General features: G+C 46.1%; 2 protein-coding genes across 20 annotated transcripts; both read right to left on the reverse strand.

The window, feature by feature from the left end:
- Window positions 1-6,031: 6,031 nt before the first annotated feature.
- Window positions 6,032-26,779, reverse strand: LOC309527329 (uncharacterized protein). Of its 18 annotated transcripts, XM_082214090.1 has the most exons (6): window positions 26,669-26,770; window positions 11,455-11,632; window positions 10,424-10,575; window positions 9,455-9,517; window positions 8,767-8,859; window positions 6,032-7,929 (listed from the first exon to the last, which is right to left on the reverse strand). In XM_082214090.1, the coding sequence occupies exons 2-6, from the start codon at window positions 11,544-11,546 to the stop codon at window positions 6,467-6,469; spliced, it is 1,863 nt and encodes a 620-aa protein (XP_082070216.1). In that variant the 5' UTR covers window positions 11,547-11,632; window positions 26,669-26,770; the 3' UTR covers window positions 6,032-6,466. The 18 variants fall into 18 exon arrangements, with proteins under 18 accessions (XP_082070216.1, XP_082070215.1, XP_082070205.1 ...); XM_082214089.1 differs by lacking the exon at window positions 11,455-11,632 and having other exon boundaries at window positions 6,032-7,926; window positions 10,424-10,565; window positions 26,669-26,779; XM_082214079.1 differs by lacking the exon at window positions 11,455-11,632 and having other exon boundaries at window positions 10,424-10,565; window positions 26,669-26,779.
- A 12,839-nt stretch (window positions 26,780-39,618) lies between these two features.
- LOC309527372 (uncharacterized protein) lies at window positions 39,619-49,220 on the reverse strand (the record flags this gene model as incomplete). Of its 2 annotated transcripts, XM_082214168.1 has the most annotated exons (5): window positions 49,129-49,220; window positions 46,276-46,448; window positions 43,079-43,177; window positions 41,574-41,666; window positions 39,619-40,868 (listed from the first exon to the last, which is right to left on the reverse strand). In XM_082214168.1, the coding sequence occupies exons 2-5, from the start codon at window positions 46,373-46,375 to the stop codon at window positions 39,619-39,621; spliced, it is 1,542 nt and encodes a 513-aa protein (XP_082070294.1). In that variant the 5' UTR covers window positions 46,376-46,448; window positions 49,129-49,220. The 2 variants fall into 2 exon arrangements, with proteins under 2 accessions (XP_082070294.1, XP_082070295.1); XM_082214169.1 differs by lacking the exon at window positions 46,276-46,448.
- Window positions 49,221-71,276: the final 22,056 nt, after the last annotated feature.

Here is a 71,276-nt window from a genome sequence, read left to right on the forward strand (position 1 = left end):
TGCAAGAAGGGTATCAATGGGATATAGCTTAAATCGCGGTGGAGGGAAGTCAGAATGATGTTATGATAATTAATACTTTTGGAGAAATGTATTTACGTCTTGATATTTTATTGTCTACATCTGTTTATTTTGCGATGTCTTTTTTTTTCCTATTGTGATTTTAAAAGAGTGAATATTGGAAATAAAAGTTATTTTTTAAAAAAAACTCTCTGCCTTCAAGTCAATTGTATATATTTTTACTTTTTCGGTGTTTTCTTCCCCCTGTAAAAGATCAGGGCTGTGCAGTTTTGCAGTTAAGCGATTGTGATGGAGCAGGGTGAGCTTGGCACCGGTTTTGTGTCTCTGCTGGGTCTGTGAAGCTGAAATGATACATTTGCACCAGCCGCTTCTTGCTGGCTTCTCTTCTCGCCTCTTACCTTTGCAACAACAACCCTGTGAGGTGGGCTAAGCTGTGAGCAAAATCTGTGAAACTGCACATCCTTGTAGGGGTTGTCTATGTCCTGCCCCCCCCCTTTATCTTCTCAGTAACCTTCTGAGGTGGGCATGGTTTCGAGATGGCTGTTCTGGCATTATGGTTTTGATATTGCAGAAAATAGCCTTAGGAGATCTTATTTCTCTTTACCAGGGATGAGAAAGAATTCTTTTGTGTTCTACTGTAACATAACAGGACTATGAAATGTCCCACCTTAATATGTCCCACCTTCTGCTCTGGTCAGACCTCACCTGGAGTACTGTGTCCAGTTCTGGGCACCACAATTCAAGAAGGACACTGACAAACTGGAACGTGTCCAGAGGAGGGCAACCAAAATGGTCAAAGGCCTGGAAACGATGCCTTATGAGGAACGGCTAAGGGAGCTGGGCATGTTTAGCCTGGAGAAGAGGAGGTTAAGGGGTGATATGATAGCCATGTTCAAATAGATAAAAGGATGTCACATAGAGGAGGGAGAAAGGTTGTTTTCTGCTGCTCCAGAGAAGCGGACACGGAGCAATGGATCCAAACTACAAGAAAGAAGATTCCACCTAAACATTAGGAAGAACTTCCTGACAGTAAGAGCTGTTTGACAGTGGAATTTGCTGCCAAGGAGTGTGGTGGATTCTCCTTCTTTGGAGGTCTTTAAGCAGAGGCTTGACAACCATATGTCAGGAGTGCTCTGATGGTGTTTCCTGCTTGGCAGGGGGTTGGACTCGATGGCCCTTGTGGTCTATTACAACTCTAGGATTCTATGATTCTAATATCAAGAGGGGCACTCTAACCACTATGCCACAACTGTCTCACATGAACCTTGGAGCGGACCCCCTGCAGAATGCAAATCCCACCGCCCTGAAAATGCAGGCAGAAAAAGGGAGCGTGCCCTCCAAGGGAGGGGGGCGCCTTGAGGGGTCCCCATAGGCAGAAGGTCTCATCATAATGTAGCAGACAGAAATCAGGAGACTTGTCTGTTTGATTCAGACTGTGATCCAGTTGCTCATTGCTGATGGGCAACTTCAAAGCCCAGCAGACACAGAAGATTAGGAGAAGACAACACTAAGGAAGCTGTATCTCTCTCTAAGGGTTGCAGTTGAGCCTCACAAACTACCAGGAGCCTCACAAACTAGATTTCTCACAGAAATGGGCACTTTCTCCTCCCCCTCGCCCTCTGCAGCAACTGATGTTCAGAGACACCCTGTCAGTCCTATTATCCATCACATCTGTGCTTCGATTTGAAGAAACATTTCCATTTTATATACTTATTTCCTTCCAATCCAGTTCAGCCCCCTCCCTCCCAAGGCCTTCCTTCCAAAACCTCGCCTTCTCTCAGCCACCCTTTCACTGGTTGTCCCATTTACTCTTTCCACCTCCTGCTGGCTCTCCAACTGGACCCTATTTTGGACAGAGGTGACCTGGCAACTGCACTCCAGGCTTTGGTAACTTCCAGGCTGGTTTACTGCAATGTCTTCTGTTTGGAGCTTCCCTTAAAGGTGACTCAGAAACTTCCATGGGTCCAGATTACGGGCTGGAGTTCCATCCACCTCTGACGTAAATCCTAAACCCTTGTTAAACCACTTGGGCCACAGAACAGCTTCTGGGTTAGTGGTGAATGTCACATCAACAGATTCCTTGAGACCATGAGCCCTTCCTTCAGATACACTTGACTCCCCTCCTTCCTCTCTCAGGGATTGTTTATTGTGAATTTAGTCCTGTAACCATTAACATTATCTGCATTTATGTACTTTTTATTATTCTGCAGCCTCGTGACAGCAGGTGTATGATTTCTCCCATGTGAAATCTTGTATGAATTCCATGAAGTTTAGCAACAGTGGTGCTCTAATTAAACTTCTTTCCTCATTACAAGCAACTAAATATTTTTCTCCTCTTGATTCACTTCTGCAAAATGAGTCGTTAAATCTGACCAAATCTTTTCCCACACTCCAAGCATGTATATGGTTTATCCCGTGTGAGGTTTTTTTATGAGAAGTAAGGCTAGATCCATGTGCAAATCTCCTTCCACACTCCAAACATTTATATTGTTTCACCCTTGTGTGAATTCTTTGATGATATTCAAGGCTTGAGCTGTGAGTGAAGCTCTTTCCACATTCAAAACATGCATACGGTTTTTCACCTCTGTGAATTTTTTTATGTATATGAAGGCTTGTACCCTGGCTGAAGCTCTTTCCACACTCAAAGCACTTATAGGGCTTCTCTCCTGTATGGATTCTGCGATGGCAAACAAGGTATGTGCGGTTACTAAAGCTCTTTCCACATGTCACACATTTATATGGTTTTTCTCCTATATGGATTCGCTCATGCACATTAAGGTGTGAACTCTGACTGAAGCTCTTCCCACACTCAAAGCATTTATACGGCTTCTCACCAGTGTGAGTTCTCTTGTGTGAACTAAGGTGTGAACCCTGACTGAAGCTCTTTCCACATTCCAAGCATTTATATAGTTTCTCTCCTGTATGGATTCTGCGATGGCAAACAAGACATGTGCAATTACTAAAGCTCTTTCCACATGTCACACATTTATATGGTTTTCCCCCTGTATGAATTCGCTCATGCACAGTAAGATGTGAACTCTGAGTAAAGCTCTTCCCACACTCAAATCTTTATAAAGAGTGCAAACCAGAAGGACATGTGCCACTGATTCGGTACTGCCATCTCCACAAGGACATAACCATTTTGTGTGTGGAATTTGTTGGAATTGTCCCTCAAGTACAACCGAAGGCAGTATATTCAATCTTGCCAAAGTAAATGTGTGTCCATATTTTATAGTAAAGTTATGCAGATAGGGTGCAGGAGAGTCAAAATGGGCATATCTCTGCTGCTGATGTTTTTCCTACCGCAACCTTGGGCAGTAGGAATGTTGTCCCAATGTTGTCCTTCCAGTGTGGTTCAGGGCGGACCTGAAGTCACAAGATGAAGTTCTCCTCAACTCAGCTTCCCCTCCATCCCACTTCCAGATAAACAACAGGCCTTTCCTTTCCGTTGGTTGGAAGAATCAACTTTCAAACATTCACCATTTTCTTCCTTGTCTTAGACGGGAAGGGTTTTTCTCTCCAAGCATTCGGGGACCACTGCTTTTAACGTGCCCTAGTGAAATTCATCTCACCTCCATGGTAGCATTTTGCTGTTTAGCCAATGTCCTCCCTCTTAAAAATAGGTTGTATGTCAACACCTTCTTAAACCCACACTCTTTTTTTGGTGGTGGTGGGGTTAAGCTCTAGTTTCCCAACGACATCGGTCAAAACAACAAGGTTCTCCCCACCTTGACTCCTTTCAAACCACACACAGCTTTAAATCTTATTTTAAATGTCAAAGTACACAGTACATCAAACCATCCACACTTGTAACTCTACAAACTTTGTGTTTGGAGAGGCATGCCAAATCATAAACTTAGGGACTTCCAGTAACATGCAGCTGGATAGTGCAAAGTTCTAGTGTCCACATCTCCTCCAGTGCACGCCATTACTTAATGCCAATTAAAATCCAATTATAAGGAGAACCACCACTTTTGATGGTTGTCCAAGGGGCTTGCATCATGGCAAAGGTGATGACCCAACTCCTCCATTTGCCCCCATGCTGATCTGCATGGGAGTGAGCTGTTGAGGCGACCGGGCGTCAGCCACCTCCCTCGTACCCCAGGAGGTTTCCAGGAATGTTTAAACCCTTTTGTTCCCTACCCTTTCATTTGTGCCTCCCTCCAAGGTCGAGAGAGCTGCTGCCATAGTGCAAGACCAGAACCAGAAACTCAAGGTCAAAGAATAATACAAATGTAGGGTTGGAAGGAACCACAAGAATCATCTAGTCCAGGGGTAAAGGGACCCCTGACCATTAGGTCCAGCCACGGACGACTCTGGGGTTGCAGCGCTCATCTCGCTTTACTGGCCAAGGGAGCCAGCATACAGCTTCCAGGTCATGTGGCCAGCATGACTAAGCCGCTTCTGGCGAACCAGAGCAGTGCATGGAAACGCCATTTACCTTCCCGCCAGAGCAGTACCTATTTATCTACTTGCACTTTGATGTGCTTTCAAACTGCTAGGTTGGCAGGAGCAGGGACTGAGCAACGGCAGCTCACCCTGTTGCGGCAATTCGAACCGCTGACCTTCTAATAGGAAAGCCCTAGGCTCTGTGGATTAGACCACAGCACCACCCGCGTCCCAGTCCAGGGGTAGTCAGCCTTTTTATACTTACTGCCCACTAATGCATCTTTCTTGATGGTAAAATCTTCTTACCGCCCACCAGGACTTGATGGATGGAGGATTCAGAACCCTCTACCGCCCAGTTAGAATCCTGAAATGCCCACTAGTGTGCGGTAGGGACCAGGTCGACTATCCCTGATCTAGACCAACCCCCTGCAATGCAGGAAAAACAACCAGGAAGTAATTGTAATCTCTGTATTTACGTGGATTTAAATGAAAGAAATGAAAGGAGCTCTCCACACCACTGATTTCACAACAGTGGTGCTCCAATTATTATTAGTATTATTTAAATTTTATTATATTTTCCATGCTTATTACAGAACTGGAAACAAATACTACAAAAAGACAATACTGATAAAGAGTACAAATTAAGAAGGGGGGAAGGAAAAGATAACTTACACTATCTTTTGTTATTATTAAGATGAAAAATAAGACATAAATTTGAGATTGCAATTTCATGTTACAATAAAAAAAATCTCATTATCATTAAACCCAACCTCCCATTTATTCCTTAGTTCTTTCTACATAACTTTACTGCCATACCAAAATACTATTTTTTATATTATTTTTCCACAGTTTAGTAATATTTATATAAGCAATTAATACTTTGAGATCACTCTAAAGTAGCTATAGATTTTAACATGGTATAGTTTTGTTTAAGATATATTCTAAAGACCTCCCATTTTGATACAAATTCAGCTCTCGGTTTATTTTTTCCTGATAAGCAATCTAATTGGGCATATTCAGTCAATTTTTTAATCCACTCCTGTCTGGAAGGAATTATGTCGCTTTTCCACCTTGATGGCTATAAGGACTCTCGCTGCCACTGTTGCATACAAAAAATACCTTTAATATTTTTTTGAATATCTGAGTCAGTGATCCCCAACAGATATGCCTCTGGCTTTTTTATTACACTGGTACCTCGGGTTACAGACGCTTCAGGTTACAGACTCCGCTAACCCAGAAATAGTACCTTGGGTTAAGAACTTTGCCTCAGGATGAGAACAGAAATCGCACGGTGGCAGCGGGAGGCCCCATTAGCTAAAGTGGAACCTCGGGTTAAGAGCAATTTCAGGTTAAGAACGGACCTCCAGAACGAATTAAGTTCTTAACCCGAGAGACCACTGTAAAGGAAAGTCTTAACATTTTTTCTAATTCTGAATGGATTTCCCCCCAAAATTTCTTTCTTTTGCTACATTGCCACCATATAGGATACAGTGAGCCTGTTTGATCTCCGCAACAGTAACTTTTGGCTCCTTTGTACATTTTGGCTAATTTCCATGGAGTTAAATACCACCGGTGCTACATTTTTTAAAAGCTTTCCCTTATGGCATAGCATGTGGTAAATATCTCTTAATTCCTCAAAACTTTTAACTTTTAGTTGGTTATCTTCTTTTAAAATTATTTTATAAGCAGGCCAATTTCACAACATATTTTTTTTCTTCACTACTGTGGCCTCTGCTGGAGAGGCCCACCACGGGATTTTAGGCTCCAACCGATCTTTGTATTTCTCCCAAACTGTAAGAAGTGATCTCCTTACAGTATGATTTGAGAAATCTCTGTGTATTTTTGCCTTTCCATAAATTCAATAAGCGTGCTAACCCCAACGCTTATTATGTCCCTCCAAATCCAATAAACCTATATCTTGCAAATTAGCAGTGCTCTAATTAAACTGCTTTCCTCATTACAAGAATCTAAATACTTCTTCCTCCTCTTGATTTACTTATGCAAAATGAGTCGTGAAATCTGACTAAATCTTTCCCCACATTCCAAGTATATAAATGGTTTATCCCATGTGAGTTCTTTTATGAGAAGTAAGCTTAGATCCCTGTGCAAATCTCTTTCCACACTCCAAACATATATATGGTTTCTCCCCTGTGTGAATTCTTTTATGAGAAGTAAGGGCAGATCCATGTGCAAATCTCTTTCCACACTCCAAACATATATATGGTTTCTCCCCTGTGTGAATTCTTTTATGAGAAGTAAGGCCAAATCCATGTGCAAATCTCTTTCCACAGTCCAAACATTTATATGGTTTCTCCCCTGTGTGAGTTCTTTGGTGCGATGTAAGGCTTGTGCTGTGACTGAAGTTCTTTCCACACTCAAAACAGGTATATGGTTTCACCCCTGTGTGAATTCTTTGATGACATTTAAGCTGTGAGCTGTGAGTGAAGCTCTTTCCACACTCAAAACATGCATACGGTTTTTCACCTCTGTGAATTTTCTGATGTATATGAAGGCCCGCATCATGCCGGAAGCTCTTTCCACACTCAAAGCACTTATATGGCTTCTCTTCTGAATGTATTCTGCGATGGCAAACAAGGTGTGTGCAGTTACTAAAGCTCTTTCCACATGTCACACATTTATATGGTTTTTCCCCTGTATGGATTCGCTCATGCACAGTAAGGTGTGAACTCTGACTGAAGCACTTTCCACATTCCAAGCATTTATATGGTTTCTCCCCTGTGTGGGTTCTCTTATGTGAAGTAAGGTAAGCCCTGTGAGCAAAGCTCCTTCCGCACTCCGAACATTTATAGGATTTCTCCCCAGTGTGAATTCTTTGATGCAATGTAAGACTTGAGCCGTGAGTGAAGCTCATTCCACACTCCAAACATTTATACGGCTTCTCCCCTGTGTGGATTTTTTGATGCATTGCAAGGCTTGAGCTGTGACGGAAGGTCTTTCCACAGTCAAAACAGGTATATGGTTTCACCCCTGTGTGAATTCTTTGATGATATACAAGGCCTGAGCTGTACGTGAAGGCCTTTCCACACTCTAGACAGATATACGGTTTCTCCTCACTGTGGACTTTGTGATGTTTTTTAAGGTATGAATTGCGATTGAAACTCTTTCCACATTCTAGGCATCCATATGATTCCTGTCCTGCATGAATTCTTTCATGTGATTTTAGGCCAGAGCTGTCACTGAAGTTCTTCCCACACACCAAGCATTTACACGGTTTCTCCTCTGTGTGGATTCTGCAGTGTGAATTGAACCTAGATTTACTTTTGAATGTTTTGCCACATAAAGGTCTCTCATTTGTTCTCTTCCCCTTCTGATGTTTTTTCTGGACTGGGATTCGATGGCCGTCATCAGTCTGCGTAAGAAGACCTTTATTCCTCCCAATCTCATCTTGGTTTTTCTCTTGTGGTCTTGTTTCTTGTTGATCTTGAAAGGTCCTTCCTTTGACTTCATGCTTATTTCTTTCTGATGAGACCCGAGAACAATGACTGTCATGTTCATCACCTGCTAAAGTTAAGGGAAGATGACAATTAAAAATGTAATCCAAATCACAATCCTAGTGAGACTTTCTGTAACATCTGATGATGATGATGATGATGGTGATTTTATTATTCATACCCTGCCCATCTGGCTGGGTTTCCCCAGCCACGCTGGGCAGCTTACAGCATATATAAAACATCAAACTGCCCAATACAGGGCTGCCTTCAGATGTCTTCTAAAAGTAACATAGTTCTTTATCTCCTTGATAACTGAAGGGTGCCACCACTGAGCAGGCCCACTGCCTGGTTCCCTGTACCTTCACTTCTGGCAACGAGGGAACCAGAGCCGGACCTCAGTGTCTGGGGTTAGAGATGCTCCTTCAGGTCTACAGGGTCAAGACTGTTTAGAGCTTTAAAGGTCATCACCAACACTTTGAATAATGCTCAGAAACAAACTCTGAGCCAATGTCGATCCTTTAAGACCAGTGTTATATGCTCCTGGCAACTGCTTCCAGTCACCAGTTGAGCTGCCACTTTCTGGATTAATTGTAGTTTCCGAGTCACTTTCAAAGGCAGCACCACCTACAGTGCATTGTAGCAATCCAAGCGGGAGATAATCAAAGCATGTACCACAGTCTGTGTGCAGGTAGGGTCTCAGCCTGTGTACCAGATGGAGCTGGTAGACAGCAGCCCCCAAATACTGGCTATGCCCAAGTCACCATTAGAAAACATTCATTTCCTGCCTATCTTTAATCTCTGCCAGTCCAGAGCCCTGGCCCTGCAGCCCTCCTTGTTTTCTTGCCCGGGGAGCTTCCTCACCCCCCAACATCTCCCCAGGTCCCCATCTCCATTCCTTGGAACTCACCAGATCTCTCTAAAGGTCCTGGGAGGGAGCATTCAAAGGTGGTGGGAGACAGCGTGACCAGGTCAACCGTCCATCTTCCTCCTTCCATCCTCGCTAGGTTTGCAGAATAAAAATAAATAAATAAATAAATAAATACTTTTTTATTTATACTCCACCCTTCCTGGTTCAGAAAACCGGGCTCAATGCAGCTAACAACAAATTTAAAACACTTGATTGATGCAACAAAAAACAGCATAAAATACAGTGTAAAATGTGAATAACAATAAATTCAGAATTCAAAAATCAATTTAGGTGGAAATCCATCCACCTGAACATTAGATGATCACCAGGGCTAGCTGGCTAAGTTAGTCCTATTTGGGCCAGCGAGGAGACCAGGGGAGAATTAGCTGTGGGATCCCAGAGCGGGTAATCTTCATAAAAAGGGAAGGTGGAGGGAAGGAAGGGGAATAAAAGATCAGGCTAATTTCAAATTGAAAGCCAGGTGGAATAGCTCTGTCTTACAGGCCCCGCAGAAGGAAGTTAAATCCTGCAGGGCCCTGGGCTCATGGGACAGAGCATTCCACCAGGTTGGAGCCATCACTAAGAAGGCCCTGGCCCTGGTGGAGGATAATCTGACTTCCTTAGGGCCCAAACTATGATTATTCATGGGCCTTAAGGTCTTCTGCGGGGCATACCAGGAGAGGCATACCAGGAGAATCAGACTCTTTCATCCTTCCTGAGGAACTCAGAAGGCAAAACAAGTGGCATTTTCCTGAGACGGAAAAAGAAGCATAGGAAGTCTCAGCAGCCCTGCAGGGAATTCTCCTGCCCTAGATATTCTCCTGCCGCTGGACATCCCCTCTGCAACAGTCCCCAACAGTTTTTAAACATCTTTTTCTGATTCCAAATTAATCTGTCTGCTTCCTCTATCTTTCTTAAGGCCGGCATGGTACACTCAGTAGTGACCTGAAAGTATATCCTGTTGAACTCAGTGGAGCTTACATAAGAGTAAATCTGCAATGGACTGCTGTGCATATTCTCCCTCTTCTGACAGACAGAAACACATTGGTCCTCTTCCCCTCCCTTCTTCAACTCGAGACTTTCTTGCCTTTTCTCCCCCCTGTGTCTTTTCTGCTCACTTGGGGGGGGGTTCCCTCTCCCCCCCCCACCCATCCATCCATTTCTCCTCCCCCCCAACCCCCTGTAACTCAGCTGACCTCCCCCAGCCTCAGATGGTGCTAGAGGTTGGGAGCCCCAGCTCAGCTCATTTCTAGGATCACAGATCCAGCCTCTTTGAAACTATTTTGCAGGACTCAGAAGTTTAAACAAGCTGCAGTTTCCTGGGAGGGAGGCAGTAGCAAAGGGAGCCTGCAGGGATTTATCTTGCAACAGACTTTCCACTCCACATCCATGGACTGCTGTGCATATTCTCCCTCTTCTGACACACAGAAACCCATTGGTCCCCTTCCCCTCCCTTATTCCAGTCAAGACCTTCTTGCCTTTTCTCCCCCCTGTGTCTTTTCTGCTCACTTGGGGGGGTTCCTCCCCCCCCCATCCATCCATCCTCCCCCCCCAACCCCCTGTAACTCAGGCAGAAGCAAAGGGAGCCTGCAGGGATTTATCTTGCCACAGAATTTCCTTGTTTCCACTCCCCAAACCTCCATTCCCTGCCACTCACCAGATCTCTCTGAGGGTCCTGGAGGGGAACGGTCAGAGGTTGTGGGAGGCAGCCGGACCAGGTGAACTGTCCATCTTCCCCCTTCCATCCTTGCTAGGTTTGTAGAATCAGCCTCTTCCACCCTTCCTGAGGAGCTCAGAAGCTGCAGGTTCCTGGGAGGGAGATAGAAGCAAAGGCAGCCTCAGAGGCCCTGCAGGCATTTTCCCACCCAAGATATTTTCTTGGTGAATGATAAGCCTGCCTAGGTGTGGAGCTCCCATGATAAAAGAGGAGTGTCCCCCCTCCTGAACCCCACCATGCGAGGAAAGTGGAGTCATGCCTGAAAGAAGATCTTCTTCCCACCACCATTCAAAACATTCCTTTTTTGGCTCCCTTCTCTCTCTCTGCCAGCCTGGAGTTGTGACCTGGCTGCCTCCCTCCATTCCACCTCCTTCCCCAGCCAGTGGCGTAGCGTGGGGGGTGCCAGGGGTGCCAGCCGCACCGGGCGCAACATTTGGGGGGGGGCGCGTTTGGCTGCCCCCCCTCGAGGAAGCGGGAACCTCTCCAAGGCGGGAGAGACCTCCTCCCGCCGCCAGCCTTCGGATGGCTGTCCTGAAGACTTGTGGTGAGAGCAGTGGCGTGGCGTGGGGGTGCAAGGGGGGGCTGCCGCACCTGGCGCAACATCTGGGGGGGGCACGGAAGAGACTCGAGTGCTAAAATCCACGGGTTAGGGGGCGCAAATTACTTGCCTTGCCCCGGGTGCTGAGAACCCACGCTACGCCACTGCCCCCAGCCCCACTTTAGGGGAAGGGGCTGTAGCTCAAGAGCGGAGCATCTCCTAAGCAGGCAGAAAGTCCCCCATCCAAGACCCCCCCCCTTTGGTCTAATCCTGCCCTCTCTACACGACCCCTTTCTCTCCAAAACATCCATGCCTCCCTCCTCCTCTCCCCAGAGCCATCCTGCCCCCTTTCCTCTTTTTTTTTTTGGGGGGGGGGTTTCCCTACCCCACCCTACAACTCCCTCTCTCCCCCCCCCCCGCCTCGCCTTCTTGCCTTGCTCTCCTCCTGGGGCGCCCCTGCAGCCCTCGAGGTCCTTTGCTCTCCCCGCAGCTCTTTCGGGGCTCAAATGTGGGGTGCAACCCCATGCATGCTCCTCTCCCGGAGGGCTTCTCTCCTGCTCTGGCACGGGAGCCCCCTCACCGCGCAAAAATAAATCCCCCTCTTTTCCTACCTTGCAAAAGGCAGTCATCCGCTCTGCCGAATCTGCTCCCTCGCAGCTGTTCAAATGTGACAGACGGAGGAGGAAGTGACGCTTCCCTCTCCCCCAGGAAGTCCTCTCTAGCAATATAATCACTGCCTTTAACCCTTGAAGAGCCAGTATTCCCCCCTCCCCACTCCACCCTCCACCCCAAACTATAAGGTGCTGGGGATTCTTTGTACCCCATAAAAGAGGGTTGCTACCTTTCTTCTGGCGAAATACAAGGCGGTTGGGGGGGTGATTCCTCCCACCCACCCCCCAATTTGTTGCTGAACCGACATGGAAGCAACCCATTACAATCTGTCGCAGCCCAACACGATGCCCCCCATCTTGCATTTCTCTCTCTCATCAGCATTCCAACAATTTCCTCTCCAACAATTTCATTTGTTCAACAGAACTTTCCCTCCGGTTGACAGAAGCGATTCCCTGGATCCCAGCTATGAATGCTGTCAATTTAGGGTGCTTCCTAACCAAGTTGGATTTCTGAAAGTTTTATTTATGGCTGAGTAATACATGCACTTTATTGGTAACTGTTGGGCTGATTATATTTATTTTCTCATCTTGTTTTCAGTTTATAAATAGGTTCTTAAATTGTATTCTTACAATTCATTCTGTTCTATTCTAAACAATAGTTCAGCTCTTGTGGAGTTCCTAGCACGTGTATGCTTTTATTTAAAAGAAATGTTTCCATTTTATTTACTGCTTTCCAATCCAGCTCAGCCCCTGGCCTCTCAAGATCTTCTCTCCAAAACTTCGGAGGGACTCCTCTCCACTCCCACTGGTTGCCCCCCATGGCTTTTCTCGCCTCCGCAGGTTTGCCAGCTATGCCCCCTTCGGGACAGAGGTGACTTGGCAAACTGAACTCCAGAGGCTGGCAAGTTCCAGGCTGAATAATTGCAATGTCTTCTACAGTGGTACCTCAGGTTAAGTACTTAATTCGTTCCAGAGGTCCGTTCTTAACCTGAAACTGTTCTTAACCTGAGGTACCACTTTAGCTAATGGGGCCTCCCGCTGCCGCCGCCACACGATTTCTGTTCTCATCCTGAAGCTAAGTTCTTAACCTGAGGTACTATTTCTTGTTGGGTTGGAATAACGACAGACGAGTAGCAGGTGTCATGTGAGAGAGGCGTCTGCCGGGGCGAGCCCCGGGAACTCTCCTTTATTGAATATTACAAAACATTGCCACAGGTGTGCTTGTGGCTGATTGGCTGATACAAACACAAAGCAACCTGTTGCTGATTGGTTAACGTAAGTACAAGGTTGGACAAGGCGTGAATTACATGTGATCATTAATCACTTATAGATTAAAGGCTGAGAAACTAAACTGGAACTAGACAGGCATGAAACCTCCTAATTAAATTATAACTAAAGATTAATATAACATGACTAAAACAATTACTAATGATTGATCATAACATGAAAGAATATAATAAGTGAATTCCGTAGATGTGGTCAGCTGTGCATTAAGAACAGGTCATAGTGTCAGTGTAAAGAAATGAGGGAATGTCTTGGTCTTTTGAACAGGAACAGGTTGTGCAGTGTGTGTGTAAAAGCAGAGAAAAGCCTACAAGCAAGACTTCCCAGAATGCAAGAGAAAAGAAGAAATGCTTCCCCATAATGCAGTAGTTATATTCAGAAGGAGGACTTTCCTTTAATTTCTGACTTAGCAGAGTCTGTAACCTGAAGCGTCTGTAACCTGAGGTACCACTGTATTTTTTTAAAAGGCAGTTTTCTTCACTTTCTTCCTAAAATGGAACTGTTTACTGCTTTAATTCTGCCCTGTTCCAAAAGTTTCCATTAGAGCTTTCAGGAAAGCTATGAAGAATTTGCATGACTAGAAGTGCGTTAAGATTTTCAAAATGAAAACACTTAGGGGAACTCAATTTCCCCCTTCCCTTTTTTAAAAAAAGATAATCCAATATGGTTAAGAATATAGCATTTTTACTTATTCTATAAAGATGGACAGAAGCTGATGGTCTTAATCTGAATTAGTTGGCCTGCTTGTAACTAACAATATGTTGGAATGTTGCTTCAAGGCGTTGCTTCCTCCTGCAGTGGTTTATAAGCAAGGAATTTTATTATTTCTGAGTATGCATGTGTTTTTGTGCATGTGCATTTATAGGTATACCTGATTATATTCCACCTTTCCAGTGAAAGGTAACTACAACAGCATGTCAGCATCGCCCTAGAGCCAGTGCACCAACTGGACTCTTGCACCTCAACCCCGACTGGGCTAGGGGAGCTGGGTAGCACCGCCAGAGACCTCCTTTGTCACAGGAACAGGTCACGGTGCTGTGGACTCACAGCTTAGAGCTGAGAGCACCGGATTCACTGTCTCAATAATACAGTCGTTGCGCAGCAGAGTTTTGCAGAGTCTTGCAGAGTATAAACCACTCGGAGAGCAGCTCTGTAGAATATCTTCCTTTTATTCTATAACTACAACTATGATACAAAACTATATACAGAGCTGAATATTCTAAGCATAAATCAATGCTACACTGAGAGTCTGCAGCTGCACTTAGCAGCAATCTTATCTCTAGAATCTCTAACACTCTCACTTTCTCCGATACACTGACTGACTGTCTCTCACTCACACACACAATGATATGTTGCTGGGCAGAATAAGTAGATAGGCAGGACACGCCTCCTCCTCTCTGGAGAGTCAGCAGAGACCATCAGGAGATGATCAGGAGATTCTTGGGTATGGGAGGGGTGAAATCTCCTCACAGCACACATGTAACAAAATGTATTACTCTGACCCCCATGATTATGCTCAAATATAATGCTTTAATTCATCTAGAAGTTACAAGGAAAAGGTGGGACACACCTGGAGGAAAGAAGGGAAATGCCTCATTACCAACTACAATCAAATTACCCAACTGCTACAAAACAAAAGCAATGAATCCTGGTCCGCTTTCAATAACTGTTTTGCAGGATCTGACCCAAGGTCCATGGATGGCACCATCGTGTACCCAAGAGCACAGGCCAGAAACCTGCAGTAGTTCAGAAGCAGTGCATGATGCTCAGGCCTGTCCCTGCCTTTCCACACAACATGCTTCCTTAGACAAGACTGTGACCATATTAGGCCATCCTTTGGTCTGTTTTCAAAGATGAGATGAGCAAGAGTGGTGGAGACTGCCACTCCAATAGGCTTCAGAGAAGGGGAAGAGGAAGGGAGTATGGACCTAGAATTGCGGTGGTTTGAGATGGGACACACCGCAGAAGGAAGGAAGGAGCTGGGAAATAGTGGATCAACAGGAGCAAGATAGCAGGTGCTCCAGCCCTGAACAGAGACAGGAGCCTGTTGCGTTAGAAATATCACAGCAGCCAAGCGACACGATGTCTCTAGTATACTGGAGTCCCCTCCTTCCCCTACAACCAGGCGTGCCCTTCATCTCACAGAGCAGAAAGCCAAACAGACACAGAGATTTTCCATTAGCGGCCCCCGTAGACAACAGGAAGGGACTCAAGGCCAGGAAGTAACTGCTGGGGGCAGGAACACTCACTCTAGGCAACAGCTCAGGTTTTTGAGGACATACATTCCATGTTTCTGTGTGTTTTTGTTGATTTAAATGAAAGAAGCAAAAGAAGCTCACAGCACCACTGATTTCACCAGACAGGCAGCCAGCCAGCCCTGTAGTTGACGGCACCTTCGTGACAGCAGGTGTACCATTTCTCCCATGAGAATTATTGTATGAATTCCATGAAGTTTAGCAACAGCGGTGCTCTAATTAAAATGCTTTCCGCATTACAAGCATCTCAATATTTCTTTCCTCTTGATTCGCTTATGCAAAATGAGTTGTGAAATCTGACCAAATCTTTTCCCACACTCCAAGCATATATATGGTTTATCCCATGTGAGTTCTTTTATGAGAAGTAAGCTTAGATCCATGTGCAAATCTCTACTTGCACTTTGATGTGCTTTTGAACTGCTAGGTTGGCACGAGCTGGGACCGAGCAACGGGAGGTCACACCGTCGCAGGGATTCGAACCACCGACCTCCTGATCGGAAAGCCCTAGGTTCTGTGGATTAGAAGAAGAAGATGATTTTGGATTTGATATCCCGCCTTTCACTCCCTTTTAAGGAGTCTCAAATCGGCTAACATTCTCCTTTTCCTTCCTCCCCCACAACAAACACTCTGTGAGGTGAGTGGGGCTGAGAGACTTCAAAGAAGTGTGACTGGCCCAAGGTCACCCAGCAGCTGCATGTGGAGGAGCGGAGACGAGAACCCGGTTCCCCAGATTACAAGACTACCGCTCTCAACCACTACACCACATTAGACCACAGCCCCACCCGCGTCCCAGTCCAGCGGTAGTCAACCTTTTTATACTTACCGCCCACTAATGCATCTTTCTTGATGGTAAGATTTCCTTACCGCCCACCAGGACTTGATGGAAGGAGGATTCAGAACCCTCTACCGCCCAGTTAGAATCCTGAAATGCCCACTAGTGTGCGGTAGGGACCAGGTCGACAATCCCTGATCTAGTCCAACCCCCTGCAATGCAGGAAAAACAACCCGACCTCTGCTGAAAAACCTAAAAAAAGGAAAGAGAGTTCACCACGTTCCAAGGTAGCTCATCTCACTTGCAGTCAGAAATTTCTTCCTAAAGCTTAGGATTAGATGTATTCAAAATTTCAGATTGAAATAATAAATAATGGTTACAAAATCTTATCCAAAATGTATGAATTGTTGCTAGAATGGAATTTGAAAGACGAGGAAGTTAAGTCGGTCATGATACACTGGGCCAGGGATATTGGATATAACATACAATTTGAGGATTGGGAAAAACTATGGAAAGAAAATTTAAAATTTACAGCATGTATGACATTAAAAGAGAATGTCATGAAAATGTTTTATAGATGGTATATAACACCGGTGAAATTAGCAAAAATGTATAAGACCTGTAATAAGTGTTGGAAATGTAAAGTCAAAGAAGGTTCTTTTTATCATATGTGGTGGGAATGCAAGAAAGTGAAAGGTTTCTGGGAAAGGATATATAATGAAATGAAGAAAATTCTAAAATATACATTTTTAAAGAAACCTGAGACCTTTCTGTTAGGAATACTAGGAAAGGAGATAAAGAGAAAATACTGTAATTTTTTCCAATATGCAATGACTGCAGCAAGAGTGTTGCTGGCTCAGAAATGGAAACAACAGGAAATACCGACAGTGGAAGAATGGAGAATGAAACTGTTAGACTATGCTGAGTTGGACAAACTGACTGGGAAAATTAGATACCTAAGAGACCAAAGGTTCATCGAAGACTGGGGGAAATTTGTGGAATATCTGGAAAGTATAAGTGAGGGACAGATAACGCTAGAGGGGTTTAAAAAAGCACTGTGAAAAAACTAAGAAGTATTGTCTAAAGAGAAGGAAATTAAGGATATAAATAATGTCAATATAAATTATGAAATGCGTATCGAAAATTATGACTATGGATGGTTTTGGGGGAAGCTGAAGGAAGTCCAGAAAAGAAGTAATTTGTGAAAATTGGATGTGAAATTTTATGTATGTTTTGTTTTGTTGTAAATTAATAAAAATTATATATATATATATATATATATATATATATATATATATATATATATATGCAGGTTTTGGTGTCTTCGGGTGTCTTCCCGTGTAAGAGTCGGGGTGTCTGTGCGACGTTTCGACGAGGTCTCACTCGTCATCTTCAGGCTGGTGCTTTCGGCTTCTTGTTACTGGAACAGACTCTGTTCCAGTAACAAGAAGCCGAAAGCACCAGCCTGAAGATGACGAGTGAGACCTCGTCGAAACGTCGCACAGACACCCCGACTCTTACACGGGAAGACACCCGAAGACACCAAAACCTGCATTCCTATACCCGTGAAAATCTACGAAAGCAAATATATATATATATATATATATATATATATATATATATATATATATATGCAGGTTTTGGTGTCTTCGGGTGTCTTCCCGTGTAAGAGTCGGGGTGTCTGTGCGACGTTTCGACGAGGTCTCACTCGTCATCTTCAGGCTGGTGCTTTCGGCTTCTTGTTACTGGAACAGAGCAGAGTCTGGTGTTTGAGTTCCTATAAATACTGTTGAGGGGTGTGGTGTATAGCCTCCAACGTTCTGGGCAGAGAGGAAGTTCCTAGATTAGTGTGCCTTTTCTTCTTTTGTTCCTTAATTACTTGAGGGATATCTTGGGTGATCAACACTAATCTAGGAACTTCCTCTCTGCCCAGAACGTTGGAGGCTATACACCACACCCCTCAACAGTATTTATAGGAACTCAAACACCAGACTCTGCTCTGTTCCAGTAACAAGAAGCCGAAAGCACCAGCCTGAAGATGACGAGTGAGACCTCGTCGAAACGTCGCACAGACACCCCGACTCTTACACGGGAAGACACCCGAAGACACCAAAACCTGCATTCCTGTACCCGTGAAAATCTACGAAAGCAAATATATATATATATATAGAGAGGATTAGATGTATTTTTACTCCTTGCATAAAATACAGATGCAGGAAGAGTCGGAAAGCCAGGAAGTAATTGTAATCTCTGTATTTACGTGGATTTAAGTGAAAGAAGCTCTCCACACCACTGATTTCACCAGGCAGCTAGCCCAGTGAGCAGTTGACAGCCCCCCGTGACAGCAGGCATATGATTTCTCCCATGTGAATTCTTGTATGAATTCCATGAAGTTTCACAACAGCGAAGCTCCAATTATTATTTTAAAAATTTATTATATTTTCCATGCTTATTACATAACTGGAGAAAAATGTTACAAAAAGGCAATACCGATAAAGAGTACAAATTAAGAAGGGGGGGGAGGAAAAGAAAACTTACGCTATCTTTTGTTATTATTAAGATAAAGAATATGACATAAATTTGAGATTGCAATTTCATGTTACAGTAAAAAATATCTCATTATCATTAAACCCAACCTCCCGTTTATTCCTTTGTTCTTTCTACATAACTTTACTGCCATACCAAAATACTATTTTTTATATTATTTTTACACAGTTCAGTAATATTTATATAAGCAATTAATAAAGACTGCTGAGATCACTCAAAAGTAGCTATAGCTTTTAACATGGTATAGTTTTGTTTAAGATATATTCTGAAGGCCTCCCATTTTGATCCAAATTCAGCTCTCGGTTTATTTTTTCCTGATAAGCTATCTAATTCAGCATATTCAGTCAATTTTTGAATCCACTCCTGTCTGGAAGGAATTATGTCGCTTTTCCACCTTGATGGCTATAAGGACTCTCGCTGCCACTGTTGCATACAAAAAAAAAAAATACCTTTAATGTTTTTTTGAATATCGGAGTCAGTGATCCCCAACAGATATGCCTCTGGCTTTTTTATTACAGTGGTACCTCGGGTTACAGACGCTGCAGGTTAGACTCCGCTAACCAAGAAATAGTACCTTGGGTTAAGAACTTTGCTTCAGGATGAGAACAGAAATGGCACAGTAGCAGCGGGAGGCCCCGTTAGCTAAAGTGGTACCTCGGGTTAAGAACAGTTTCAGGTTAAGAACGGACCTCCAGAACAAATTAAGTTCTTAACCCGAGGTAACACTGTAAAGTCTTAACATTTTTTCTAATTCTGAATGGATTTCCTCCCAAAATTTTATTTTACTACATTGCCACCATATATGATACAGTGAGCCTGTTTGATCTCCACATCTCCAACAGTTACTTTTGGCTCCTTTCTACATTTTGGCTAATTTCCATGGAGTCAAATACCACTGGTGCTGCATTTTTAAAAAGTTTTCCCTTATGGCATAGCACGTGGTAAATTTCCAATTATTCTTCGACAGATTTTCCCATTGGGACATTGTTATAACATACCCAAAGTCGTGAGACCGCTTTATCATGGCTTATGTAACTTCTTCCTCCTCGACTTCCCAGTGGAGGAGGAGGCGATAAGCTTTAGAGAGAGTTTTACTTTTTGAGTGTATTACGAGAAGTCAGCTTAGATCCCTGTGCAAATCTCTTTCCACCCTCCAAACATTTATATGGTTTCTCCCGTGTGTGTTCTTTTATGAATAGTAAGTTTATAGCCATGTGCAAATCTCTTTCCACACTCCAAACATTTATATGGTTTCTCCCCTGTGTGTGTTCTTTTATGAATAGTAAGTTTATCTCCATGTGCAAATCTCTTTCCACACTCCAAACAATTATATGGTTTCTCCCCTGTGTGAGTACTTTGATGATATGTAAGGCTTCTGCTGTGACTGAAGTTCTTTCCACACTCAAAACAGGTATATGGTTTCACCCCTGTGTGAATTCTTTGATGACATTCAAGGCTTGAGCTTTGAGTGAAGCTCTTTCCACACTCAAAACATGCATACGGTTTTTCACCTCTGTGAATTTTTTGATGTATATGAAGGCTTGTACCTTGGCTGAAGCTCTTTCCACACTCAACGCACTTATATGGCTTCTCTCCTGTATGGATTCTGCAATGGCAAGCAAGGTATGTGCAGTTACTAAAGCTCTTTCCACATGTCACACATTTATATGGTTTTTCCCCTGTATGGATTCGCTCATGCACAGTAAGGTGTGAACTCTGACTGAAGCTCTTCCCACACTCAAAGCATTTATACGGCTTCTCACCAGTGTGAGTTCTCTTATGAGAACTAAGGTGTGAACTCTGGCTGAAGCTCTTTCCACATTCCAAGCATTTATATGGTTTCTCCCCTGTGTGGGTTCTCTTATGTGAAGTAAGGTTACATTCATGGGCAAAGCTCCTTCCGCACTCCGTACATTTATAAGATTTCTCCCCAGTGTGAATTCTTTGATGCGATATAAGACTTGAGCTGTGAGCGAAGCTCATTCCGCACTCCAAACATTTACACGGCTTCTCCCCTGTGTGGATTTTTTGATGCGATGCAAGGCTTGAGCTGTGGCGGAAGGTCTTTCCACAGTCCAAACAGGTATACGGTTTCTCCCCTGTGTGAAGTTTTTGATGTTCTGTAAGGTTTCTCCTGCAACTGAAGCTCTTTCCACACTCAGAGCACCTATGTGGTTTCTCCCTGCTGTGGACTTTCTGATGTCTTGTAAGGTTTGAGTGGCACTTGAAACTCTTTCCACATTCTAGGCATTGGTATGATTCCTGTCCTGCGTGAATTCTTTGATGTGCTCTTAGGCCTGAGCTGTCACTGAAGCTCTTTCCACACACCAAGCATCTACACAGTGTCTCCTCTGAGTGGATTCTGCAGTGTGGGCTGAGGCTCGATTTACCTTTGAACGTTTTACCACACGAAGGGCTATCATTTGTTCTCTTCGCTTCATGCTTATTTCTTTCTGATGAGCCCCGAGAACCATTATTGCCCTGGTCATCACCTGCTAAAATTAAGGGAAAACAGCAAACATTAAAAACTTCCTGATACAGGGCTGCCTTCGGACGTCTTCTAAAAGCTACGTAGTTCTTTATCTCCTTGACATCTGACGGGAAGGTGTTCCACAGGGCTGGTTCCACTACTTCACTTCTTACTGTGACGAAACCAGCAGAAGACCCTCAGAGTTGGACCTCAGTGTCCGGGCAGAACGAAGGAGGTGGAGATGCTCATTCAGGTCTACAGGGCCGAGGCCGTTTTGAGCTTTAAAGGTCAGCACCAACACTTTGAATTGTGCTTGGAAACATACTCTGAGCCAATGTAGATCCTTTAAGACCAGTGTTATATGCTCCTGGCAACTGCTCCCAGTCACCAGTTGAGCTGCTGCTTTCTGGGTTAATTGTAGTTTCCGAGTCACCTTCAAAGGCAGCCCCACCTAGAGCGCATTGTAGCAATCCAAGCGGGAGATAACCATAGCATGTAGCACAGTCTGTGTGCAGGTAGGGACTTAGCCTGTGATGGAGCTGGTAGACAACAGCCCCAAAACTCTGACTATGCCCATGTCACCATTAAAAAACATTCATGTCCTTTCTTTCTACCTTTTATCACTGCTAGCCCGGAGCTCTGGCCCTGCAGCCTTCCTCGTTTTCTTGCCAGGTGGGCTTCCTCAATCCCAACATTTCCCCAGGTCCCCATCTCCATTCCCTGGAACTCACCAGATCTCTCTGAGGGTCCTGGGAGAGAACAATCAGAGGTGGTGGGAGACAGCCTGACCAGGTCAACTGTCCATCTTCCTCCTTCCATCCTCGCTAGGTTTGCAGAATAATAAATAAATAAATAAATAAATAATTTTTTTTTTTTAATACTCCACCCTTCCTGGTTCAGAAAACCGGGCTCGATGCAGCTAACAACAAATTAAAACACAGGCCGCCAGGGCTCCCCACGCTGCGGATAGCAGAATGCCACCCGGGGGGCAGAGTGCGCTGAAGCAGAGTGCCCCTCGCGCCGGGCAGACATCGGCCAGCCCCACAAGCTCGGGGGACAGCAGGGAGGCGCAGCATCGCCATCCCGCTGTTCCTCGACCTTGTTCGGTTTCCCCGACCTGCTTTTGCGAGGGAAATAAAGGAATTTTTTTTTCTTTATTTCCCCCCCAAAAAACTAGGTGCGTCCTATGGGACGGAGCGTTCTATGGGACAAAAAATACAGTACCTCTGCTGACTCACGCGCTCCGACATTTTCTTAGACCGACATTTCCTGGTTTGAGGAACGGAAATGAATTGCATAAGACTGACATAGACGGACATAGATTGAGAAGGGGGTCGAAAATCGCAGAGAGGGAGTGACTCAAACAGCGACATCAGCTGGTGAATAAAAATTCGGCACTCTTTTGAAAAAGACGTTCCTCTAATAAGACTTTTAAGAGCAATTACAGGGATTTTTGCGAGATCTGCAACTAGTGAAGATCCCAAAGTGCCGCATCATAATCATAAGGTTTCATCAGCTGACCTGCACTGACAGAAAGTCTCAGGTGCCAAGGAACAATCAGCGGTGCACTTTCGGGATCCTGATACATATCCTTTGCAGTCACATCCTGGCCCCTGACCTCTGATATGTAGGGCAGCAGAACACGGTTTGAGGAAAATGGCTTTGTGGGCTAGAGAGGGACTGCTGCCATGACCCACAAGTTTCTCACTGCTGACCTGGCAGCTTGGCTGCTGCAAACTGGGGGGAAATCTGTCTCCATACTGAGATGAAGCCCATTCAGTGCCTCATCTGGCAATTGCTGCAGCTATACCAGCGAGTGTCGGAAGATTCAGGACCCAAGACAACATTATACTCTGAAAAAGAATTTTCTTCACACCACCATTCATGGGCATAGCCACGGAGGGGTGGGGGGCAGCCCCCCAGATCAGGTAAAACATTAGAAATACTTAACTAACTGACCAATCATGCCAGTGCTGCCCCCCTAACAAAAGGCCTGCCGCCCCCACCAAAAATCTTGCGCCCATGCCACCACTGAAAAACATTCCTTTCCTTTTCTACCTTTCATCTCTCACAGCCCAGAACTCTGGCCCTGCAGCCTTCCTCGTTTTCTTGCCAGGGGGGCTTCCTCACCCACAACATCTCCCCAGGTTCCCATCTCCATTCCCTGCCACTCACCAGATCTCTCTGAGGGTCCTGGGAGAGAACAGTCAGAGGTGGTGGGAAACAGCCTGACCAGGTCAACTGTCCATCTTCCACCTTCCATTCTTGCTAGATCTGCAGGAGAATAATAATAATAATAATAATAATAATAATAATAATAATAATAATAATAATAATTTTTGTATCCTGCCCTCTCCGGCCGAGGCAGGGCCCAGAGTGGCTAGCATCATAAAAACAACACAATATGCATAAAAACAGACATCAATTAATTAAAATACATCTTAAAATTAATTCAGACAAGTTAAAATCTAAGCCGTTGGCAATTATCAGGTTGGAATTGAGAGTGGTTAATACTTGCCAGGACCAACTGTTTCCACTGATCATACAAGGACCTGTGAGCAGGTTGGGTGCCTCTTTCGGGCTTGTTTTATACAAAGGAAAGTAAGTCAAACTCCATCCTGCCCAAAGGCCAGGCGGAACAGCTCCGTCTTGCAGGCCCTGCGGAAAGATGTCCAATCCCGCAGGGCCCTGGTCTCTTGTGGGAGAGTGGTCCACCAGGCCGGGGCCACGGCTGAAAAGGCCCTGGCTCTAGACAAGGCCAGTCTAATTTCCCTGGGGCCCGGGATCTTCAAGGGGTTGTTATTAGCAGAAAGAGGGTCAAAGAGGATCAGCCTCTTTCATCCTTCCTGAGGAGCTCAGAAGCCTAAAGAAGCTGCAGGTTCCTTGGGAAGGAGGGAGGGAGGGAGGGAGGGAGGAAGAAGTAAAAGGAGCCTCAGAGAAGCTGCAGGGATTCCTCTGCCCTTGATATTCTCCAGCCCCTGCAGAAGCCCAATATATATATTACAAATATATTACAAATTTATATCCCCCAATCTGGTGGGCTTCTCACAGCCACCCAGTGCGGCTAAGAGCATATATAGAAACAGAACAAAACATCAAACATAAAAAACAGAAATATCCTATACAGGCAACAAACAAACCAATAATAAGAATAGGCAACAAACAAACCAATAATAAGAACAAACCAATAATAATAATAACAACATGTTTACAGCTATACCCAAATTAAAATAACCACCGACCCCAACTAAACAATTAACCAACACCAACCTGACAAAAACAAAACAGAGGAACCAAAATCAGAACCGTTTAAAGCATTTTAGCCAGTTGCCCCAACCCAAGAGATGTTCCAGCAATGTCCCAGTGGCCTCCCAGTGGCCTCTTTCAGCTGTTCAAGGTGAGCCTGGGCTCCACCCCCTTGGCCAGGTGGAAATGGGACTTGCACCCAGGCCTCATGGCATGGGGGGCACAGTAGTGACCTGAAAGTAGATCCCATTGAACTCAGTTGTTTTTATATCTATATAGGGATCCTCTGCCTATTCCTCCTCTTCTGGCAACATATTGGTGCATGCTCCAGGGGATAGACTTTGGAGAAGACCATAAATCCAGCTTCTTTGGAACTATATTGCAGGACTCAGAAGTTTAAACAAGCTGCAGGTTTTTATGGGTGAGGGAGAAGCAAAGGCGGCCTCAGAGCCACTCCAGGGATTTTCCTCCATGGATATTTTGGGAGGGGAAGCCTCCCAATATATTGGGGGCCCAATACACAGTTTCCACAGTAAAACCTCCCCCCTTTATCTTATTCCTTGCTTCCACTCTCCATCCCTCCAAGTCCCTCTCTCCTGGAACTCACCAGATGTTTCTGAGGGTCCTGGGAGGCAACGCTCAGAGGTTGCTTGGAGGGATGCAGGAGACAGCCTGAGCAGGTCAACCGTCCATCTTCCTCCTTCCATCCTCGCTTGGATTGAAGAGCTCAGAAGTTCCCGAAGAAGAAAAGAGAGCCTCAGAGGCCCTGCAGTCAGTTTCCTGCCCAAGACATTTTCCTGGTGAATGTGAAGCCATGCATGAAAAGTGGAGTCATGCCTGAAAGTGGATCTTCTTCCCACCACCATTAAAAACATTTATTTCCTTTCCCCCACCCCCACTTTAGGGCAGGGGTCTGCAACCTTTAAGACATAAAGAGCCACTTGGACCCGTTTCCGAAGGGAAAAAAGAACTGGGAGCCGCAAAACCACTGCGACATTTACAACAAATAGATCTCCGGAGCCGCGATCTGACAGCGGGCGGGAAGGTGACGTTGGGACAGTGCATGACTAACGCATGCACCGCCCCCATGCAACGTCACAGCCAGTACAGCGCCCGCCACAGTGGGGAGTGTCGGGGCGCACAATGCGCCTCCTCCCCTCGCTTGTATCAGCCCTGGAGCCGCAGCAAAGGTGTAAAAGAGCCACATGTGGCTCCGGAGCCGCGGGTTGCAGACCCCTGCTTTAGGGGAAGGGGCTGTAGTTTGAGGGCAGCGCATCTCTTCCGCAGGCAGGAAGCCCCAGATTCAGTCCCCAGGCAGGGCTGAGAAACCACGTCTGAACACCCGGAAGAGCAATTGCTGCCGGTCCGTGTCGACAATAGTAGCCCAGGTAGAGCAAGGGTATGACTGTATAGGCCATAGGCGCCGACTCCATGGGGCTTGAGGGGGCTTGAGCCCCCTCAAAAAATTTTTTGGGGGGGCTCAGCCCCCCCAATAATCTCGGGCGCCGCCGCCGTCCCCCGCCTCCTCCCCACCTGCTCCCTCGCCAGCCAGCCAGCCGCGCGCCCTAGCCGGAGAGCCCCGGCCGTCCCCCGCGAGAACAGGGGAATCCCCGGGGGCGGGGGCTCCTGCCTCTAGCCCCAGGTTTCCCGCATATCAGCTGTTCCGGAGCTGATAAATAGGCAGCAGCACGCTCTCTCCTATTCGCTCATGAGGGGGCGGCGCCACTTTATTTGCATATTCATGAGCTTATTTGCATATTCATGAGCTTATTTACATTTCGCGAGCTTTCCCGGCCCCCCCAATATTTTTTATAAGTCCGCGTCCCTGGTATAGGCAGCTGACTGCGCTTGGAGCCCCCAGTTCTGCTGCTGCACAAGTTGCTGGTGGTGAGAAACTGATGACATTTTATGGCCAGTGGTTCTCCTCTTCCCATCCATAAAGTCTTCCCTCCTCCATCTCTCCCAGCACCTTGGTTCCTTCCTAGGGCTGGTCTGCTATACATAGAGACTGCGTCTTCCTTGGGGGCTTTCCTCCTGATCCCCCCCCCCCAGACAGGGAAGGCATCGAAGATAAAAGAGCCCATGCCACGTAGTGTTGAAATGAGTTTCCAGCTGACCCTGCCCTCCCCCCCCCCTTTTCCCCATAACATGAAGGTCTCCCTCTTCCCAGAGCCATCCTGCCTCCTTTCCTTTTGGGTGGGGGGTTTCCACGCTCACCCTAAAACTGCCTCTTCCCCCGCCTGCTCTCCTCCTGGGGCGCCCCTGCACCCCTTAAAGCCTTTTGCACTCATCGCAGCTCTTGGGGGGCTGAATTGGGGGGGGGCAACCCCACGCATGCGCCCTCCCACCGCTGCCCCTTTGCAAAAGTTCCCTCTCCCGGAGGGCTTCTCTCCTGCAAAGGAGCTGCTCTGACACGGGAGCCCCCTTCCCCCCCCCCCCCAATATATCCCTATTTTTCCTACCTTGCAAAAGGCACAGTCTTCCGCGCTGCAAAATCTCCTCCCTCGCAGCTTGTCAAATGTGACAAAGGGGGGAGGAAGTGCCGCTTTTCCCCTCCCCCCCCCCAGGAAATCCTCTGTCATAATATAATCGCTCCTTTTAACCCTTAAAGAACCAGCGTCTCTCCCACCCCCACCCAAACTGCGTGGTGCTGGAGACATAGCGGATTCTGCTTATGGGGACCCCTCCAAGCGCCCCCCTCCCTCACAAGGTTACTGAGAAGATATAAAGGGCGGGATGGGCACAGAAAAACACTATAAGGATGTGCAGTTTTGGTCACAGCTTAGCCCACCTCACAGGGTTGTTGTTGTTGCAAAAGTAACAGGCGAGAGGAGAATCCAGCAAGAAGTGGCTGGTGCAAATGTTTCATTTCAGCTTCAGAGAACCAGCAGAGACACAAAACCGGTGCCAAGCTCGCCCTGCTCCATCACAATCGCTTAGCTGCAAAATTGCACAGTCCTGATCCTTTACAGGGGGAAGGAAACACCGAAAAAGTAAAAATATATACAACTGACTTGCAGGCACAGAAGGCAGAGAGTTTTAAAGCTCTCTTTGCACAGGGCAGAGAGCTTTAAAAAACTTGGGTGGGGTGGGGGCAGGACGGGGGTCTAAGAGCCATCCGGCTGCTGGTTCCAGAAGGCAAGGATGGTCCGATGGATTCATTCCCAGGGGTTTGTCCTGACCATATGTGATTTCGACTTTACACACCTATCACCGAAATGTAACCCCTGCAAAAGTTGTGTGTCGAACTGTGCACCCCATACAATTGTTTATTGTCACAACTCTCAGCACCCTTAACCAGCAAAACAAGCTCCCAGAAATCTTAGGGGGTTTCATGGGGCTTTGGATATGTGGTGTGAATGTGGCCTAACAGGGGGGTGTGTGTGTGTGTGGCATCACTGGGCCTCCATACACACATTGGAAAGAGGCACACATTGATTAAAATTGTGCATCATAAAGTGGTACTTCGGGTAAGTACTTAATTCGTTCTGGAGGTCCGTTCTTAACCTGAAACTGTTCTTAACCTGAAGCACCACTTTAGCTAATGGGGCCTCCTGCTGCCGCTGTGCCGCTGGAGCACAATTTCTGTTCTCATCCTGAAGCAAAGTTCTTAACCTGATGCAATATTTCTTGGTTAGCGGAGTCTGTAACCTGAAGCGTATGTAACGTGAAGCGTATGTAACCCAAGGTACCACTGTAAAATCACAGGTGCAGTCAGCTCTCTATCCTAGTACAGTCATACCTCGGGATGAATATGCTTCAGCTTAAATATTTTCAGGTTGCGCTCCGCAGCGACCTGGAAGTAACGGAGTGCGTTACTTCCACGTTTCGCCGCTCACATATGTGCAGGTGCTCAAAATGATATCAAACGCATGCGCGGAAGCGGCGAAAAGATAAAAACGCAATTATATAAAATACATTTTGGGGTTTTGAATCAATAGTCAGATAGTGGATCTTATTCTAATTGCCCCAGCTAAAAACCTTGCAAATTTTGATGTCACTTGCTCATCTTGGTCTGCTGAGAGAAAAAAACACTGTGACAGTGGCTGGGAGACCAGGAATGGACAATAAAATAGGGCTGATAACCTCACTCTTAAAATATTTATAAAGAATGCAAACCAGACGGACATGCGCCACTGATTTGGTACTGCCATCTCCACAGGGACATAATCGTTTTTCGTGTGGAATTTGTTGGAATTGTCCCTCAAGTACAACCGAAGGCAGTATATTCAATCTTGTGAGAGTAAATGCGCATCTATATTTTATAATTGCTACGTTATGCAGATAGGGTGCAGGAGAGTCAAAATGGGTATATCTCTGCTGCTAATGTTTTTCCTATCGCAACCTTGGGCAGTAGGAATGTTGTCCCAATGTTGTCATTCCAGCGTGGTTCAGGGCGGACCTGAAGTCACAAGATGAAGTCCTCCTCAACTCAGCTCCCTCTCCATCCCACTTCAAGATAAACAACAGGCCTCTCCTTTTAGTTGATCAACAACTTTCAAACATTCACCATTTTCTTCCTTGTCTTAGACGGGAAGGGTTTTTCTCTCCAAGCATTCGGGGACCACTGCTATTCATGTGCCCTTGTGAAATTCCTCTCACCTCCATGGTAGCGTTTTTTTGTTTAGCCAATGTCCTTTCTCTTAAAAATAGGTTGTATGTCAACACCTCCTTAAATCCACACTCTTTTTTTGGTGGTGGTGAGGTTAAGCCCTAGTTTCCCAACGACATCGGTCAAAACAAGGTTCTCCCCACCTTCACACCTTTCAAACCACATATAGCTTCTAGTGTCCACATCTCCTCTAGTGCACAGCCAATAAAATCCAATTATAAGAAGAACCTCCGCTTTTGATGGCGGTCCAAGGGGGTTGCATCTGTTGGGATTCGCAGGATACTGGATAAGTCTGCAGGCTTCAACAGGATGATGCAATACTCTGCTGGGTCAGAGTGACTCAGCAGGAGTGTGATTAGTGTAATTGGCTATCACCTGTTTTAAAAAGGAAAGCCTGTTTAACAGGAGGTGTGGTGGTTGTGCTGTAGTGTGGTGGTGCTGTGGTGCAGAGTATTCGTTTGTAAGTACTCTGTATGGACTGTTTCTTTTGTATATAGAAGAAGAAGAAGAGTTTGGATTTGATATCCCACCTTTCATTCCCCTTCAGGAGTCTCAAAGCGGCTAACATTCTCCTTTCCCTTCCTCCCCCACAACAAACACTCTGTGAGGTGAGTGGGGCTGAGAGACTTCACAGAAGTGTGATTGGCCCAAGGTCACCCAGCAGCTGCATGTGGAGGAGCGGAGACGCGAACCCGGTTACCCAGATTACGTGACTACCGCTCTTAACCACTACACCACACTGGCTATATAGCCTGTACAAAGCTCACATTAAAAAAGGACTGCACTGGAAAACCTGGAACTCTTAAGTGTTTTGCTGAAAACGCCGTGTGGAATATGCGACAGGGTTATGGGCCCAGCACGCTTCCGCTGCGCAAGAGTACAGGTGGCAGTTATCTAGCCGTGGGTGCTGGAGGTGAACTACAGGGATGGAGCAGTCCAGAACTGGTGTGTTGTTAGAGAAGCTGACGGCCACGAACTACAGCATCTGGTCGGTCCGCATGCAACACTTCCTTAAGCGTGAAGGCCTGTGGAAAGTGGTGGAAGAGCCACCGCAGCCCCCTGAGGAGGATGAGGACGACGATGAAAAGCTGGCACTAGCAGAGGCCCAGCTTCAAAAGGATGAGAAAGCTTTGGCTACGATCATCCTTGGAGTGGACGACAGCCAGCTAGTCTACGTAGCTGATAAGGTGACGGCAAGTGAGGCGTGGAATGCGCTCAAGGCTGTCCATGTGCGAGAGACAGCTGGCTCACTGATAACACTGACCAGGAGACTGTACCGGTGTCGGAAGAAACCGGGGGACTCCCTGGTAAACCACCTAAAATTCCTAACAGGCTGTTTCCAGGAGCTAGCCTTAAGAGGGAGGCCTGTGGGGGAAGAGGACAAAGTCTTTATAGTCCTGAGTTCCCTTGATGACAGCTATGATATGCTGGTCAACTCCCTCGAGTCTGTAGAGACTGATAAGCTGACTCTGGAATACGTGACCGGACGGTTGTATGCAGAGGAGGACAGGCGTGCAGAGCGAAAGATGACCTCAGCCCAGCTGTTGGAGCATCCCAGAGGGAACAACAGCCGGGAAGAGCAGAGGTGTCGGGAGCTGGAGAAACAGCCAGGAGGAGCTGCTGCAGACCAGCCGGTGGTCAACAAAGTAAAAAGGTGTTTTTGCTGTAAGTCCAGTGGACATCTGCTTCGGGACTGCCCGAGGAAACAACAAAAACAGCAGAAGCACAGGAGGCAGCAGAGAGAGTCTACCGCTTGGGTGTCTGCAGATGGTCAAGAAAATGAGGAGCTGTGGGTTCTGGACAGTGGAGCTTCACAAACCTTTTGTAAAAGAAAAGGATTGCTAACTGATGCTAGGGCTTCAAACAAAAAACATGTAAGTCTTGCTACGGGCCAGGAAGCTAATGTGGTTTGTGAGGGGGAGGTTGTGTTCCCACAGCTGGGACATACATTCAGGAATGTGTTGTGTGTGCCTAGTTTGCAAAACAATCTCCTGAGCATTCCTGATTTGGCAAAAGCAGGCTTTGAAGTAAATTTTGTGGGAGATCAGTGCCAGATAAAGCAAAAATGGGGCAGTGTTGGCAAATGCTAGCCTTAGAACTAATATGTATGTACTGCAGTGTGAATCTAAGGTTGCAAATGTGCAAAATGTCCCGACCCATGATATGTGTATTCATCTCCTGCACAGGCGTCTAGCTCATGCTAGCTATAAGGTGCTAAACAAAACATTGGAGTTGTGTGGGGGGATGAAAAACATAAAAAATTGTGATAATTACTTAGACTGTAATATCTGCAAGGAGGTTAAAAGCAGGGCTTGCCCAGTAGCAAGAGCAAGCCAGAGAGAAACCAAAAAACCACTGGAGTTAATTCATGCTGATGTAACTGGTCCTTTTCCACCAATTGTCTCCCACAACAAGTACTGTTTGATCCTAGTGGATGATTTTTCTAGATTTGGCTGGGTCTATCCATTAAAGCAAAAGTCTGACGTTGCCCAAACTTTGAAGTTCTGTGTAAGAAGGGTAGAAAGGCAACTTGGTGAAAAGGTGTGCTCTATTCAATCAGACAGGGGAGGGGAGTTTATGGCAAGCTCCCTAAGAAACTGGTTGCGTACCCAAGGGATTAAACATAGGCTTACCAATGTGGCCACGCCTCAGGAGAACGGAGTAGCAGAGCGTAGGGGAGGTGTCTTGCAGACACAAATGAAAGCATTGTTAGCAGATGCAAATCTTCCAATTAAGTACTGGGCTGAAAGTATTAAGACCGCGAATTATATTGGGAATCGCTTGTGGTCAAGGGTACTAGATGACATACCCTATAAAATTCTCTATAACAAAAGTCCCAGTTTGCAACATTTAAAAATCTTTGGGACTAAGGCATGGGTTGACATACCTGTGAAAAACCGGAGAAAAGGTGGGAAAAGGGCACAGCAGTTGCTATTTCTTGGGTATGAAAGTGGTACGAAAGCCTACAGGTTTGAAGATGATAAAAACCTTTTGAGTTATAGTCGATCAGCCAGCTTTAATGAGCAAAGAAATTGGCCCAAGATACATGCAAACCTGCTGCCAGAAAGTTTTACTGCCGAGCATACCTGATAAGGCAGCTGAAACAAAGCTAAGAACTGGCAGCTCTCCCAGAGAAACTGAAAGGGAGGAAGTAAAGGTTGAGCATTTTTCTCCAGCTGCTAGCATGGAGCAGGTGAGAGAAGAAAGTGCAACAGGGACAGGAGGAGGTAGATCTCCAGAGTCTATCCACCCCAAAAGCAGTCCTGAAGGTAGCCCAGGGGGTGAGATTAATGAACCAAGGAGGTCTGCAAGAAGTAATAAAGGTCAACCTCCAGACCGTTATGGGTTCCCAGCCACCATAAACCAGGTTTGTGTAACTGAGCCAGAAAACTTTGAAGAAGTGCAAGAGTTACCTACTCTAGAGAAAGAGGCGTGGTTAAAGGCAATGCAGGCAGAGTATAACTCTCTGCTAAACAACAATGTGTTTGTACCTACAGAATTGCCTAAAGGTAAAAAGCCCATAAGCTGTAAGTGGGTTTTTAAAGTGAAAAAGCTGGCTGATGGTAGTTGTCAGAGGAAAGCCAGGTTGGTGGCACGGGGCTTTACACAGAGGAAAATGATACATTATGATGAAGTGTTTGCCCCAACAGCAAAGGCTGAAACAGTAAAATCAGTTTTAGCAATGGCAAGTCTGAGAGGGTTAAAAGTTAATCATTTTGATGTTGCCTCAGCATATTTAAATGCTCCTATTGATCCTCAGCAGTGGCCAGAGGATTGGAGAAGATCAGTCTACATCCCAATCCCAAAGAAAGGCAGTGCCAAAGAATGCTCCAACTACCGCACAATTGCACTCATTTCACACGCTAGCAAGGTTATGCTTAAAATTCTACAAGGAAGGCTCAAGCAGTATGTGGACCGAGAACTCCCAGAAGTGCAAGCTGGATTTAGAAGAGGCAGAGGAACCAGAGACCAAATTGCAAACATGCGCTGGATAATGGAGAAAGCTAGAGAGTTCCAGAAAGACATCTACTTCTGCTTCATTGACTATGCAAAAGCCTTTGACTGTGTTGACTACAGCAAACTATGGCAAGTTCTTAAAGAAATGGGAGTGCCTGATCACCTCATCTGTCTCCTGAGAAATCTCTATGTGGGACAAGAAGCTACAGTTAGAACTGGATATGGAACAACTGATTGGTTCCAAATTGGGAAAGGAGTACGGCAAGGCTGTATATTGTCTCCCTGTTTATTTAACTTATATGCAGAATTCATCATGCGAAAGGCTGGGCTGGATGAATCCCAAGCCGGAATTAAGATTGCCGGAAGAAACATCAACAACCTCAGATATGCAGATGACACAACCTTGATGGCAGAAAGTGAAGAGGAATTAAAGAACCTTTTAATGAGGGTGAAAGAGGAGAGCGCAAAATATGGTCTGAAGCTCAGCATCAAAAAAACGAAGATCATGGCCACTGGGCCCATCACCTCCTGGCAAATAGAAGGGGAAGAAATGGAGGCAGTGAGAGATTTTACTTTCTTGGGCTCCATGATCAGTGCAGATGGTGACAGCAGTCACGAAATTAAAAGACGCCTGCTCCTTGGGAGAAAGGCGATGGCAAACCTAGACAACATCTTAAAAAGCAGAGAAATCACCTTGCCAACAAAGGTCCGTATAGTAAAAGCCATGGTTTTCCCAGTAGTGATGTATGGAAGTGAGAGCTGGACCATAAAGAAGGCTGATCGCCGAAGAATTGATGCTTTTGAATTATGGTGCTGGAGGAGACTCTTGAGAGTCCCATGGACTGCAAGAAGATCAAACCTCTCCATTCTGAAGGAAATCAGCCCTGAGCGCTCACTGGAAGGACAGATCGTGAAGCTGAGGCTGCAATACTTTGGCCACCTCATGAGAAGAGAAGACTCCCTGGAAAAGACCCTGATGTTGGGAAAGATGGAGGGCACAAGGAGAAGGGGACGACAGAGAATGAGATGGTTGGATGGTGTTCTTGAAGCTACCAGCATGAGTCTGATCAAACTGCGGGAGGCAGTGGAGGACAGAAGTGCCTGGCGTGCTCTGGTCCATGGGGTCACGAAGAGTCAGACACGACTAAACGACTAAACAACAACACATTGACGCCGAGGTATATTTACAGCAAATACCAGGTTATGAGCTAGAAAAAGACAGCATGGTGTTAAAACTGCAAAGGGCACTATACGGTTTGCACCAAAGTGCACGTCTATGGCATGAATGCATAGACACAACTTTGAAAAAGATGGGATTCAAACAAAGCCTGGCTAATTCCTGTTTATATTCAGCAATGGTGCAAGGAAGTGTTTGTTATTTACTTTTGTATGTTGATGATATCTGTCTAATAACAACTGCACAAAAGCAAGTGTCTTGGTTTATAAACAGCCTAGGTAACAAATACAAACTGAAGTATTTGGGAGAGATTCAGAATTACTTAGGAGTAGAGGTTCAGAGAAATGAAGAGGGTGTTTACTCTCTGAGTCAGAAGGAAAAAATCGAAAAGTTACTGAAGACCTATGGAATGGAGAGGGCAAATGAGGTTGACACTCCCATAACTACCCAGTACAAAAATGAACCAGAAGGGCAAAAATGTGAGAATGCAACAGCGTTTCATTCTCTGTTGGGTTCTTTGTTATATTTAAGTTGTTGGACAAGACCCGACATAACATTGGCAGTGCACATGTTAAACCAAAGAAGTGCAGACCCGGCTCAGAGAGATTGGGTAGCACTTAAAAGAATCCTAAGGTATCTGAAAGGCACAAAAGATTACGAACTGGTGCTGGATACAGGATATGATCAGCAAGTGTATGCATACGCTGATGCCAGCTGGGGGGACAGAGAAAATGGAAAGTCTACCACTGGCTATGCCATATATATTGGAAATGCCCTGGTTCAGTGGAAATCCCAGAAACAAACATTTGTTGCCACAAGTACTTGTGAAGCAGAGTACTCAGCCATAAGCGAATGTGTATCACAAATAGAGTGGTTTGCTTGCCTAACAAAAGAGCTTGGAATACCTTCTGAAATGCCAATCACTGTGCTAAGTGACAACCTGGCTGCACAACAGCTTGCCAACCAACAGAACTTTAAGAGCAAGAGTAAACATATTGCGATAAGATACGGAAATGTGAAAAATGCTTTGGAAAGAAATGTGTTAAAGGTACAGCACTGTAACACAAAATGCAATGTGGCAGATTTGTATACAAAATGTTTAGATGCTCCTAAATTTCGAGACTTAAGAGAATTATTGGGTCTCAAGCCTTTGACTTAAGGAGGAGTGTTGGGATTCGCAGGATACTGGATAAGTCTGCAGGCTTCAACAGGATGATGCAATACTCTGCTGGGTCAGAGTGACTCAGCAGGAGTGTGATTAGTGTAATTGGCTATCACCTGTTTTAAAAAGGAAAGCCTGTTTAACAGGAGGTGTGGTGGTTGTGCTGTAGTGTGGTGGTGCTGTGGTGCAGAGTATTCGTTTGTAAGTACTCTGTATGGACTGTTTCTTTTGTATATAGCCTGTATAAAGCTCACATTAAAAAAGGACTGCACTGAAAAACCTGGAACTCTTAAGTGTTTTGCTGAAAACGCCGCGTTGAATACGCGACAGCATCATGGCAAAGGTGATTACCCAACTCCTCCATCTGCCCCCATGCTGATCTGCACGGGAGTGAGCTGTTGAGGCGACCGGGGTCAGCCTGCTCCCTCGGGTCAGCCTGCTCCCTCGTACCCCAGGTTTCCAGGAATGTTTAAACCCTTTCGTTCCCTACCCCTTCATTTGTGCCTGCCTCCAATGTCGAGGGAGCTACCGCCATGGTGCAAGACCAGAACTGGAAACTCAAGGTCAAAGAATAATACAAATGTAGTGTTGGAAGGGACCACAAGAATCATCTAGTCCAGGGGTAAAGGTAAAGGGACCCCTGACCGTTAAGTCTAGTTGCGGATAACTCTGGGGCTGCGGCGCTCATCTCGCTTTACTGGCCAAGGGAACCAGCGTACAGCTTCCAGGTCATGTGGCCAGCATGACTAAGCCGCTTCTGGCAAACCACAGCAGTGCACGGAAACGCCGTTTACCTTCCCGCCGGAGCAGTACCTATTTATCTACTTGCACTTTGATGTGCTTTCGAACTGCTAGGCTGGCAGGAGCAGGGACCGAGCAACGGCAGCTCACCCCGTCGCAGGGATTCAAACCGCCAACCTTCTGATAGGAAAGCCCTAGGTTCTGTGGATTAGACCACAGCACCACCCGCATCCCAGTCCTGTGGTGGTCAACCTTTTTATACTTACCGTCCTTTCTTAATGGTAAAATTTCCTTACCGCCCACCAGGACTTGATGGAAGGAGGATTCAGAACCCCCTACTGCCCAGTTAGAATCCTGAAATGCCCAGTAGTGTGCGGTAGGGACCAGGTCCACAATCCCTGATCTAGTCCAACCCCCTGCAATGCAGGAAAAACAACCCAACCTCTGCTGAAAAACCTAAAAAAATGAAGGAGAGTTCACCACCTTCCAAGGTAGCTCATCTCACTTGCAGTCAGAAATTTCTTCCTAAAGCTTAGGATTAGATATATTTTTACTCCTTGCATAAAATACAGATGCAGGAAGAGTCGGAAAGCCAAGAAGTAATTGTAATCTCTGTATTTACGTGGATTTAAATGAAAGAAGTGAAAGAAGCTCTCTTACATAACTGGAAAAAATATTACAAAAAGACAATACCAATCAAGAGTACAAATTAAGAAGGGGGGAAGGAAAAGAAAACTTAAACTATCTATTGTTATTATTAAGATAAAGATAAAGAATATGACATAAATTTGAGATTGCAATTTCATGTTACAGTAAAAAAAAAATCTCATTATCATTAAACCCAACCTCCCATTTATTCCTTAGTTCTATCTAAATAACTTTACTGCCATACCAAAATATTATTCTTTATATTATTTTTACAGTTTTTTGTTGTTTAGAAAAAGACCATGCTGTCTTTTTCTAGCTCATAACCTGGTATTTGCTGTAAATATACCTCGGCGTCAATGTGTTGTTGTTTAGTCGTTTAGGCGTGTCCGACTCTTTGTGACCCCATGGAACACAGCACGCCAGGCACTCCTGTCTTCCACTGCCTCCCGCAGTTTGGTCAAACTCATGCTAGTAGCTTAAAAAACACTGTCCAGCCATCTCGTTCTCTGTCGTCCCCTTCTCCTTGTGCCCTCCATCTTTCCCAACATCAGGGTCTCTTCCAGGGAGTCTTCTCTTCTCATGAGGTGGCCAAAGTATTGGAGCCTCAGCTTCAGGATCTGTCCTTCCAGTGAGCACTCAGGGCTGATTTCCTTCAGAATGGAGAGGTTTGATCTTCTTGCAGTCCATGGGACTCTCAAGAGTCTCCTCCAGCACCATAATTCAAAAGCATCAATTCTCTGGCGATCAGCCTTCTTTATGGTCCAGCTCTCACTTCCATACATCACTACTAGGAAAACCATAGCTTTAACTATATGGACCTTTTTTGGCAAGGTGATTTCTCTGCTTTTTAAGATGCTGTCTAGGTTTGCCATCGCTTTTCTCCCAAGAAGCAGGCGTCTTTTAATTTCGTGACTGCTGTCACCATCTGCAGTGATCATGGAGCCCAAGAAAGTAAAATCTCTCACTGCCCCCATTTCTTCTCCTTCTATTTGCCAGGAGGTGATGGGCCCAGTGGCCATGATCTTCGTTTTTTTGATGTTCAACTTCAGACCATATTTTGCGCTCTTCTCTTTCACCCTCAATAAAAGGTTCTTTAATTCCTCCTCACTTTCTGCCATCAAGGTTGTGTAATCTGCATATCTGAGGTTGTTGATATTTCTTCCAGCAATCTTAATTCCGGCTAGGGATTCATCCAGCCCAGCCTTTCGCATGATGAATTCTGCATATAAGTTAAATAAGCAGGGAGACAATATACAGCCTTGTCGTACTCCTTTTCCAATTTTGAACCAATCAGTTGTTCCATATCCAGTTCTAACTGTAGCTTCTTGTCCCACATAGAGATTTCTCAGGAGACAGATGAGGTGATCAGGCACTCCCATTTCTTTAAGAATTTGCCATAGTTTGCTGTGGTCGACACAGTCAAAGGTTTTTGCATAGTCAATGAAGCAGAAGTAGATGTCTTTCTGGAACTCTCTAGCTTTCTCCATAATCCAGCGCATGTTTGCAATTTGGTCTCTGGTTCCTCTGCCTCTTCTAAATCCAGCTTGCACTTCTGGGAGTTCTCGGTCCACATACTGCTTGAGCCTTCCTTGTAGAATTTTAAGCATAACCTTGCTAGCGTGTGAAATGAGTGCAATTGTGCGGTAGTTGGAGCATTCTTTGGCACTGCCTTTCTTTGGGATTGGGATGTAGACTGATCTTCTCCAGTCCTCTGGCCACCGCTGGGTTTTCCAAACTTGCTGGCATATTGAGTGTAGCACCTTAACAGCATCATCTTTTAAAATTTTAAATAGTTCAGCTGAAATGTCATCACTTCCACTGGCCTTGTTATTAGCAGTGCTTTCTAAGACCCATATGACTTCACTCTCCAGGATGTCTCAAGGTCAGCAACTACACTACCTGGGGTGTACGATACATCCATTTCTTTCTGGTATAGTTCCTCTGTGTATTCTTGCCACCTCCTCTTGATGTCTTCTGCTTCTGTTAGGTCCTTATTATTTTTGTCTATTATTACACAGTTTAGTAATATTTATATACGCAATTAATAAAGACTGGTGAGATCACTCAAAAGTAGCTACAGATTTTAACATGGAATAGTTTTGTTTAAGATATATTCTGAAGGCCTCCCATTTTGATACAAATTCAGCTCTCGGTTTATTTTTTCCTGATAAGCTATCTAATTCAGCATATTCAGTCAATTTTCGAATCCACTCCTGTCTGGAAGGAATTATGTCGCTTTTCCACCTTGATGGCTATAAGGACTCTCGCTGCCACTGTTGCATACAAAAAAAATACCTTTAATTTGTTTTGGAATATCTGAGTCAGTGATCCCCAACAAATGTGCCTCTGGCTTTCTATTACAGTGGTACCTCTTGTTACAGACACCTCAGGTTACAGATGCTTCAGGTTACAGACTCCACTAACTCAGAAATAGTACCTCGGTTAAGAACTTTGTTTCAGGATGAGAACAGAAATCGCGCGGTAGCAGCAGGAGGCCCCATTAGCTAAAGTGGTACCTCAGGTTAAGAACAGTTTCAGGTTAAGAACGGACCTCCAGAACAAATTAAGTTCTTAACCTGAGGTCCCACTGTAAACGAAAGTCTTAACATTTTTTCTAATTCTAAATGGATTTCCTCCCAAAATTTCTTTATTTTGCTACATTGCCACCATATATGATACAGTGAGCCCGTTTGATCTCCACATCTCCAACAGTTACTTTTGGCTCCTTTGTACATTTTGGATAATTTCCATGGAGTCAAATACCACTGGTGCTGCATTTTTAAAACGTTTTCCCTTATGGCATAGCACGTGGTAAATTTCCAATTATTCTTCCACAGATTTTCCCATTGGGACATTGTTATAACATACCCAAAGTCGTGAGACTGCTTTATCATGGCTGATGTAACTTCTTCCTCCTCGACTTCCCAGTGGAGGAGGAGGCGATAAGCTTTAGAGAGAGTTTTACTTTTTGAGTGTATTACGAGAAGTCAGCTTAGATCCCTGTGCAAATCTCTTTCCACCCTCCAAACATTTATATGGTTTCTCCCCTGTGTGTGTTCTTTTATGAATAGTAAGTTTATAGCCATGTGCAAATCTCTTTCCACACTCCAAACATTTATATGGTTTCTCCCGTGTGAGTTCTTTGATGATATGTAAGGCTTGTGCTGTGACTGAAGTTCTTTCCACACTCAAAACAGGTATATGGTTTCACCCCTGTGTGAATTCTTTGGTGCGATGTAAGGCTTGAGCTGTGAGTGAAGCTCTTTCCACACTCAAAACAGGTATATGGTTTCATCCCTGTGTGAATTCTTTGATGACGTTCAAGGCTTGAGCTTTGAGTGAAGCTCTTTCCACACTCAAAACATGCATACGGTTTTTCACCACTGTGAATTTTTTGATGTATATGAAGGCTTGTAACCTGGCTGAAGCTCTTTCCACACTCAAAGCACTTATATGGCTTCTCTCCTGTATGGATTCTGCGATGGCAAACAAGGTATGTGCAGTTACTAAAGCTCTTTCCACATGTCACACATTTATATGGTTTTTCCCCTGTATGGATTCGCTCATGCACATTAAGGTGTGAACTCTGACTGAAGCTCTTCCCACACTCAAAGCATTTATACGGCTTCTCACCAGTGTGAGTTCTCTTGTGTGAACTAAGGTGTGAACCCTGACTGAAGCTCTTTCCACATTCCAAGCATTTATATGGTTTCTCTCCTGTGTGGGTTCTCTTATGTGAAGTAAGGCTAGCACTGTGAGCAAAGCTCCTTCCGCACTCTGTACATTTATAAGATTTCTCTCCTGTGTGAATTCTTTGGTGCGATATAAGACTTGAGCCGTGAGCGAAGCTCATTCCGCACTCCAAACATTTATACGGCTTCTCCCCTGTGTGGGTTTTTTGATGCGAAGCAAGGCTTGCGCTGTGACGGAAGGTCTTTCCACAGTCCAAACAGGTATACGGTTTCTCCCCTGTGTGAAGTTTTTGATGTTCTGTAAGGTTTATCCTGCGAATGAAGCTCTTTCCACACTCAGAGCACCTGTGTGGTTTCTCCCTGCTGTGGACTACCTGATGTGTTGTAAGGTTTGAGTGGCGCTTGAAACTCTTTCCACATTCTAGGCATTGGTATGATTCCTGTCCTGCGTGAATTCTTTGATGTGATTTTAGGCCTGAGCGGTCATTGAAGCTCTTTCCACACACCAAGCATTTACACAGTATCTCCTCTGAGTGGATTCTGCAGTGTGGGCTGAGGCTCGATTTACCTTTGAACGTTTTGCCACACGAAGGGCTATCATTTGTTCTCTTCGCTTCATGCCTATTTCTTTCTGATGAGCCCCGAGAACCATTATTGCCCTGGTCATCACCTGCTAAAATTAAGGGAAAACAGCAAACATTAAAAACTTCCCAATACAGGGCTGCCTTCGGACGTCTTCTAAAAGCTACGTACTTCTTTATCTCCTTGACATCTGACGGGAGGGTGTTCCACAGGGCTGGTTCCACTACTTCACTTCTTACTGTGACGAAACCAGCAGAAGACCCTCAGAGTTGGACCTCATTGTCCAGGCAGAAGGAAGGAGATGGAGATGCTCATTCAGGTCTACAGGGCCGAGGCCGTTTAGAGCTTTAAAGGTCAGCACCAACACTTTGAATTGTGCTTGGAAACATACTCTGAGCCAATGTAGATCCTTTAAGACCAGTGTTATATGCTCCTGGCAACTGCTCCCAGTCACCAGTTGAGCTGCTGCTTTCTGGGTTAATTGTAGTTTCGGAGTCACCTTAAAGGCAGCCCCACCTAGAGCGCATTGTAGCAATCCAAGCGGGAGATAACCATAGCATGTACCACAGTCTGTGTGCAGGTAGGGACTTAGCCTGTGATGGAGCTGGTAGACAACAGCCCCAAAACTCTGACTATGCCCATGTCACCATTAAAAAACATTCATGTCCTTTCTTTCTACCTTTTATCTCTGCTAGCCCAGAGCTCTGGCCCTGCAGCCTTCCTCGTTTTCTTGCCAGGTGGGCTTCCTCAATCCCAACATTTCCCCAGGTCCCCATCTCCATTCCCTGGAACTCACCAGATCTCTCTGAGGGTCCTGGGAGAGAACAGTCAGAGGTGGTGGGAGACAGCCTGACCAGGTCAACTGTCCATCTTCCTCCTTCCATCCTCGCTAGGTTTGCAGAATAATAAATAAATAAATAAATAAATAAATAAATAAATAAATAAATATTGTTTTATTTATACTCCACCCTTCCTGGTTCAGAAAACCGGGCTCAATGCAGCTAACAACAAATTTAAAACACTTAATTGATGCAACAAAAAACAGCATGGGGAGCCCTGCAGGAGTTCCCCCCAGGGCTCCCCACGCTGCGGGTAGCAGAATGCCACCCGGGGGGGCGGAGTGCCCTGAAGCAGAGTGCCCCTCGCGCCGGGCAGACATCGGCCAGCCCCACAAGCTCGGGGGACAGCAGGGAGGCGCAGCACCGCCATCCCGCTGTTCCTCGACCTTGTTCGGTTTCCCCGACCTGCTTTTGCGAGGGAAATAAAGGAATTTTTTTTCTTTATTTCCCCCCCAAAAAACTAGGTGCGTCCTATGGGACGGAGCGTCCTATGGGACGAAAAATACAGTACCTCTGCTGACTCACGCGCTCCGACATTTTCTTAGACTGACATTTCCTGGTTTGAGGAACGGAAATGAATTGCATAAGACTGACATAGACGGACATAGATTGAGAAGGGGGTCGAAAATCGCAGAGAGGGAGTGACTCAAACAGCGACATCAGCTGGTGAATAAAAATTCGGCACTCTTTTGAAAAAGACGTTCCTCTAATAAGACTTTTAAGAGCAATTACAGGGATTTTTGCGAGATCTGCAACTAGTGAAGATCCCAAAGTGCTGCATCATAATCATAAGGTTTCATCAGCTGACCTGCACTGACAGAAAGTCTCAGGTGCCAAGGAACAATCAGCGGTGCACTTTCGGGAACCTGATACATATCCTTTTCAGTCACATCTTGGCCCCCCACCTCTGATATGTAGGGCAGCAGAACACGGTTTGAGGAAAATGGCTTCATGAGCTAGAGAGGGACTGCTGCCATGACCCACAAGTTTCTCACTGCTGACGTGGCAGTTTGGCTGCTGCAAACTGGGGGGAAATCTGTCTCCATACTGAGATGAAGCCCATTCAGTGCCTCATCTGGCAATTGCTGCAGCTATACCAGCGAGTGTCGGAAGATTCAGGACCCAAGACAACATTATACTCTGAAAAAGAATTTTCTTCACACCACCATTCATGGGCGTAGCCACGGAGAGGTGGGGGGCAGCCCCCCAGATCAGGTAAAACATTAGAAATACTTAACTAACTGACCAATCATGCCAGTGCTGCCCCCCTAACAAAAGGCCTGCCGCCCCCACCAAAAATATTGCGCCCATGCCACCACTGAAAAACATTCCTTTCCTTTTCTACCTTTCATCTCTCACAGCCCAGAACTCTGGCCCTGCAGCCTTCCTCGTTTTCTTGCCAGGGGGGCTTCCTCACCCACAACATCTCCCCAGGTCCCCATCTCCATTCCCTGCCACTCACCAGATCTCTCTGAGGGTACTGGGAGAGAACAGTCAGAGGTGGTGGGAGACAGCCTGACCAGGTCAACTGTCCATCTTCCCCCTTCCATTCTTGCTAGATCTGCAGGAGAATAATAATAATAATAATAATAATAATAATAATAATAATTTTTGTATCCTGCCTTCTCCGGCCGAGGCAGGGCCCAGAGTGGCTAGCATCATAAAAACAACACAATATGCATAAAAACAGACATCAATTAATTAAAATACATCTTAAAATTAATTCAGACAAGTTAAAATCTAAGCCGTTGGCAATTATCTTTTTTTTTTTTTATAAAATTTTTATTGGGTTTTCACATTTTATATAGACAAACACAAAAACAAACAAATAAACAAAGAAAAAACAAACAACAACTACAAACATATATACTTTCAAAAAATGTTATTTTCACCCTGGTCGTTGACTTCCCCCCACCCCCTCCCTTTCGATTTGTCCCAGTATCTTTCCATCCACAGCCATTGTAATTCCACAGAGTTCCCCCTAGAGGGAATCTGGTTACTTAGTATTCTTTTCTCCAACAGTCCTTTGTCTTGTTATTGTTTCTTTATTTCCAACAATTTTAATTCAGTTGTAACTCTTTTTAATCCAGAGGTAACTTAGGTAGCAATTTTTCCACTATTCACAGTCCGTTTGACAGCTTTGACAGCTGTCAAACTCTGCACTTCTTAAACAAGCTCCAAAGCAGGACGCTCCCGGGCCCGGGAGGGGGGTTGTTTACAACAAAACACAAAGCATCCAACACTCCTCTCTCCTGCTCAAAATTTCCAAATCTTAGAAGTTAATGTCTTTTTAAAACTCACCCTTTACAGGGTAGGCACTCCAGCTTAGTTTTTTTTTATCGTTGCTCTGGATCGTCTGCAAGGTGGGGGCGCGGACTTCCCTTTAGCGCATCCCCCGATCGTCTCAAATTCAGTGGATAAATTTCTTAAAATCCAAGTCCAATTTACTCACGGGTTGTTTTTTCAGCCGAATTTCAAGGAAGGAAGTCAGCGCTCTTCGGTCATGGTTCGCGGCTTCGCTCAGCAGAGGTAGCGATGGACTCTTGGTGCCGCGCCACCCCCCGTATCCCCTCCGCAGCCTTTAAAAAGGCTCTTCGTGAATCAGGGGGGGCGCTTAAGGCACCCACCGAGTCTTCAGTCCGCAGGCTTCCGCGCCTGCGGTTTTAAGGGTCCCTGTGTCGCCGGCACGGCAAAGACCCATCCCCTGCTGAGCCGATTCCCTCCGGAGCTCGGAGGGAATCCGCCATTCCCGGATCGCGCCAACCCCGGAAGTCTCTGCCGTTGGCAATTATCAGGTTGGAATTGAGAGTGGTTAATACTTGCCAGGACCAACTGTTTCCACTGATCATACAAGGACCTGTGAGCAGGTTAGGGGCCTCCTTTGGGCTTGTTTTATACAAAGGAAAGTAAGTCAAACTGCATCCTGCCCAAAGGCCTGGCGGAACAGCTCCGTCTTGCAGGCCCCACGGAAAGATGTCCAATCCCGCAGGGCCCTGGTCTCTTGTGGGAGAGCGGTCCACCAGGCCGGGGCCACGGCTGAAAAGGCCCTGGCTCTAGTCAAGGCCAGTCTAATTTCCCTGGGGCCCGGGATCTTCAAGGGGTTGTTGTTAGCAGAAAGAGGGTCAAAGAGGATCAGCCTCTTTCATCCTTCCTGAGGAGCTCAGAAGCCTAAAGAAGCTGCAGGTTCCTTGGGAGGGAGGGAGGGAGGGAGGGAGAAGTAAAAGGAGCCTCAGAGAAGCTGCAGGGATTCCTCTGCCCTAGACATTCTCCAGTCCCTGCAGAAGCCCAAATGGGGCATATATGTAAAATTTATTTCCCTGCCATCTGGTTGGGTTTCCCCAGCCACCCAGTGCAGCTAACAGCATATATAAAAACAGACCAAAACATCAAACATAAAAAACAGAAATATCCTATACAGGCAACAAACAAACCAATAATATGAATAGCAACAACAACATGTTTACAGTTATACCCAAATTAAAATAACCACCGCCCCCTGAAGGGAGAGGGGAAGGGTTAATCATTAATATTATCTGCACATAGTAAATTCCTGCACTAAGCTTACTTCTCCTGTTGTGGTTAAGCAACTAACAAAGACTGCAGTTGCATGCAAAATCTAAATCAGACAGGTCAAGAGGTCGTTTCCTGCCTAGCCAGCTAACAGAAACTGCTGCTGTTAACTGAAAACCGACCAGGCAAGCTGTTTCCTGCCTAGCGCTTCTGCTTTAGTAATGCAAGATAAGAAAAGACACGAAGGGGGTGCTTAGGTAGCAAAGAGACACGTGTACGAAGGAGGTGGGAGGGGGTGCTATTTTACTCTTTCTTCGGTCCTGGGGACGCAGGCAAAACGATTCCCTGGTGAAATAAGGCTTCGCCCCAACTAAACAATTAACCAACACCAACCCGATGAAAACAAAACAGAGGAACCAAAATCAGAACCGTTTAAAGCATTTTAGCCAGTTGCCCCAACCCAAGAGTTGTTCCAGCAATGTCCCAGTGGCCTCCCAGGAGCCTGTTTTGGCTGTTCAAGGTGAGCCTGGGCTCCACCCCCTTGGCCAGGTGGAATGGGCCTTGCACCCAGGCCTCATGGCATGGGGGACACAGTATTGACCTGAAAGTGGTTCCCATTGACCGCAGTGGTTTTTATATCTAGATAGGGCTCCTCTGCCTAGTCCTCCTCTTCTGGCAACATATTGGTGCATGCTCCAGGGGATAGACTTTGGAGAAGACCTCTTCCCTGCCTTCCTCCAAGTCAAGACCTTCTTGCATTCTATGTTCTCCTCTCTTTTCTGCTTGCTGGAGGGAGGGGTTCCCTCCAGCCCCCACCCATCCATTTCTCCTTCTCCACTCCCGACCCCCTGAAACTCAGCCAACCTCTCCCAGCCTCAGAGGTGGGGAGCCCCAGCTCAGGTCCTTTCTAGCCCCACAAATCCAGCTTCTTTGGAACTATATTGCAGGACTCAGAAGTTTAAACAAGCTGCAGGTTTTGGGGGGTGAGGGAGAAGCAAAGGCGGCCTCAGAGCCCCTCCAGGGATTTTCTTCCCTGGATATATTTGGAGGGGAAGCCCACCCACAGTTTCCACAATAAAACCTCCCCCCTTTATCTTATTCCTTGCTTCCACTCTCCATCCCTCCAAGTCCCTCTCTCCTGGAACTCACCAGATGTCTCTGATGGTCCTGGGAGGCAACGCTCAGAGGTTGCTTGGAGGGATGCAGGAGACAGCCTGAGCAGGTCAACCGTCCATCTTCCTCCTTCCATCCTTGCTTGGATTGAAGAGCTCAGAAGTTCCCGAAGAAGAAAAGAGAGCCTCAGAGGCCCTGCAGTCAGTTTCCTGCCCAAGACATTTTCCTGGTGAATGTGAAGCCATGCATGAAAAGTGGAGTCATGCCTGAAAGTGGATCTTCTTCCCACCACCATTAAAAACATTTATTTCCTTTCCCCCACCCCCACTTTAGGGCAGGGGTCTGCAACCTTTAAGACATAAAGTGCCACTTGGACCCGTTTCCGAAGGGAAAAAAGAACTGGGAGCCCCAAAACCACTGCGACATTTAAAACAAATAGATCTCCGGAGCCGTGATCTGACAGCGGGCGGGAAGGTGACGTTGGGACAGTGCGTGACTAACGCATGCACCGCCCCCATGCGACGTCACAGCCAGTACAGCGCCCGCCACAGTGGGGAGTGTCGGGGCGCACAATGCGCCTCCTCCCCTCGCTTGTATCAGCCCTGGAGCCGCAGCAAAGGTGTAAAAGAGCCACATGCGGCTCCGGAGCCGCGAGTTGCAGACCCCTGCTTTAGGGGAAGGGGCTGCAGTTCGAGGGCAGAGCATCTCTTCCGCAGGCAGGAAGCCCCGGATTCAGTCCCCAGGCAGGGCTGAGAAACCACGTCTGAAAACCCCGAAGAGCAATTGAATCATAGAATCATAGAATCATAGAGTTGGAAGAGACCACAAGGGCCATAGAGTCCAACCCCCTGCCAAGCAGGAAACACCATCAGAGCACTCCTGACATATGGTTGTCAAGCCTCTGCTTAAAGACCTCCAAAGTAGGAGACTCCACCACACTCCTTGGCAGCAAATTCCACTGTCCAACAGCTCTTACTGTCAGGAAGTTCTTCCTAATGTTTAGGTGGAATCTTCTTTCTTGTAGTTTGGATCCATTGCTCCATGTCCGCTTCTCTGGAGCAGCAGAAAACAACCTTTCTCCCTCCTCTATGTGACATCCTTTTATATATTTGAACATGGCTATCATATCACCCCTTAACCTCCTCTTCTCCAGGCTAAACATGCCCAGCTCCCTTAGCCGTTCCTCATAAGGCATTGTTTCCAGGCCTTTGACCATTTTGGTTGCCCTCCTCTGGACACGTTCCAGTTTGTCAGTGTCCTTCTTGAACTGTGGTGCCCAGAACTGGACACAGTACTCCAGGTGAGGTCTGACCAGAGCAGATTACAGTGGCACTATTACTTCCCTTGATCTAGATGCTATACTCCTATTGATGCATCCCAGAATTGCATTGGCTTTTTTAGCTGCCGTGTCACACTGTTGGCTCATGTCAAGTTTGTGGTCAACCAAGACTCCTAGATCCTTTTCACATGTACTGCTCTCAAGCCAGGTGTCCCCCATCTTGTATTTGTGCCTCTCATTTTTTTTGCCCAAGTGCAATACTTTACATTTCTCCCTGTTAAAATTCATCTTGTTTGTTTTGGCCCAGTTCTCTAATTTGTCAAGGTCGTTTTGAAGTGTGATCCTGTCCTCTGGGGTGTTAGCCACCCCTCCCAGTTTGGTGTCATCTGCAAATTTGATCAGGATGCCCTTGAGTCCATCATCCAAGTCGTTGATAAAGATGTTGAATAAGACCGGGCCCAAGACAGAACCCTGTGGCACCCCACTAGTCACTCTTCTCCAGGATGAAGAGGAACCATTGATGAGCACCCTTTGGGTTCGGTCAGTCAGCCAGTTACAAATCCACTGAGTGGTAGCATAGTCAAGACCACATTTTACCAGCTTCTTTACAAGAATATCATGGGGCACCTTGTCAAATGCCTTGCTGAAATCAAGGTAGGCTACATCCACTGCGTTCCCTTCATCTACCAGGCTTGTAATTCTGTCAAAAAACGAGATCAGATTAGTCTGACATGACTTATTTTTCAGAAATCCATGCTGACTATTGGTGATCACAGCATTCCTTTCTAGGTGCTCACAGACTGTTTGCTTAATGATCTGCTCCAGAATCTTCCCTGCTATTGATGTCAGACTGACTGGGCGGTAATTATTTGGGTCCTCTCTTTTCCCCTTTTTGAAAATAGGGACAACATTTGCCCTCTTCCAGTCTGCCGGGACTTCGCCGGTCCGTGTCGACAATAGTAGCCCAGGTGGAGCAAGGGTATGACTGTATAGGCAGCTGACTGCGCTTGGCGCCCCCAGTTCTGCTGCTGCACAAGTTGCTGGTGGTGAGAAACTGATGACATTTTATGGCCAGTGGTTCTCCTCTTCCCTTCCTTAAAGTCTTCCCTCCTCCATCTCTCCCAACACCTTGGTTCCTTCCTAGGGCTGGTCTGCTATACAGAGAGACTGCGCCCTCCTTGGGGGCTTTCCTCCTGAACGCCCCCACCCCAGACAGGGAAGGCATCGAAGATAAAAGAGCCCATGTGTTGAAATGAGTTTCCAGCTGACCCTGCCCTCCCCCCCCCCTTTTCCCCATAACATGAAGGTCTCCCTCTTCCCAGAGCCATCCTGCCTCCTTTCCTTTTGGGTGGGGGGTTTCCACGCTCACCCTAAAACTGCCTCTTCCCCCGCCTGCTCTCCTCCTGGGGCGCCCCTGCACCCCTAAAAGCCTTTTGCACTCATCGCAGCTCTTGGGGGGCTGAATTGGGGGGGGCAACCCCACGCATGCGCCCTCCCACCGCTGCCCCTTTGCAAAACTGCCCTCTCCCGGAGGGCTTCTCTCCTGCAAAGGAGCTGCTCTGACACGGGAGCCCCCTTCCCCCCCCCCAATATACCCCTATTTTTCCTACCTTGCAAAAGGCACAGTCTTCCGCGCTGCAAAATCTCCTCCCTCGCAGCTTGTCAAATGTGACAAAGGGGGGAGGAAGTGCCGCTTTTCCCCTCCCCCCCAGGAAATCCTCTCTCATAATATAATCGCTCCTTTTAACCCTTAAAGAACCAGCGTCTCTCCCACCCCCACCCAAACTGCGTGGTGCTGGAGACATAGCGGATTCTGCCTATGGGGACCCCTCCAAGCGCCCCCCTCCCTCACAAGGTTACTGAGAAGATATAAAGGGCGGGAGGGGCACAGAAAAACACTATAAGGGTGTGCAGTTTTGGTCACAGCTTAGCCCACCTCACAGGGTTGTTGTTGTTGCAAAAGTAACAGGCGAGAGGAGAATCCAGCAAGAAGTGGCTGGTGCAAATGTATCATTTCAGCTTCACAGACCCAGCAGAGACACAAAACCGGTGCCAAGCTCACCCTGCTCCATCACAATCGCTTAGCTGCAAAATTGCACAGTCCTGATCCTTTACAGGGGGAAGAAAACACCGAAAAAGTAAAAATATATACAATTGACTTGCAGGCAAAGAAGGCAGAGAGTTTTAAAGCTCTTTTTGCACAGGGCAGAGAGCTTTAAAAAACTTGGGTGGGGGTGGGGGCAGGACGGGGGTCTAAGAGCCATCCGGCTGCTGGTTCCAGAAGGCAAGGATGGTCCGATGGATTCATTCCCAGGGGTTTGTCCTGACCATATGTGATTTCGACTTTACACACCTATCACCGAAATGTAACCCCTGCAAAAGTTGTGTGTCAAACTCTGCACCCCATACAATTGTTTATTGTCACAACTCTCAGCACCCTTAACCAGCAAAACAAGCTCCCAGAAATCTTAGGGGGTTTCATGGGGCTTTGGATATGTGGTGTGAATGTGGCCTAGCAGATTTGTGCTGTGTGTGTGTGTTTGTGTGTGTGTGTGTCTAGCATCACTTGGCCTCCATACACACATTGGAAAGAGGCACACATTGATTAAAATTGTGCATCATAAAGTGGTACTTCGGGTAAGTACTTAATTCGTTCTGGAGGTCCGTTCTTAACCTGAAACTGTTCTTAACCTGAAGCACCACTTTAGCTAATGGGGCCTCCTGCTGCCGCTGTGCCGCTGGAGCACAATTTCTGTTCTCATCATGAAGCAAAGTTCTTAACCTGATGCAATATTTCTTGGTTAGCGGAGTCTGTAACCTGAAGCGTATGTAACGTGAAGCGTATGTAACCCAAGGTACCACTGTAAAATCACAGGTGCAGTCAGCTCTCTATCCTAGTACAGTCATACCTCGGGATGAATATGCTTCAGCTTAAATATTTTCAGGTTGCGCTCCGCAGCGACCTGGAAGTAACGGAGTGCGTTACTTCCACGTTTCGCCGCTCACATATGTGCAGGTGCTCAAAATGATGTCAAACGCATGCGCGGAAGCAGCGAAAAGATAAAAACGCAATTATATAAAATACATTTTGGGGTTTTGAATCAATAGTCAGATAGTGGATCTTATTCTAATTGCCCCAGCTAAAAACCTTGCAAATTTTGATGTCACTTGCTCATCTTGGTCTGCTGAGAGAAAAAAACACTGTGACAGTGGCTGGGAGACCAGGAATGGACAATAAAATAGGGGTGATAACCTCACTCTTAAAATATTTATAAAGAATGCAAACCAGACGGACATGCGCCACTGATTCGGTACTGCCATCTCCACAGGGACATAATCGTTTTTCGTGTGGAATTTGTTGGAATTGTCCCTCAAGTACAACCGAAGGCAGTATATTCAATCTTGTGAGAGTAAATGCGCATCTATATTTTATAATTGCTACGTTATGCAGATAGGGTGCAGGAGAGTCAAAATGGGTATATCTCTGCCGCTGATGTTTTTCCTACCGCAACCTTGGGCAGTAGGAATGTTGTCCCAGTGTTGTCATTCCAGCGTGGTTCAGGGCGGACCTGAAGTCACAAGATGAAGTCCCGTCCTCCTCAACTCAGCTCCCCCTCCATCCCACTTCCAGATAAACAACAGGCCTCTCCTTTCAGCTGATCAACAACTTTCAAACATTCACCATTTTCTTCCTTGCCTTAGACGGGAAGGGTTTTTCTCTCCAAGCATTCGGGGACCACTGCTATTCATGTGCCCTTGTGAAATTTCTCTCACCTCCATGGTAGCGTTTTTTTGTTTAGCCAATGTCCTTCCTCTTAAAAATAGGTTGTATGTCAACACCTCCTTAAATCCACACTCTTTTTTTAGGTGGTGGTGGGGTTAAGCTCTAGTTTCCCAACGACATCGGTCAAAACAAGGTTCTCCCCACCTTCACTCCTTTCAAACCACATATAGCTTCTAGTGTCCACATCTCCTCCAGTGCACAGCCAATAAAATCCAATTATAACGAGAACCTCCACTTTTGATGGCGGTCCGAGGGGGTTGCATCATGGCAAAGGTGATTACCCAACTTCTCCATCTGCCCCCATGCTGATCTGCATGGGAGTGAGCCGTTGAGGCGACTGCGAGTCAGTCTGCTCCCTCATACCCCAGGAGGTTTCCAGGAATGCTTAAACCCTTTCGTTCCCTACCCCTTCATTTGTGCCTGCCTCCAGTGTTGAGGGAGCTACCGCCATGGTGCAAGACCAGAACCAGAAACTCAAGGTCAAAGAATAATACAAATGTAGTGTTGGAAGGGACCACACGAATCATCTAGTCCAGGGGTAAAGGTAAAGGGACCCCTGACTGTTAAGTCTAGTTGCGGATGACTCTGGGGCTGCGGCGCTCATCTCGCTTTACTGGCCAAGGGAGCCGGCGTACAGCTTCCAGGTCATGTGGCCAGCATGACTAAGCCACTTCTGGCAAACCAGAGCAGCGCATGGAAACGCCGTTTACCTTCCCGCCGGAGCGGTACCTTTTTATCTACTTGCACTTTTATGTGCTTTTGAACTGCTAGGTTGGCAGGAGCTGGGACCGAGCAACGGGAGGTCACCCCGTCGCAGGGATTCGAACCACCGACCACCCGATCGGAAAGTCCTAGGTTCTGTGGATTAGACCACAGCGCCACCCGCTTCCCAGTCCAGGGATAGTCAACCTTTTTTATACTTACCGCCCACTAATGCCTCTTTCTTGATGGTAAAATTTCCTTACCGCCCACCAGGACTTGATGGAAGGAGGATTCAGAACCCTCTACCGCCCAGTTAGAATCCTGAAATGCCCACTAGTGGGCGGTAGGGACCAGGTCGACAATCCCTGATCTAGACCAACCCCCTGCAATGCAGCAAAAACAACCCGACCACTGCTGAACAAGCTAAAAAAATGAAGGAGAGTTCACCACCTTCCAAGGTAGCTCATCTCACTTGCAGTCAGAAATTTCTTCCTAAAGCTTGGGATTAGAGGTATTTTTACTCCTTGCATAAAATACAGATGAAGGAAGAGTCGGAAAGCCAGGAAGTAATTGTAATCTCTGTATTTACATGGATTTAAGTGAAAGAAGATCTCCACACCACTGATTTCACCAGGCAGCTAGCCCAGTGAGCAGTTGACAGCCCCCCGTGACAGCAGGCGTATGATTTCTCCCATGTGAATTCTTGTATGAATTCCATGAAGTTTCACAACAGCGGTGCTCCAATTATTATTATTATTTTTTTAAAAAAAAATTATTATATTTTCCATGCTTATTACATAACTGGAGAAAAGTATTACAAAAAGGCAATACCGATAAAGAGTACAAATTAAGAAGGGGGGAGGAAAAGAAAACTTACACTATCTATTATTAAGATAAAGAATATGACATAAATTTGAGATTGCAATTTCATGTTACAGTAAAAAAAAACTCATCATTAAACCCAACCTCCCATTTATTCCTTTGCTCTTTCTACATAACTTTACTGCCATACCAAAATAAAATTTTTTATATTATTTTTACACAGTTTAGTAATATTTATATAAGCAATTAATAAAGACTGCTGAGATCACTCAAAAGTAGCTATAGCTTTTAACATGGTATAGTTTTGTTTAAGATATATTCTGAAGGCCTCCCATTTTGATACAAATTCAGCTCTCGGTTTATTTTTTCCTGATAAGCTATCTAATTCAGCATATTCAGTCAATTTTTGAATCTACTCCTGTCTGGAAGGAATTAAGTTGCTTTTCCACCTTGATGGCTATAAGGACTCTCGCTGCCACTGTTGCATAGAAAAAAATACCTTTAATTTTTTTTGGAATATCTGAGTCAGTGATCCCCAACAGATGTGCCTCTGGCTTTCTATTACAGTGGTGCCTCAGGTTACAGACCCTTCAGGTTGCAGACTGTGCTAACTCAGAAATAGTACCTCGGGTTAAGAACTTTGCTTCAGGATGAGAACAGAAATCGCATGGTAGCAGCGGGAGGCCCCATTAGCTTAAGTGGTACCTCAGGTTAAGAACGGTTTCAGGTTAAGAACGGACCTCCAGAACAAATTAAGTTCTTAACCCAAGGTACCACTGTAAAGGAAAGTCTTAATTTTTTTTCTAATTCTGAATGGATTTCCTCCCAAAATTTTATTTTACTACATTGCCACCATATATGATACAGTGAGCCTGTTTGATCTCCACAACAGTAACTTTTGGCTCCTTTGTACATTTTGGCTAATTTCCATGAATTTAAATACCACCGGTGCTGCATTTTTAAAAAGGTTTTCCCTTATGGCATAGCACGTGGTAAATTTCCAATTATTCTTCCACAGATTTTCCCATTGGGACATTATTATAACATTCCCAAAGTCGTGAGACCGCTTTATCATGGCTGATGTAACTTCTTCCTCCTCGACTTCCCAGTGGAGGAGGAGGTGATAAGCTTTAGAGAGAGTTTTACTTTTTGAGTGTATTACGAGAAGTCAGCTTAGATCCCTGTGCATATCTCTTTCCACACTCCAAACATTTATATGGTTTCTCCCATGTGTGTTCTTTTATGAATAGTAAGTTTAGATCCATGTGCAAATCTCTTTCCACACTCCAAACATTTATATGGTTTCTCCCCTGTGTGTGTTCTTTTATGAATAGTAAGTTTATATCCATGTGCAAATCTCTTTCCACACTCCAAACATTTATATGGTTTCTCCCCTGTGTGAGTTCTTTGGTGCGATGTAAGGCTGGTGCTGTGACTGAAGTTCTTTCCACACTCAAAACAGGTATATGGTTTCACCCCTGTGTGAATTCTTTGATGACATTCAAGGCTTGAGCTTTGAGTGAAGCTCTTTCCACACTCAAAACATGCATACGGTTTTTCACCTCTGTGAATTTTTTGATGTATATGAAGGCTTGTAACCTGGCTGAAGCTCTTTCCACACTCAAAGCACTTATATGGCTTCTCTCCTGTATGGATTCTGCGATGGCAAACAAGGTATGTGCAGTTACTAAAGCTCTTTCCACATGTCACACATTTATATGGTTTTTCCCCTGTATGGATTCGCTCATGCACAGTAAGGTGTGAACTCTGACTGAAGCTCTTCCCACACTCAAAGCATTTATATGGCTTCTCACCAGTGTGAGTTCTCTTGTGTGAAGTAAGGTGTGAACTCTGGCTGAAGCTCTTTCCACATTCCAAGCATTTATATGGTTTCTCCCCTGTGTGGGTTCTCTTATGTGAAGTAAGGTTACATTCATGGGCAAAGCTCCTTCCGCACTCCGTACATTTATAATATTTCTCTCCTGTGTGAATTCTTTGGTGCGATATAAGACTTGAGCTGTGAGCAAAGCTCAATCCGCACTCCAAACATTTACACGGCTTCTCCCCTGTGTGGATTTTTTGATGCGAAGCAAGGCTTGAGCTGTGACGGAAGGTCTTTCCACAGTCCAAACAGGTATACGGTTTCTCCCCTGTGTGAAGTTTTTGATGTTCTGTAAGGTTTCTCCTGCAACTGAAGCTCTTTCCACACTCAGAGCACCTATGTGGTTTCTCCCTGCTGTGGACTTTGTAATGTCTTGTAAGGTTTGAGTGGCACTTGAAACTCTTTCCACATTCTAGGCATTTGTATGATTCCTGTCCTGCGTGAATTCTTTGATGTGCTTTTAGGCCTGAGCTGTCACTGAAGCTCTTTCCACACACCAAGCATCTACACAGTGTCTCCTCTGAGTGGATTCTGCAGTGTGGGCTGAGGCTCGATTTACCTTTGAACGTTTTGCCACACGAAGGGCTATCATTTGTTCTCTTCGCTTCATGCCTATTTCTTTCTGATGAGCCCCGAGAACCATTATTGCCCTGGTCATCACCTGCTAAAATTAAGGGAAAACAGCAAACATTAAAAACTTCCCAATACAGGGCTGCCTTCGGACGTCTTCTAAAAGCTACGTAGTTCTTTATCTCCTTGACATCTGACGGGAGGGTGTTCCACAGGGCTGGTCCCACTACTTCACTTCTTACTGTGACGAAACCAGCAGAAGACCCTCAGAGTTGGACCTCATTGTCCGGGCAGAACGAAGGAGGTGGAGATGCTCATTCAGGTCTACAGGGCCGAGGCCGTTTTGAGCTTTAAAGGTCAGCACCAAGACTTTGAATTGTGCTTGGAAACATACTCTGAGCCAATGTAGATCCTTTAAGACCAGTGTTATATGCTCCTGGCAACTGCTCCCAGTCACCAGTTGAGCTGCTGCTTTCTGGGTTAATTGTAGTTTCCGAGTCACCTTCAAAGGCAGCCCCACCTAGAGCGCATTGTAGCAATCCAAGCGGGAGATAACCATAGCATGTACCACAGTCTGTGTGCAGGTAGGGACTTAGCCTGTGATGGAGCTGGTAGACAACAGCCCCAAAACTCTGACTATGCCCATGTCACCATTAAAAAACATTCATGTCCTTTCTTTCTACCTTTTATCTCTGCTAGCCCGGAGCTCTGGCCCTGCAGCCTTCCTCGTTTTCTTGCCAGGTGGGCTTCCTCAATCCCAACATTTCCCCAGGTCCCCATCTCCATTCCCTGGAACTCACCAGATCTCTCTGAGGGTCCTGGGAGAGAACAGTCAGAGGTGGTGGGAGACAGCCTGACCAGGTCAACCGTCCATCTTCCTCCTTCCATCCTCGCTAGGTTTGCAGAATAATAAATAAATAAATAAATAAATAAATATTGTTTTATTTATACTCCACCCTTCCTGGTTCAGAAAACCGGGCTCAATACAGCTAACAACAAATTTAAAACACTTAATTGATGCAACAAAAAACAGCATGGGGAGCCCTGCAGGAGTTCCCCCCAGGGCTCCCCACGCCTCGGGTAGCAGAATGCCACCCGGGGGGCGGAGTGCCCTGAAGCAGAGCGCCCCTCGCGCCGGGCAGACATCGGCCAGCCCCACAAGCTCGGGGGACAGCAGGGAGGCGCAGCACCGCCATCCCGCTGTTCCTTGACCTTGTTCGGTTTCCCCGACCTGCTTTTGCGAGGGAAATAAAGGAATTTTTTTTTCTTTATTTCCCCCCCAAAAAAACTAAGTGCGTCCTATGGGACGGAGCGTCCTATGGGATGAAAAATACGGTACCTCTGCTGACTCACGCGCTCCGACATTTTCTTAGACTGACATTTCCTGGTTTGAGGAACGGAAATGAATTGCATAAGGCTGACATAGACGGACATAGATTGAGAAGGGGGTCGAAAATCGCAGAGAGGGAGTGACTCAAACAGCGACATCAGCTGGTGAATAAAAATTCGGCACTCTTTTGAAAAAGACGTTCCTCTAATAAGACTTTTAAGAGCAATTACATGGATTTTTGCGAGATCTGCAACTAGTGAAGATCCCAAAGTGCTGCATCATAATCATAAGGTTTCATCAGCTGACCTGCACTGACAGAAAGTCTCAGGTGCCAAGGAACAATCAGCGGTGCACTTTCGGGAACCTGATACATATCCTTTTCAGTCACATCCTGGCCCCCCACCTCTGATATGTAGGGCAGCAGAACACGGTTTGAGGAAAATGGCTTCATGAGCTAGAGAGGGACTGCTGCCATGACCCACAAGTTTCTCACTGCTGACGTGGCAGCTTGGCTGATACAAACTGGGGGGAAATCTGTCTCCATACTGAGATGAAGCCCATTCAGTCCCTCATCTGGCAATTGCTGCAGCTATACCAGTGAGTGTCGGAAGATTCAGGACCCAAGACAACATTATACTCTGAAAAAGAATTTTCTTCACACCACCATTCATGGGCATAGCCACGGAGGGGTGGGGGGCAGCCCCCCAGATCAGGTAAAACATTAGAAATACTTAACTAACTGGCCAATCATGCCACTTCTGCCCCCCTAACAAAAGGCCTGCCCCCCCCAAAAAAAAAATATTGCGCCCATACCACCACTGAAAAAGATTCCTTTTCTACCTTTCATCTCTCACAGCCCAGAACTCTGGCCCTGCAGCCTTCCTCGTTTTCTCGCCAGGGGAGCTTCCTCAACCCCAACATCTCCCCAGGTCCCCATCTCCATTCCCTGGAACTCACCAGATCTCTCTGAGGGTCCTGGAGGGGAACGGTGAGAGGTGGTGGGAGACAGCCTGACCAGGTCAACTGTCCATCTTCCCCCTTCCATCCTTGCTAGGTCTGCAGGAGAATAATAATAATAATAATAATAATAATAATAATAATAATAATAATAATTTTTGTATCCTGCCCTCTCCGGCCGAGGCAGGGCCCAGAGTGGCTAGCATCATAAAAACAACACAATATGCATAAAAACAGACATCAATTAATTAAAATACATCTTAAAATTAATTCAGACAAGTTAAAATCTAAGCAGTTGGCAATTATCAGGTTGGAATTGAGAGGGGTTAATACTTGCCAGGACCAACTGTTTCCACTGATCATACAAGGACCAGTGAGCAAGTTGGGGGCCTCTTTCGGGCTTGTTTTATACAAAGGAAAGTAAGGCAAACTGCATCCTGCCCAAAGGCCTGGCGGAACAGCTCCGTCTTGCAGGCCCTGCGGAAAGATGTCCAATCCCGCAGGGCCCTGGTCTCTTGTGGGAGAGCGGTCCACCAGGCCGGGGCCACGGCTGAAAAGGCCCTGGCTCTAGTCAAGGCCAGTCTAATTTCCCTGGGGCCCGGGATCTTCAAGGTGTTGTTATTAGCAGAAAGAGGGTGAAAGAGGATCAGACTCTTTCATCCTTCCTGAGGAGCTCAGAAGCCTAAAGAAGCTGCAGGTTCCTTGGGAGGGAGGGAGGGAGGGAGGGAGGGAGGGAGGGAGGGAGGGAGGAAGAAGTAAAAGGAGCCTCACAGAAGCTGCAGGGATTCCTCTGCCCTTGATATTCTCCAGCCCCTGCAGAAGCCCAATATATATATTACAAATATATTACAAATTTATATCCCCCAATCTGGTGGGCTTCTCCCAGCCACCCAGTGCGGCTAAGAGCATATATAGAAACAGAACAAAACATCAAACATAAAAAACAGAAATATCCTATACAGGCAACAAACAAACCAATAATAAGAATAGGCAACAAACAAACCAATAATAAGAACAAACCAATAATAATAATAACAACATGTTTACACCTATACCCAAATTAAAATAACCACCGACCCCAACTAAACAATTAACCAACACCAACCCGACGAAAACAAAACAAAGGAACCAAAATCAGAACGTTTTAAAGCATTTTAGCCAGTTGCCCCAACCCAAGAGATGTTCCAGCAACGTCCCAGTGGCCTCCCAGGAGCCTCTTTCGGCTGTTCAAGGTGAGCCTGGGCTCCACCCCCTTGGCCAGGTGGAATGGGCCTTGCACCCAGGCCTCACGGCATGGGAGGCACAGTAGTGACCTGAATGTAGATCCCATTGAACTCAGTTGTTTTTATATCTATATAGGGATCCTCTGCCTATTCCTCCTCTTCTGGCAACATATTGGCGCATGCTCCAGGTGAGAGACTTTGGAGAAGACCTCTTCCCTGCCTTCCTCCAAGTCAAGACCTTCTTGCATTTTATGTTCTCCTGTCTTTTCTGCTTGCTTGAGGGAGGGTTTTCCTCCAGCCCCCACCCATCCATTTCTCCTTCTCCTTCTCCACCCCAACCCCCTGAAACTGAGCCAACCTCTCCCAGCCTCAGAGGTGGGGAGTCCCAGCTCAGGTCCTTCCTAGGACCACAAATCCAGCTTCTTTGGAACTATTTTGCAGGACTCAGAAGTTTAAAGAAGCTGAGGGTTTTGGGGGTGAGAGAGAAGCGAGGCGGCCTCAGAGCCCCTCCAGGGATTTTCCTGCCGGAGGGGAAGCCTCCCAATATATCGGGGGCCCACCCACAGCCTCCACGGTAAAATCTCCCCCCTTTATCTTATTCCTTGCTTCCACTCTCCATCCCCCCAAGTCCCTATCTCCACTTCCTAGGAACTCACAAGATGTCTCTGAGGGTCCTGGAGGACAACGCTCAGAGATTGTTTGGAGGGAGGCAGGAGACAGCCTGAGCAGGTCAACCGTCCATCTTCCTCCTTCCATCCTCACTTGGATTGAAGAGCTCAGAAGCTGCAGGTTCCTGGGAGGGAGGAAGAAGCAAAGAGAGCCTCAGAGGCCCTGCAGTCAGTTTCCTGCCCAAGACATTTTCCTGGCGAATGTGAAGCCATGCCTGAAAACTGGAACCATGCCTGAAATAAGATCTTCTTCCCACCACCATTAAAAACATCCCTTTCCTTTTCTGCCAACCTGGAACTGTGACACGGCTGCCTCCCTCTGTTCCGCCTTGTCCTGCAACCCCACTTTAGGGGAAGGGGCTGCAGTTCGAGGGCAGAGCATCTCTTCCGCAGGCAGGAAGCCCCAGATCCAGTCCCCAGCCAGGGCTGAGACTCCGCGTCTGAAAACCCGGAAGAGCAATTGCTGCCGGTCCGTGTCGACAATAGTAGCCCAGGTGGAGCAAGGCTATGTGTAGGCAGCTCAGTGCGCTTGGAGCCCCCAGTTCTGCTGCAGCAGTTGCTGGTGGTGAGAAACTGATGACATTTTATGGCCAGTGGTTCTCCTCTTCCCTTCCTTAAAGTCTTCCCTCCTCCATCTCTCCCAACACCTTGGTTCCTTCCTAGAGCTGGTCTGCTATACAGAGAGACTGCGCCCTCCTTGGGGGCTTTCCTCCTGATCCCCCCCCCCCAGACAGGGAAGGCATCGAAGATAAAAGAGCCCATGTGTTGAAATGAGTTTCCAGCTGACCCTGCCCTCCCCCCCTTTTCCCCATAACATGAATGTCTCCCTCTTCCCAGAGCCATCCTGCCTCCTTTCCTTTTGGGGAGGGGGGGTTTCCTAGCCCACCCTAAAACTGCCTCTTCCCCCGCCTGCTCTCCTCCTGGGGCGCCCCTGCACCCCTTAAAGCCTTTTGCACTCATCGCAGCCCTTGGGGGGCTGAATTGGGGGGGCAACCCCACGCATGCGCCCTCCCACCGCTGCCCCTTTGCAAAACTGCCCGCTCCTGGAAGGCTTCTCTCCTGCAAAGGAGCTGCTCTGACACGGGAGCCCCCTTCCCCCCCCCCAAATATATCCCTATTTTTCCTACCTTGCAAAAAGCACAGTCTTCCGCGCTGCAAAATCTCCTCCCTCGCAGCTTGTCAAATGTGACAAAGGGGGGAGGAAGTGACGCTTTTCCCCTCCCCCCCCCCCAGGAAATCCTCTCTCATAATATAATCGCTCCTTTTAACCCTTAAAGAACCAGCGTCTCTCCCACCCCCACCCAAACTGCGTGGTGCTGGAGACATTGCGGATTCTGCCTATGGGGACCCCTCCAAGCGCCCCCCTCCCTCACAAGGTTACTGAGAAGATATAAAGGGCGGGAGGGGCACAGAAAAACACTATAAGGGTGTGCAGTTTTGGTCACAGCTTAGCCCACCTCACAGGGTTGTTGTTGTTGCAAAAGTAAGAGGCGAGAAGAGAAGCCAGCAAGAAGTGGCTGGTGCAAATGTATCATTTCAGCTTCACAGACCCAGCAGAGACACAAAACCGGTGCCAAGCTCACCCTGCTCCATCACAATCGCTTAGCTGCAAAATTGCACAGTCCTGATCCTTTACAGGGGGAAGAAAACACCGAAAAAGTAAAAATATATACAACTGACTTGCAGGCAAAGAAGGCAGAGAGTTTTAAAGCTCTTTTTGCACAGGGCAGAGAGCTTTAAAAAACTTGGGTGGGGGTGGGGGCAGGACGGGGGTCTAAGAGCCATCCGGCTGCTGGTTCCAGAAGGCAAGGATGGTCCGATGGATTCATTCCCAGGGGTTTGTCCTGACCATATGTGATTTCGACTTTACACACCTATCACCGAAATGTAACCCCTGCAAAAGTTGTGTGTCAAACTCTGCACCCCATACAATTGTTTATTGTCACAACTCTCAGCACCCTTAACCAGCAAAACAAGCTCCCAGAAATCTTAGGGGGTTTCATGGGGCTTTGGATATGTGGTGTGAATGTGGCCTAGCAGATTTGTGCTGTGTGTGTGTGTGTGTGTGTGTGTGTGTGTGTGTGTGTGTGTGTCTAGCATCACTTGGCCTCCATACACACATTGGAAAGAGGCACACATTGATTAAAATTGTGCATCATAAAGTGGTACTTCGGGTAAGTACTTAATTCGTTCTGGAGGTCCGTTCTTAACCTGAAACTGTTCTTAACCTGAAGCACCACTTTAGCTAATGGGGCCTCCTGCTGCCGCTGTGCCGCTGGAGCACAATTTCTATTCTCATCCTGAAGCAAAGTTCTTAACCTGATGCAATATTTCTTGGTTAGCGGAGTCTGTAACCTGAAGCGTATGTAACGTGAAGCGTATGTAACCCAAGGTACCACTGTAAAATCACAGGTGCAGTCAGCTCTCTATCCTAGTACAGTCATACCTCGGGATGAATATGCTTCAGCTTAAATATTTTCAGGTTGCGCTCCGCAGCGACCTGGAAGTAACGGAGTGCGTTACTTCCACGTTTCGCCGCTCACATATGTGCAGGTGCTCAAAATGATGTCAAACGCATGCGCGGAAGCAGCGAAAAGATAAAAACGCAATTATATAAAATACATTTTGGGGTTTTGAATCAATAGTCAGATAGTGGATCTTATTCTAATTGCCCCAGCTAAAAACCTTGCAAATTTTGATGTCACTTGCTCATCTTGGTCTGCTGAGAGAAAAAAACACTGTGACAGTGGCTGGGAGACCAGGAATGGACAATAAAATAGGGCTGATAACCTCACTCTTAAAATATTTATAAAGAATGCAAACCAGACGGACATGCGCCACTGATTCGGTACTGCCATCTCCACAGGGACATAATCGTTTTTCGTGTGGAATTTGTTGGAATTGTCCCTCAAGTACAACCGAAGGCAGTATATTCAATCTTGTGAGAGTAAATGCGCATCTATATTTTATAATTGCTACGTTATGCAGATAGGGTGCAGGAGAGTCAAAATGGGTATATCTCTGCCGCTGATGTTTTTCCTACCGCAACCTTGGGCAGTAGGAATGTTGTCCCAGTGTTGTCATTCCAGCGTGGTTCAGGGCGGACCTGAAGTCACAAGATGAAGTCCTCCTCAACTCAGCTCCCTCTCCATCCCACTTCAAGATAAACAACAGGCCTCTCCTTTTAGTTGATCAACAACTTTCAAACATTCACCATTTTCTTCCTTGTCTTAGACGGGAAGGGTTTTTCTCTCCAAGCATTCGGGGACCACTGCTATTCATGTGCCCTTGTGAAATTCCTCTCACCTCCATGGTAGCGTTTTTTTGTTTAGCCAATGTCCTTTCTCTTAAAAATAGGTTGTATGTCAACACCTCCTTAAATCCACACTCTTTTTTTGGTGGTGGTGAGGTTAAGCCCTAGTTTCCCAACGACATCGGTCAAAACAAGGTTCTCCCCACCTTCACACCTTTCAAACCACATATAGCTTCTAGTGTCCACATCTCCTCTAGTGCACAGCCAATAAAATCCAATTATAAGAAGAACCTCCGCTTTTGATGGCGGTCCAAGGGGGTTGCATCTGTTGGGATTCGCAGGATACTGGATAAGTCTGCAGGCTTCAACAGGATGATGCAATACTCTGCTGGGTCAGAGTGACTCAGCAGGAGTGTGATTAGTGTAATTGGCTATCACCTGTTTTAAAAAGGAAAGCCTGTTTAACAGGAGGTGTGGTGGTTGTGCTGTAGTGTGGTGGTGCTGTGGTGCAGAGTATTCGTTTGTAAGTACTCTGTATGGACTGTTTCTTTTGTATATAGAAGAAGAAGAAGAGTTTGGATTTGATATCCCACCTTTCATTCCCCTTCAGGAGTCTCAAAGCGGCTAACATTCTCCTTTCCCTTCCTCCCCCACAACAAACACTCTGTGAGGTGAGTGGGGCTGAGAGACTTCACAGAAGTGTGATTGGCCCAAGGTCACCCAGCAGCTGCATGTGGAGGAGCGGAGACGCGAACCCGGTTACCCAGATTACGTGACTACCGCTCTTAACCACTACACCACACTGGCTATATAGCCTGTACAAAGCTCACATTAAAAAAGGACTGCACTGGAAAACCTGGAACTCTTAAGTGTTTTGCTGAAAACGCCGTGTGGAATATGCGACAGGGTTATGGGCCCAGCACGCTTCCGCTGCGCAAGAGTACAGGTGGCAGTTATCTAGCCGTGGGTGCTGGAGGTTAACTACAGGGATGGAGCAGTCCAGAACTGGTGTGTTGTTAGAGAAGCTGACGGCCACGAACTACAGCATCTGGTCGGTCCGCATGCAACACTTCCTCAAGCGTGAAGGCCTGTGGAAAGTGGTGGAAGAGCCACCGCAGCCCCCTGAGGAGGATGAGGACGACGATGAAAAGCTGGCACTAGCAGAGGCCCAGCTTCAAAAGGATGAGAAAGCTTTGGCTACGATCATCCTTGGAGTGGACGACAGCCAGCTAGTCTACGTAGCTGATAAGGTGACGGCAAGTGAGGCGTGGAATGCGCTCAAGGCTGTCCATGTGCGAGAGACAGCTGGCTCACTGATAACACTGACCAGGAGACTGTACCGGTGTCGGAAGAAACCGGGGGACTCCCTGGTAAACCACCTAAAATTCCTAACAGGCTGTTTCCAGGAGCTAGCCTTAAGAGGGAGGCCTGTGGGGGAAGAGGACAAAGTCTTTATAGTCCTGAGTTCCCTTGATGACAGCTATGATATGCTGGTCAACTCCCTCGAGTCTGTAGAGACTGATAAGCTGACTCTGGAATACGTGACCGGACGGTTGTATGCAGAGGAGGACAGGCGTGCAGAGCGAAAGATGACCTCAGCCCAGCTGTTGGAGCATCCCAGAGGGAACAACAGCCGGGAAGAGCAGAGGTGTCGGGAGCTGGAGAAACAGCCAGGAGGAGCTGCTGCAGACCAGCCGGTGGTCAACAAAGTAAAAAGGTGTTTTTGCTGTAAGTCCAGTGGACATCTGCTTCGGGACTGCCCGAGGAAACAACAAAAACAGCAGAAGCACAGGAGGCAGCAGAGAGAGTCTACCGCTTGGGTGTCTGCAGATGGTCAAGAAAATGAGGAGCTGTGGGTTCTGGACAGTGGAGCTTCACAAACCTTTTGTAAAAGAAAAGGATTGCTAACTGATGCTAGGGCTTCAAACAAAAAACATGTAAGTCTTGCTACGGGCCAGGAAGCTAATGTGGTTTGTGAGGGGGAGGTTGTGTTCCCACAGCTGGGACATACATTCAGGAATGTGTTGTGTGTGCCTAGTTTGCAAAACAATCTCCTGAGCATTCCTGATTTGGCAAAAGCAGGCTTTGAAGTAAATTTTGTGGGAGATCAGTGCCAGATAAAGCAAAAATGGGGCAGTGTTGGCAAATGCTAGCCTTAGAACTAATATGTATGTACTGCAGTGTGAATCTAAGGTTGCAAATGTGCAAAATGTCCCGACCCATGATATGTGTATTCATCTCCTGCACAGGCGTCTAGCTCATGCTAGCTATAAGGTGCTAAACAAAACATTGGAGTTGTGTGGGGGGATGAAAAACATAAAAAATTGTGATAATTACTTGGACTGTAATATCTGCAAGGAGGTTAAAAGCAGGGCTTGCCCAGTAGCAAGAGCAAGCCAGAGAGAAACCAAAAAACCACTGGAGTTAATTCATGCTGATGTAACTGGTCCTTTTCCACCAATTGTCTCCCACAACAAGTACTGTTTGATCCTAGTGGATGATTTTTCTAGATTTGGCTGGGTCTATCCATTAAAGCAAAAGTCTGACGTTGCCCAAACTTTGAAGTTCTGTGTAAGAAGGGTAGAAAGGCAACTTGGTGAAAAGGTGTGCTCTATTCAATCAGACAGGGGAGGGGAGTTTATGGCAAGCTCCCTAAGAAACTGGTTGCGTACCCAAGGGATTAAACATAGGCTTACCAATGTGGCCACGCCTCAGGAGAACGGAGTAGCAGAGCGTAGGGGAGGTGTCTTGCAGACACAAATGAAAGCATTGTTAGCAGATGCAAATCTTCCAATTAAGTACTGGGCTGAAAGTATTAAGACCGCGAATTATATTGGGAATCGCTTGTGGTCAAGGGTACTAGATGACATACCCTATAAAATTCTCTATAACAAAAGTCCCAGTTTGCAACATTTAAAAATCTTTGGGACTAAGGCATGGGTTGACATACCTGTGAAAAACCGGAGAAAAGGTGGGAAAAGGGCACAGCAGTTGCTATTTCTTGGGTATGAAAGTGGTACGAAAGCCTACAGGTTTGAAGATGATAAAAACCTTTTGAGTTATAGTCGATCAGCCAGCTTTAATGAGCAAAGAAATTGGCCCAAGATACATGCAAACCTGCTGCCAGAAAGTTTTACTGCCGAGCATACCTGATAAGGCAGCTGAAACAAAGCTAAGAACTGGCAGCTCTCCCAGAGAAACTGAAAGGGAGGAAGTAAAGGTTGAGCATTTTTCTCCAGCTGCTAGCATGGAGCAGGTGAGAGAAGAAAGTGCAACAGGGACAGGAGGAGGTAGATCTCCAGAGTCTATCCACCCCAAAAGCAGTCCTGAAGGTAGCCCAGGGGGTGAGATTAATGAACCAAGGAGGTCTGCAAGAAGTAATAAAGGTCAACCTCCAGACCGTTATGGGTTCCCAGCCACCATAAACCAGGTTTGTGTAACTGAGCCAGAAAACTTTGAAGAAGTGCAAGAGTTACCTACTCTAGAGAAAGAGGCGTGGTTAAAGGCAATGCAGGCAGAGTATAACTCTCTGCTAAACAACAATGTGTTTGTACCTACAGAATTGCCTAAAGGTAAAAAGCCCATAAGCTGTAAGTGGGTTTTTAAAGTGAAAAAGCTGGCTGATGGTAGTTGTCAGAGGAAAGCCAGGTTGGTGGCACGGGGCTTTACACAGAGGAAAATGATACATTATGATGAAGTGTTTGCCCCAACAGCAAAGGCTGAAACAGTAAAATCAGTTTTAGCAATGGCAAGTCTGAGAGGGTTAAAAGTTAATCATTTTGATGTTGCCTCAGCATATTTAAATGCTCCTATTGATCCTCAGCAGTGGCCAGAGGATTGGAGAAGATCAGTCTACATCCCAATCCCAAAGAAAGGCAGTGCCAAAGAATGCTCCAACTACCGCACAATTGCACTCATTTCACACGCTAGCAAGGTTATGCTTAAAATTCTACAAGGAAGGCTCAAGCAGTATGTGGACCGAGAACTCCCAGAAGTGCAAGCTGGATTTAGAAGAGGCAGAGGAACCAGAGACCAAATTGCAAACATGCGCTGGATAATGGAGAAAGCTAGAGAGTTCCAGAAAGACATCTACTTCTGCTTCATTGACTATGCAAAAGCCTTTGACTGTGTTGACTACAGCAAACTATGGCAAGTTCTTAAAGAAATGGGAGTGCCTGATCACCTCATCTGTCTCCTGAGAAATCTCTATGTGGGACAAGAAGCTACAGTTAGAACTGGATATGGAACAACTGATTGGTTCCAAATTGGGAAAGGAGTACGGCAAGGCTGTATATTGTCTCCCTGTTTATTTAACTTATATGCAGAATTCATCATGCGAAAGGCTGGGCTGGATGAATCCCAAGCCGGAATTAAGATTGCCGGAAGAAACATCAACAACCTCAGATATGCAGATGACACAACCTTGATGGCAGAAAGTGAAGAGGAATTAAAGAACCTTTTAATGAGGGTGAAAGAGGAGAGCGCAAAATATGGTCTGAAGCTCAGCATCAAAAAAACGAAGATCATGGCCACTGGGCCCATCACCTCCTGGCAAATAGAAGGGGAAGAAATGGAGGCAGTGAGAGATTTTACTTTCTTGGGCTCCATGATCAGTGCAGATGGTGACAGCAGTCACGAAATTAAAAGACGCCTGCTCCTTGGGAGAAAGGCGATGGCAAACCTAGACAACATCTTAAAAAGCAGAGAAATCACCTTGCCAACAAAGGTCCGTATAGTAAAAGCCATGGTTTTCCCAGTAGTGATGTATGGAAGTGAGAGCTGGACCATAAAGAAGGCTGATCGCCGAAGAATTGATGCTTTTGAATTATGGTGCTGGAGGAGACTCTTGAGAGTCCCATGGACTGCAAGAAGATCAAACCTCTCCATTCTGAAGGAAATCAGCCCTGAGCGCTCACTGGAAGGACAGATCGTGAAGCTGAGGCTGCAATACTTTGGCCACCTCATGAGAAGAGAAGACTCCCTGGAAAAGACCCTGATGTTGGGAAAGATGGAGGGCACAAGGAGAAGGGGACGACAGAGAATGAGATGGTTGGATGGTGTTCTTGAAGCTACCAGCATGAGTCTGATCAAACTGCGGGAGGCAGTGGAGGACAGAAGTGCCTGGCGTGCTCTGGTACATGGGGTCACGAAGAGTCAGACACGACTAAACGACTAAACAACAACACATTGACGCCGAGGTATATTTACAGCAAATACCAGGTTATGAGCTAGAAAAAGACAGCATGGTGTTAAAACTGCAAAGGGCACTATACGGTTTGCACCAAAGTGCACGTCTATGGCATGAATGCATAGACACAACTTTGAAAAAGATGGGATTCAAACAAAGCCTGGCTAATTCCTGTTTATATTCAGCAATGGTGCAAGGAAGTGTTTGTTATTTACTTTTGTATGTTGATGATATCTGTCTAATAACAACTGCACAAAAGCAAGTGTCTTGGTTTATAAACAGCCTAGGTAACAAATACAAACTGAAGTATTTGGGAGAGATTCAGAATTACTTAGGAGTAGAGGTTCAGAGAAATGAAGAGGGTGTTTACTCTCTGAGTCAGAAGGAAAAAATCGAAAAGTTACTGAAGACCTATGGAATGGAGAGGGCAAATGAGGTTGACACTCCCATAACTACCCAGTACAAAAATGAACCAGAAGGGCAAAAATGTGAGAATGCAACAGCGTTTCATTCTCTGTTGGGTTCTTTGTTATATTTAAGTTGTTGGACAAGACCCGACATAACATTGGCAGTGCACATGTTAAACCAAAGAAGTGCAGACCCGGCTCAGAGAGATTGGGTAGCACTTAAAAGAATCCTAAGGTATCTGAAAGGCACAAAAGATTACGAACTGGTGCTGGATACAGGATATGATCAGCAAGTGTATGCATACGCTGATGCCAGCTGGGGGGACAGAGAAAATGGAAAGTCTACCACTGGCTATGCCATATATATTGGAAATGCCCTGGTTCAGTGGAAATCCCAGAAACAAACATTTGTTGCCACAAGTACTTGTGAAGCAGAGTACTCAGCCATAAGCGAATGTGTATCACAAATAGAGTGGTTTGCTTGCCTAACAAAAGAGCTTGGAATACCTTCTGAAATGCCAATCACTGTGCTAAGTGACAACCTGGCTGCACAACAGCTTGCCAACCAACAGAACTTTAAGAGCAAGAGTAAACATATTGCGATAAGATACGGAAATGTGAAAAATGCTTTGGAAAGAAATGTGTTAAAGGTACAGCACTGTAACACAAAATGCAATGTGGCAGATTTGTATACAAAATGTTTAGATGCTCCTAAATTTCGAGACTTAAGAGAATTATTGGGTCTCAAGCCTTTGACTTAAGGAGGAGTGTTGGGATTCGCAGGATACTGGATAAGTCTGCAGGCTTCAACAGGATGATGCAATACTCTGCTGGGTCAGAGTGACTCAGCAGGAGTGTGATTAGTGTAATTGGCTATCACCTGTTTTAAAAAGGAAAGCCTGTTTAACAGGAGGTGTGGTGGTTGTGCTGTAGTGTGGTGGTGCTGTGGTGCAGAGTATTCGTTTGTAAGTACTCTGTATGGACTGTTTCTTTTGTATATAGCCTGTATAAAGCTCACATTAAAAAAGGACTGCACTGAAAAACCTGGAACTCTTAAGTGTTTTGCTGAAAACGCCGCGTTGAATACGCGACAGCATCATGGCAAAGGTGATTACCCAACTCCTCCATCTGCCCCCATGCTGATCTGCACGGGAGTGAGCTGTTGAGGCGACCGGGGTCAGCCTGCTCCCTCGGGTCAGCCTGCTCCCTCGTACCCCAGGTTTCCAGGAATGTTTAAACCCTTTCGTTCCCTACCCCTTCATTTGTGCCTGCCTCCAATGTCGAGGGAGCTACCGCCATGGTGCAAGACCAGAACTGGAAACTCAAGGTCAAAGAATAATACAAATGTAGTGTTGGAATGGACCACAAGAATCATCTAGTCCAGGGGTAAAGGTAAAGGGACCCCTGACCGTTAAGTCTAGTTGCGGATAACTCTGGGGCTGCGGCGCTCATCTCGCTTTACTGGCCAAGGGAACCAGCGTACAGCTTCCAGGTCATGTGGCCAGCATGACTAAGCCGCTTCTGGCAAACCACAGCAGTGCACGGAAACGCAGTTTACCTTCCCGCCGGAGCAGTACCTATTTATCTACTTGCACTTTGATGTGCTTTCGAACTGCTAGGCTGGCAGGAGCAGGGACCGAGCAACGGCAGCTCACCCCGTCGCAGGGATTCAAACCGCCAACCTTCTGATAGGAAAGCCCTAGGTTCTGTGGATTAGACCACAGCACCACCCGCATCCCAGTCCTGTGGTGGTCAACCTTTTTATACTTACCGTCCTTTCTTAATGGTAAAATTTCCTTACCGCCCACCAGGACTTGATGGAAGGAGGATTCAGAACCCCCTACTGCCCAGTTAGAATCCTGAAATGCCCAGTAGTGTGCGGTAGGGACCAGGTCCACAATCCCTGATCTAGTCCAACCCCCTGCAATGCAGGAAAAACAACCCAACCTCTGCTGAAAAACCTAAAAAAATGAAGGAGAGTTCACCACCTTCCAAGGTAGCTCATCTCACTTGCAGTCAGAAATTTCTTCCTAAAGCTTAGGATTAGATATATTTTTACTCCTTGAATAAAATACAGATGCAGGAAGAGTCGGAAAGCCAAGAAGTAATTGTAATCTCTGTATTTACGTGGATTTAAATGAAAGAAGTGAAAGAAGCTCTCTTACATAACTGGAAAAAATATTACAAAAAGACAATACCAATCAAGAGTACAAATTAAGAAGGGGGGAAGGAAAAGAAAACTTAAACTATCTATTGTTATTATTAAGATAAAGATAAAGAATATGACATAAATTTGAGATTGCAATTTCATGTTACAGTAAAAAAAAAATCTCATTATCATTAAACCCAACCTCCCATTTATTCCTTAGTTCTATCTAAATAACTTTACTGCCATACCAAAATATTATTCTTTATATTATTTTTACAGTTTTTTGTTGTTTAGAAAAAGACCATGCTGTCTTTTTCTAGCTCATAACCTGGTATTTGCTGTAAATATACCTCGGCGTCAATGTGTTGTTGTTTAGTCGTTTAGGCGTGTCCGACTCTTTGTGACCCCATGGAACACAGCACGCCAGGCACTCCTGTCTTCCACTGCCTCCCGCAGTTTGGTCAAACTCATGCTAGTAGCTTAAAAAACACTGTCCAGCCATCTCGTTCTCTGTCGTCCCCTTCTCCTTGTGCCCTCCATCTTTCCCAACATCAGGGTCTCTTCCAGGGAGTCTTCTCTTCTCATGAGGTGGCCAAAGTATTGGAGCCTCAGCTTCAGGATCTGTCCTTCCAGTGAGCACTCAGGGCTGATTTCCTTCAGAATGGAGAGGTTTGATCTTCTTGCAGTCCATGGGACTCTCAAGAGTCTCCTCCAGCACCATAATTCAAAAGCATCAATTCTCTGGCGATCAGCCTTCTTTATGGTCCAGCTCTCACTTCCATACATCACTACTAGGAAAACCATAGCTTTAACTATATGGACC

The sequence above is a fragment of the Podarcis vaucheri genome (genome assembly GCF_965113315.1).
Source record: "Podarcis vaucheri genome assembly, chromosome: 2".
Lineage (NCBI taxonomy): Eukaryota > Metazoa > Chordata > Lepidosauria > Squamata > Lacertidae > Podarcis > Podarcis vaucheri.

Bases quoted from the DNA above. Each gene is read 5' to 3' on its own strand.
- LOC309527329 (XM_082214090.1), bottom strand. From the start codon at position 11,546: ATGGGGTTGCACCCCACATTTGAGCCCCGAAAGAGCTGCGGGGAGAGC. The intron at 9,518-10,423 runs GTGAGTGGCAGG...TTTCCGTCTCAG, and splicing joins AGGACCCTCAGAGAGATCTG to GAAAATGCCACTTGTTTTGC. The intron at 7,930-8,766 runs GTGAGTTCCAAG...CCTTAACTTTAG, and splicing joins AGGACCTTTAGAGAGATCTG to CAGGTGATGAACATGACAGT.